This window comes from Nicotiana tabacum, chromosome 2 (assembly GCF_000715075.1).
Source record: "Nicotiana tabacum cultivar K326 chromosome 2, ASM71507v2, whole genome shotgun sequence".
NCBI classification, from domain to species: domain Eukaryota; kingdom Viridiplantae; phylum Streptophyta; class Magnoliopsida; order Solanales; family Solanaceae; genus Nicotiana; species Nicotiana tabacum.
Genome location: NC_134081.1, coordinates 92,913,471 through 92,985,559, shown reverse-complemented (window position 1 = coordinate 92,985,559; position 72,089 = coordinate 92,913,471). Strand labels below are relative to the sequence as shown.

Below are 72,089 nucleotides of genomic sequence, written 5' to 3'. Positions count from 1 at the left end.
TTTGCATCATGCTTATGATGGATAAATATGAGGTATTCAGCAGATCATGTGTATACTAAGATATGTAAACTTCTTGATAAGGGTCCCTAAGGCAAGAATGTCTATCCACTCTTACGGTAAAAAGAAATAAGAGAATCAGAAGGTAGACACAAGTTTCAGCAAGTAAAAGAAGCAAGATGAAAAAGGGTATGAGCTACCCAGCTAATGAAGATTATCGTAGAGGAATATAAGCATTCTGAGTTACTTTCAACAGTAACAGAGATATATACAATTGATCATACCCATTTCAGTTATGCCCTATGGGGGCTGACAGGTGTAGTTTAAGATAAGGACAGGATATCAGGATCCGACTGGGGTTAGAGTAACCCAAAATGGTAAATGAATTATTTGTCTTAGTTGACATTTCCGAAGGATATTGCAAATGTGGTAATAGATCTCCTTGTGAGACACCCAGATGGTGCACTCTAAAATAGTACAGTTAGATATGAGTACTACAAAGATAGGCACTGGAAGCCTTGAAAGGGATGAATATTACCTTAGTGTGTCTCCCGTCCCTAGTAAAGAAAAAATGTTAGGCAACCCGAAGAGCCAGTAGATGGAGCAAGGGGAGCTAAAAGCAAATGAATGTCGTGTTGAAATTTTCAAAATAAAGTGATAGACAGAAATATTAGTAGGAAATGAGAAGAGAGTTAATGAAGCATTATGAGTAAGATGTGATCTATGGATGACAACGGTAGATAAAAATAATGACAGTATTATAGAGTATATGGTCAAGTGAAGGAAAAGACGAGAGGAACCATTCCTTGAGACAACAAAAGAGTATAGGCCATAAAGTCATATCCTTATTTCGAGAAATAAGTTCGTGACCCCAACGCGATTACCAGAAGGGAGAGTTAAACCCCAGAGTAATAGAAATCAGTATGGGCTGGTGAATAAGATAAACTAAACAAGAATTAGGGACTGCGTGATTTGATAATAGTCAGCATCATGAGAATTTCATATTGCGTTCCGGCGATATTAGAATGGACAACAAAAGAAGATTCATGAGAAATTCAGAGAATGGTCATTTAGAAGGACGTTTCCCTAAAGCAAGCAATGTGAGCAAAGTTAAGCTTAAGTGATTGTATGTGCTACTTACACTAAGTGTCACCATCGCGAGTAAGGAATTTTTTTATCCTTAGTACAGAAGGATTACCGCAAGGCGAGTAAAGGCCATCAATGATGTGAATGGATGCCATAGATGAAGAGGTAAAACATCTATAGGTAGGTTGTCGTAGCTCTAAACCTTAGTAATCCCCTAAAAGGGGGAATATGGAGTGATGTGGCATTAAGTCAAAATTAAGTGGTTCTAGTAACTATGGAATGGTAAAGGACGAATGCGATAAAAATGATAAAGGGATGAGGTTGCACTTATCTGAATCCTACAAATATGCTACGATTCCAGAATATCATGCAAACACGACGTCAAAGAGAGGAAGTAAGGGGTTCCTGCCCAATATGTTATTGATAAATAAGGAGCCAGTGCGAGACGTAAGTTAAGATAAAGGAAATAACCCAAGAAAGATTACGCAGAATATTGATATGAGAATGGGCCAACTAGTAGTTGATTCAGGAAGAGCCTAGTTATGGCTAGACAAGAGGATACAGACAAATCAACGGATCGTGTAAATAAACATAGTAAACCCCAACATGAGGAATTCAGTCTCGCAGATATGACATCGTGACCCTTGAGAAATATTCAGATAGGAGTTGGGGTAGTTAAAGGTACCGTATGAGTATTACAGAAATAAAAGAGAGTACCACTGGGAAGACAGTTAAAATATCAGCTCAAGAGCAACCCTACAAGCACAAGGGTGTGGAAGTAAGTAACTACGGATAATTATAGGTGAGGAAGGACATCAAAAATTCTATCGAGTATACGATGTAATAAGCTCACAGCTTTACAAAAGTCAGAGGGTCTTCCCCAAGTACTACAACGAAAGACTAGCTGAAGAAATAAGGAAAAAGGGCTTCAACCTAAGCACAATGTCCCAAAGAGGAAATGGTCTTGTAACAACAGTCTCACAACAGTATTGTATGCACTTCATAAGAAAGTGGCACCTATCGTGGTTAATGAACGGGAAGAAGAAAAAAAAAATCAAAAGGTGATATTCAAGATTATATGGGTTGTATGGAATTCCAATATGTGTGGGCACTAAGATAAGCTAAGTATACACGCAACGAGGGGGCAGAAAGACCATGAAAAGTAATTGCTTACGTTTAAAGAAAGCTGAGATGGAACGAAAGGAATTATTCGATCAATAATCTAGAGTTAGTTACATTATCAACACACTTAAGATTTCAGAGTATTATCCATGCAGCATATATATTGACATTCATACAGCCGTAGAAGGCTCCGGTATAAGTTAAAAGAAAGAATTGAGCCCAGGGTATAGACAAAGGATTGAATTGTTAGAAGATTGTATCATGGATATTCGCCCATGGAAGGCTAAAGTGATAACTAATACCAGGAGCCGCAAATCGGAAGATAGCTTAAGCCTACATGAAGGCTGATCAGAAGAAAGATAAAACTAAAGAGTTACATCAACCAAGTAAATCAGGAGTCTGATTATTGGACCCAGAAAATTATAGACATCATGATTGAGAACATTGCATAACCACTCTTAATATCATAGGTACAAGAGAGATAGTACAACAACCATATTCTATAACGCTCTACAATAAATCCAATTAGAAAGAGTACCAGCCTCATAAGAAGTTAATATGAAGCTCCCACCGGATTGTGTATGCACAAGAGGGGCAAGTATTATAATAGAACTTCAAGTGTGGATGTGAATTATACCTGTGTTAAAGCGAGGTCATGAAAGAGATAGGAGATATCATGCGAAATTTTAAGGTAAGTAAGGTAAAGGTGAACAACGTACGAGATACTTAAATGCAGAAGGTTGTGAATAGTCCATACTTCAGATAGAAGGCCAGAATCGCTGAGACTCAGTATCCAGGAATGGTAACGGCATCGTCAGTGGAATATTTTCCATTCTATGGTTTCTATGTATCAAAAGGTCTAGTTAAAAGAATAAAGAAGAGTTAGAAATGATGTGATGTCTCTCTTGATATTCCAGGATGACATAAGGAAATCTACCATGTAAACAAGTTGAAGGAAGGTTGCAAGTAGTGTAAATAGATATGTGTAGGTCGCAAGCTAAAGTATGGTAGAGCGACAAGGTTTTAGGAAGACAGGATTAAGGATAAGAAAGGGCAAGTGAGAAGATGGCGAAAATGGATAAGTCCTCGGGATTAAGCCCATGAAAACAAGAGAGCTGATAGTTTCTCTAAGTTATGGAAGTTCAGTATAGCCTGAATGAATTTAAAGGAGTCTAAGACTAATAGAATTTAGAAGAGATGGAATGATATCCTGGCCTTTGGAATTATTCTTAGAACAGTTGCCTAGATGGCAAGGAGAGCACTAAAGTATTTAGAAGACATAAGTTATGAAAATGATAAGTGCATCAGTCGACATTCGAGGACAAATATTCCAAAGGGGGGAATGATGTTACACCCCATATTTTCGTACGTTAAAGTACGCCATAAGTAAATTGATATAAGCTCGGAAATAAGATGTTACATCCCGTATTTTCGTACGTTGAAGTTTCGTCGTAAATTAATCGACGTAAGTTCGGGAATGAGATTATTTTGAGATTATAAGCATTATGCTATTTCAAACAAGTGACGAGTAAATTCGTGAAGGTGAGAGGTTAAAAAAATCAAAGAAAATGAATTTCGTCGAAGTTTGATATTTTGGGATAAAATACGGTCCGAGCCATAATACCCAATATTTATGGACTAGTGCCATACAAGATACCACATGACCATAGGGTACATAAAGTGTGTCAAGTGAGTAGTATTTTAAGTAATTTGAGATTATTCTTAATTATGTGAGTAATTGGTTGATTATTGGATTTGTGGATAAGTATTAAAGTGAAAATTTTTGGATAATTATAAGGGGCAATTATACACGTGGGGGTATGTAAGTGTGGCAACAAATTGCCAACTAATCAAGCCTAAAGGAGGTGGTGGCACGAAATAAATCAAACATGGATGTTGCTGGACAAACTATTGTAAAAAAATACATTTTTCAATGATGGAAGTTGGATGCATGAATTTATGCATCAAAAGGACTCCAACAACGTTAAGGAATCTCCCAAATCAAAGTTAGAAGGAATCTTGGCTAAGCCATTAAAGTCTCAAATTCACAAATATATGAAATGGAAAACGTGATTTGCTTCAGCAAGAAAAGCCATCCAAAATTGTGATCAAATTCACCAAAATGAAGGTGTTCTACATCTACAAATGTAACGGATCTCCAGCCAAGAAATCTTCATACGAAATTATACTACGTAATGTTATAGCAACGAGATTTTTACGATTCTAAGGGAGTACGGTATAATCTTTCTCAAGAATATCATATGAATTTTCCCTAATTCGATCCGTCGTTATGTGTTCGTCGCAAAAAACGTGTGTTAGAGGAATTGTCAAGAGAATCGGTCCAGTTATGTTAAGGCTATCCCTTCTTTCTCTTTGGCATTATCAATACAATATAAACGAAACGAGCAAATGCACAATTTCCATAAATGACTCTATTCATAGAAGTACTAGGGTTGTCTATATTATTGATTCCCCATGTGAATTATTATTATATCTTCTGTTCATGAGTCTCAGAAAAATACGTATTTGATAAAGTTTATCCGAAAAGCATATTGATTTTATGATATTTCGAGAAATCTTATTAACTTATTTCTTATGTATTTCATGCATTTATACATGCACATTGACCCATGATCAGATGGCGTTATATACGCATATATTATATGTATATGGGATATGGGAAAAGGTTATGGCATTATATACGCACCACCATATGATCAGCAGGTATACATTGATGATTTGCCCACAGTGGCCGAGATGATATGATGGGATGCCCTCAGAGGCTTGGTGATGTTATGAACGCATATACCTAAGCATGGTATGACATTTATATGCATATGCATGACATTGTAAATATTAATGAATCACTAGCTATTCAGACTTACATGTTGAGTCTTTTACTCCATGTTTCTCTCATGTCTAATATTTACTGATGTTCATTCCTTACATACTCGGTATATTATTTGTAATGACATCCCTTTTGTCTGGGGACGCTGCGTTTCATGCCTGCAGATACCTATAGACAGGTCGAGAGTCCTCCAAGTAGGCTATTAGCTTAGCGAAATGTGTTGGTGCGCTCCATTTGCTCCGGAGTTGCTTGTTTGGTCAGTATGATTTAGATGTATTGTTTGGTATGGCGGGGTTCTGTCCTGACCTTTATGATAATTATGTATTCTTAGAGGCTTGTTGACAGATGTCATGTACGTAAAAGATTGTATGGCCTTGTCGGACTATGTTCAGTGTACGAGTCGTTATTTTGGGCTTATAGGCCCGTATGTCTTATGTATAAGTTGGTATTACATGTTGTCTTCTACTTATCTCACGATAACCTCTACGACTCAATTATCTATGATAGTATGATAAGAAAGATACGTTATGTTGGTACTCGGTTGAGTAAGGTACCAGGTGCCTATCGCGGCCTATCGGTTTGGGTCGTGACAGAAGCACAACATGAAGCTCGACCCTAACAAACATGCGTTTGGAGTTAATTCCGATACATTCTTGGGTTTTGTGGTGTTACAAAGAGGGATTGAAGTCAATCTCAATAAGTTAAAATCCATCAAGGACATCCCAGACCAGCTGGCAAGCGTAAAAGAAGTCCAAAGGCTTACCGGAAGATTGGTCGCTCTGAGCATGTTCATTTCCCGATCTTCGGAAAAATTCATCACTTCTTCTCACTTCTAAAGAAGAAGAAGAACTTCGAATGGACTCTAGAATGCCAGTATGCTATAAAGGAACTAAAACGGTATCTATCGAGCCCTCCGTTATTAGCAAAACCAGAGAAAGGTGAATAATTGCTAATATACTTAACGGTCTCGGAGGCAGCGATAAGTGTTGTTCTAGTCCGGGGGACGAATGTACATAATCTCCTATCTATTATGTTAGATACATCTTGACGGGAGTGGAAACCCGTTATCCGTACCTCGGAAAATTGGCCTTAGCTCTTGTAGTTGCCTCTCGAAAGCTTAGGCCTTATTTTCAATGTCACCCTATAGCTGTGGTGACAACCTTTTCCCTGTGGAACTTAACAAACCTGAGTTTTCAGGTAGGCTGACAAAGTAGGCAGTTGAATTTAGTGAATTTGATATTGAGTATAAGCCTAGGACTGCAATCAAATCACAAGTTTTTGCCGACATCGTGGACGATTTCAGTCTAGGGCTACTGCCTTTGGCCACAAAGGAAGTGGTGTTGGTTTTGGAAATTACATCAGGAGTCTGGACCTTGTTCACAGACAGAGCTTCCAATGTTAAAGGGTCCGAGCTCGAGGTGGTCTTAATCTCGCCCTCGAGAGATAACCTGAGACAGGCCATAAAAATTGTTCCTTGACTAACATTGAAGCTGAGTTTGAGGCTTTGATTGCAGGACTTGAATTGGCCCGAGGGCTGGACTCAGGTCATTGAAATCAAATGTGATTCCCAACTAGTAGTAAATCAAGTATATGGAATCTTCAACACAAAGAAGGAACGTATGAAACAATATGTGATTAAATTTAAACTTTGCTTGCACGGTTCAGGGAATGGTCGATCACCTACATCCTGAGTGAAGAAAATGTAGAAGCAAATGCATTGGACAATTTGGGATCATCCACAGAAATAAAGGGATCAGATTTTGATACTGTCGTATAACTCATGCACTCGGTACTGGATGTGGACAGTTATTATGAAGTAAATATGACCAACTTAGTCTGGGACTGAAGGAATGAGATCATCGATTACCTTGACCACGTGAAACTTCTCGAAGACCCGAAGGCATCCCAGGTACTTTGCACCAAAGCAGCTTGTTACAGCTTCTAGGGAGGGCAACTATATAAAAGGTCGTTCCATGGCCTGTTGGCCCGATGTTTGGGAGCTTCGGAGGCAAACTACTTCGTGAGAGAGGTTCACGAAGGAATTTGCGGGAATCATTCTGGTGCAGATTCGTTGGTACTAAAATAAGTCAGAGCAGGATATTATTGGCCTCAGATGGAACAAGACGCGAAGGAATTCGTTCAAAAATATGACACATGTCAGCGTCATGCACTGTTAGTGCACCAACCGGTAGAACTGCTGTATTTGGTACTATTCCCATGGCCATTCATGAAATAGGGGATGGATATAAATGGGTTGTTGCCGCCGACTCCCGGGAATTTAAGGTTCCTATTCTAACCGATTATTTCACTAAATGGGTTAAAGCAGGTTTTTACCAAAATATTAGTGAGCACGAAGTGGTCGATTTCCTATGGGAAAACATAATTTGCCAGTTCAAAATAATAAAGGAGATTGCCTTCGACAACATGCTATAATTCATAGGCTCAAAGGTCACAAAATTTCTTGAAGACTTGAAAAAAAGAATCACAACTTCACCATACCATCCAAGCGCAAATGAACAGGCAAAATCAACTAATAAGGTGATTATTCAAAACCTCAAAAAGAGGTTGGAAGCAGCCAAGGCCAAGGGCAAAATGCCGAAGAATGAAAATGTACTATAACCGAAGGGCCAATCTCCGTTATTTCAATGCGGGAGACTTGGTTTTGAGGAAAGTGTCTCAAAATACCCAGGAGCTTAACGCGAGAAAGCTGGGTCCAATGTGGGAAGGCCCCTATCGGGTTTCAGCTGTCACCACAAAAGGGTCATATGTACTAGAGAAACAAGACGGAATCAAATTCCCAAGCAACTGGAACATGACTCACCTCAAAAGATATTATTACTGATGGATACCGCTTGTACTGAAAATATGTGCTGCACTCTTTTTACCTTCGCCCAGTTTTTGTCCCAATTGGATTTTTCTAGCAAGGTTTTTGACGAGACAGCGACAGAAAGCATATTATGAAGGAAACGTCATCAGCAGAGATAAGACCATTAAATGAAAAGTCATTGAAACAGAAAACCATTGCAGGGTGGTTAAATAGCCTTTGGCTCGGTGGCAAATTCCTAATGGGAAGCAAAACTTGCCACCAGACCAAAGGTTATTCAACCGTTCACAAGTGTTTTCCCTAGAAGGCACTAGGGGTGGTTAGATAATCTTTGGCTCGATAGCAAAGTTCCTAACGGAAAACGAAGCTTGCTATCGAACCAAAGATTATCCAACCATTCACTAGTTAAATCCTCAAAGAACCAAGATTTTCAGTGTTCCAATTCACATTCTTCGCATTCGAACACTAGGGGGAATAGTATGAGAATACGAGAATCTGATTGCCATGAAAACCGGGACTACAAAATTCGGGAAGAAATATGCCTCATTGGAACCAGGGACTACACACCTAGCCCCGCAGAAACAAGTTGTACAAAATAGCCACATGTATTGGCAATTTCTTTTCTTTCAGCGCTCGACCGCTTATGTACTTTTGAAGATATAAGGAATAAATTGAAGTCCTTTTATTTTTATCTTGTTTCTTGTCCAAACTATGAGTTGATTTTATCATTTATAAGTTAACTAAATACTCCAAAGGCTAGTGCCGGAATGAACATGAGACGTTCTCTTCAAGAGTACCATAAACATAAGAGGGCCCTCTCTTATGAAACCCTCACAGTAACGGGTTGGTTCTGGAAGAGATTGTGCCAGGAACCCAAATGCTATCGGGGGAAAATTCACCCGAAGCCTTACCTAATTTGACGCCAAAAAAATAAACTTTGCGGAATGCTTAAACAAAAAGTACTTTTATTTATTAAACGTTCTAAGCAATACAAGTACAAAAATACAAAAGGAAAACAACAAAGGAAAAGAAAGCAAAAAAGCTAAACTACGTCGCCACCAGAACTCGAGGAAAAAAAAGCATCTGCGCCCCCGGGAGAAGTAGGCGGATCTACCGCTGGCTCAGGATATTGGCCTTCATCGTTATTCTCTTCAAGTTCCTCCTCGATTCCTGAGATCTCAAAATCAAAACTAAAAGAGTCAGTTACATCAGGCTGAGTCGGGAGGCATTTTTGAGTAGTTAACTCTAGCGCTCGGGCCTTGGCGATCTCATCGTCAATATCGATGATGCCCGCTTTGGCCTCTTCCAAGGTATTCTTCCTCATATAATACATAAAGTGTGTTTTTTTCAATGATGAGGGAATCCCATCGGCGTTGAAGTTCTGATTTAAGCCGATAAAACCTCGGTCAAAAGGCCATCCTTCTAGGATCTCATGGCGCTAAGGCTAAGATCAAGATCACGGATAGTGGTTATATGAACCTTATTATGTTCCATGATCTTATTATACCTATCCTCCATCTTGGCATGCTTCTCTTCGGTAGCAGCAACTTCTTCAACTTTGGAGTTCAAGGCTGCCTCTAAGTTATTCACTCTCTCAATTGAGACAGTCTTGCACTCGGCAGCAACAAGCACGACATCTTGAACTTCAGACCACTTAGCCTTAGCTTCTTGTAATTGAACATTTAATTGAAAAGCTTCTTGACTAAGGGTCACTACCTCCTGCTCTCTAAGCTACAGTCGAGCCTTAAGATCACTAGCCTCACCGGCTTTCGCCTCTAGCACCGGGAGGCACACGACAAGTTAATTTCTATCGGCCAACGGTTACTCCCGCTCGGACTTGAGTCCCTCTTTGTCGAGGATCAATTTTTGAAGACCCTCGTAAGCAAGAAAGTTGGCCTATAAAACAAATATCCAGGTCAAATACCCTGTTGTAATGGACGAAGAGAAACAAGCATTAAAAGGAATAAGTAAAATATTGTTGTTACATTGTGTATGGCGTTATTTATCATACACTCCCTCGAAAGAGAATGTATTTTCTTCTTATCTTTCTCGGAAGCCAGCGACTTCAGATAATTGGCGAGTTCCGCTGGCCTGGACAACAGATGGCACTCCGTTGACACCGAAAGAGAGAGACACTCCTCATCCCTTGGGGATTTGCAGAAGGGGGAGAGTAATTGTGCCCCAAATTCCCATGGTCAGGGGACTGGGGAGGAGAGACATCCTCCTCTCGGGTGTCTGCGGCCTGTGGGGGAGATGTAGCAGTTGCTGGTGATGAAGGTATGACCGGTGTGAAGGCACCGAAGCGCTCCCGAGTCATCCAAAACCCGATCTGAACATACGCCCAAGTCTGAAATCATCATACGAACCTATTGGAACCATCAAATCCCGATTTCGAGGCCGTTTACTCAAAAATGTTGTCCGAAGTCAAACGTGGCCTTTTAAGCCAACCTTAAGGAACCAAGTGTTCCGATTTCAACCCGAACCCTTCCAAATCCCAAACTAACCATCCCCGTAAGTCATAAAACAGTAAAAGCGTGTACGGGAAGTCTTACTTAGGGGAACAGAGTTTTAGAAAGAAAAACGACCGGTCGGATCATTACAATTGCACTTGAACCTAAAAAAATGATAAATCATAAGTTGGAATATTATTTTTTGATGGTAATAGAACAAAACTACAAAAGTATATCACCAAAAAAATAGAGTATTAAACTTACGACTCAAGTTGCAAGTTACAACTATACATCAAACAATGCTAGTAGTGCTTCCATTATTTTCCATATCTAAAGATAATTCGACCAAATATGTCATACAAATAAACAAGTATGATATATTATTTTGAACTAAAATACACACAAAATATTAAAGCTTACCACGCTGGAGTTCCTCAAGATGCTCCCAGTCTTCTTCAACACTAATAGGATTCTTCTCTTCTCTAAGCTAATATTGAACACAAACAAGAGCTTGCACATATTTAGGAGTCAATGAACTCCTAAATGAATCAAGAATACGGCCACCGGTTCTAAACGCACATTCCGACGCCACACTAGAAATTGGAATGACCAACACATCACGAGCCAACTCTGAAAGAATAGGAAATCTAGGAGCATGTGTTTTCCACTAACTTAAGATATCAAATTCTTCACTAAAAGGCTCTTGTTCTCCACTAATATATTTATCCAACTCTAATTTAGCACCCCTGACTTCCATTGTCTTCCTTTTGTTTCTTCAAGTGAAGTTTCGTGCTTATTAATGATGCAGTAATAACACTCCTACTAGATGTATTAGATGTATTATTAGATGAAGTAGAACTAGACAGAATTTGAGGACAAGATCCAGTTGAATACGTTTTTAGATACTCTTCAAACAAAGAATTCATATAAGTATACACCTCAGCATTTATTTTCTTCCCTTTTTCCTCCCCAAAATGTTCTTCAAATGCAAGGCTAACATATTCAAATTTGTTACGTGGATCCAAGACGAAAGCAATAAAAATCATTTTGATCATCTTTTCAGGCTCACCCCAATACTTCTTGAACTTTTCTTGCATCCGCTCAGCCATTTTTCTCAAATGCTCATCCTCACTAATTAAACACATTTTCAAATGACAATAAAGTTCAGATACATCCTCAAAATGAGAATTACAAATGACATAACGTGAACCTGAAACGTTTTTGGCGAGCTCGTGAAATCTTACAAGAAACGCTATCAGATTCCTCACATTCACCCAATCATCAGATTCAAGAGGCCCTGCACTACTACCATCTTCACAAAGATGAGAACATAGATAAGCAGAAAGTCTATCATAAAAAAAAATGAAACTTGTCAAAGGCCTTTTCAAAGTTTTGTGCCGTATCCAACATCAAATAGGTGGAATTCCACCTAGTAGGATCATCCAAACACAATATTTTGGTACATTCTACCTTTACATGTGTACAACACTGTTTAAACTTTAAGGTCCTTGCAGGCGGCGATCTCATATACCTCACAATATTTCTAACACGTGTGACAGAAGCATCAATTTCTTTCAAACCATCTTGCACAATTAGATTTAGTATATGAGCCATGCATCTCACTTGAAGATGTTTACCATTCATCATATTAGTTTTCCACATATCTAACTTTTTAGATAATTCTTTGACTGTGACATCATTTGAAGAAGCATTGTCCACGGTAATAGTGAACACCTTGTCTAATTTCCATTCAAGCAAACAAATACAAATAGCTTTAGCCATTTCTTCACCCTTATGACTAGTGATAGGGCAAAAATTTAGTATTATTTTATGCAACTTCCAATCTCTATCAATGAAGTGAGTTGTCTGTCACGACCCAAAATCCCACCACAGGCGTCGTGATGGCACCTAGTCTCTAAGACTAGGTAAGCCGATTTCAATTATATTTTTTTATTTAAATAAGTAATCAAAACTAGCAGCGGAACAAATATGAATATACAACCTCCTAAGACTAGTAGTACTGAGTCACGAACTCTAACTAAATACATCGAATGATCACGAGAACCGAATATACAATACTGTTTGATTAAAAATTAAGAGTACAATGAAATAAAAAGACTCCAAGGGACTACGACGACCAAACAGCTCTACCTTGAATCCTTACGATCCCGCTTTAACTCTACTCAAGTTAGATATCTCCAATATCTGGCTCTGCACAAAAATGTGCAGAAGTGTAGTATGAGTACACCACGGTCGGTACCCAGTAAGTATCAAGACTGACCTCAGTGGAGTAGAGACGAGGTACAGTCAAGACACTCACTAGTCTAATAGCATGTGCAACATAATATACAAAATAATAGGAAACAAGTAATAATAAGGGCAACATAAAACAACCAGCGATATGCACAGCAAGACAACAAGAACACCATTAATAAATACAATTACACCCAATTAAATCAAGTCCTTCAAATAAATGTCTTTCACATATAATTCTTCCAAATAACTCTCTTTCAAATATAATTTTCTCAAATAATTATCTTTTAAATATAATTCTTTCAATAAATCTCTTCAAATATAATTTCCAAATAAATATTTTGAATATAATTCTTTCAATTAAAAAGTCACCATATGATACCTCATTTCATAATCATAAAAAATACAGGTCTTAACCCATTTTTATATTTTTCGTAAACACGGGTCTCAACCTATTTTTTTTATATTTCCACGGCACCTCGTGCCCATAATTAAATCATCATATTTCCCCGGCACCTTGTGCCCTCATTTCATATCACAACTGCACAGACAATTCACGTGCCAAATATCATTATCATTTAATCACAGTACCTCGTACCCACATTTCATATCACAACTGCACGGACAATTCATGTGCCAATACCCTCATTATTTACTCACGGCACCTCGTGCCTAATTTTATTTTATAATCCACCTGGCAATAGCCACAGGCTCCCAATTTTAACATAAATTAGATTATTATCAATTTACCAACAACGAGACAAATTGCACAAGGTATAAAAATAAATACAAAAAAAAAATCACAACATCACATAAAAATCACCAACACCATAACTCCACATCATCACATATCGTCCCTAACAATAGACACCCTTATCTATCCTATAGCCACCTTTATCACTCCTATAATAGCTTCCCTTATCCCTCCGTCCTGACAATATCAATAGCAACCCTTATCGCTCATATTGCCACCATTATCTCTCCTATAGCCACCCTTATCGCTCCGCCCAGACAATATTCCAACAAACACAACAACAGTGAAATACCACCCTTATACCCACATAATAGTAACGGTGAAATGCCACCCTTATATCCTCAAAATAATAACTCACGCAACACAACGATTTACACAGAAAATTGTCACGGCAACATAACAAAATCAGTCCATATCACAATTTGCCCAATGGCCACAACCAAAATTCCAAAGATACGACCAAATCAATTAATTTCACAATAAATAACCGAATACTCCACACAATGTATATAACACCCCAAAAACAACAATCAACAGAGATAGAAATTACTCACCATAAAGCAAATCCTTCATTAATCTGAATTTAGATAATTATATTAACACTTATTTTTAAACTTGCTTAATTAATTATTTGCATAGGGAAAATTCATATTTAAATTTAATTCCAAGAAATATCAAACCAAAAATACTGACGAAATTACATAAGTTTTCAAGTAACAATCACATCAAATTGTCATATAAAAATAAATTCAACAACAAGGATTTAGGCATGGCAAATAGATGATTTAATAAATACTAACAATTATCCAAATTACTACACAATATGCCCAAGACTTTAACTCAATGAATTTTGCACATATAAGCCCGAGTACGTACTCGTCACCGTGCGTACACGGCTTTACACATTTCACAAATGACACATGAGACTCGATGCCTAAGGGGCAATTCCCCCACTCGAGGTTAAGCAAGACACTTACCTTATTGAAGTTATGCCGATATTCTAAAATCGCCTTCTTGCTTGAATTGACCTCCGGACAGCTCAAATCTATCCAATTCAATTGTATAACTTCATTAAAATTCATCGAAAATAATTTCGGATAATAAAACGTCGACTTAAAAATTTATTCCAAAAGGTCAACAAAAGTCAACGCGGGGCTCGCCTCTTGGAACCCGATATAATTTTTACGAAATTCGAACACCCAGTCCGATACGAGTTCAACCATACTAATTTTATCGAATTCCAATAACAACTCGACTTCCAAATCTTAAATTTTTATTTTTGGAAGATTTTGCAAAAATCATGATTTTCTCCATTTAAATCCGAATTAGACGGTGAATATAACCATGGATTCATGAAATATAATCACTTTTGAATGTAGAAAACTTTCCCAGTCGAAGTCATGAAGAAACCCTCAAAATCTCCCCAGAACCGAGCTCCAAAATCAATTTTTGTGTTATGAACTCAAACCCCCATTTTGGGACTTTTAATTTTACCTAGGAATTTTCTTCTTCTTCGCGAACGCGGCCACTGCCTCGCGTTCCCGAAGCACAATTGCTTCTATCCCAAAATCTTTCTACGCGAACGCGATCCACCACTTGCTAACGCGAACCTTTACTGACCCCTCTCATCGCGAATGCGACCTCACCTCCGCGAACACGTAGAACAAATGTAGGGGGTCCCCAGTTGCTTCTTCTCTTCTTCGCTAACATGTAACACCTCTCGCATTCGCGATGCACACCCTATCCATCCTTCACGAATGCGTCCTTATCTTCGCGAAAGCGAATAACACATATTTCCAGCCTCTCAGTTCCTCTTCGCGAACGCGAGGCTCCACTCGCGAATGCGATGAAGGAAATCAGATGGGGCATCAGAAAAATTCCAGTAGAGTTCCAAGTCCAAAATCCAACCCGTTAACCATACGAAACTTACCCTAGGCCCTCGGGACTTTAACCAAATATACGAACAAGTCCTAAAATATCATACAAACTTAGTCGAATTCTCAAATCACGTCAAACAACATCAAAACGACGAATCGCACCTCAAATCAAAATCTATGAACTTTGAACTTTCAAATTCTATATTTTGCGCCGAAACACATCAAATCAATCCGGAATGACTTCAAATTTTACATACAAGTCATAATTGACATAACGAAACTATTCAAATTTCCAGAATCAGATTCCTACCCCGATATCAAAAGTCAACCCCCGGTCAAACTTCCCAAAAAATTCATCTTTCGCCATTTCAAACCAAATTCCTTTACAAACCTCTGAATAATTTTTCGGACACGCTCCTAAGTATATAATCACCATACGGAGCTATTGACATCATTAAAATTCCATTCCGGAGTCATTTTCTCAAAAATCAACTCTCCGGTCAATTATTTCTATTTAAGCTTCTAAATAAGAATTGTTCTTTTTCTTAAATTCTGAATCTTCAGTAAATCAAACTCGACCACACCCGCGGGTCATAATATATATTGCGAAGCTACTCGAGACCTTAAGTCACTGAACGGGACATTAATTCTTAATACGATAAGTCGGGTCATTTACACTGTCAAACACATATAATTTATTCTTTGCAATGAAGTCCATGTGTTTGTTGTGAGGCAAATTTTTGGTTATGATTCTCTAAAAGACCTTCTTAGATTTTGCTTCAATTCACCATAAATTTTATAACAATCCCTTGTTATTGTTCTATGAGAAGGAAGACGAAATAGTGGTTGAGTTATTCTCATAAACTTCATAAAACCTTCTTTTTCTACAAAGCTAAATGGTAGTTCATAAATAACTATCATCTCAATTAAAGCCCTTCTAATCACTTCTTCATCGAATTTTCAAAGCGATCCTCCATCATTTTGGCAAGATTGAAAGTTTATCCTTGTTCGAGTATTATCTTTATCAATGTTAGGTGGGTATTCTTTACATCTATTCAAATGACTTCTCAATCCTGTTGTTCCACTCTTAGATGAATTAGAATCATAAGTTTGCTTACAATATTTACACCTTGCTTTACTGACCCCATTATCCTGAAATATATCAAAATATTTCCAAACTTCGGATCTAGGTTCTATGGCTTTTTTTTCTTAGAATCTTGAGTATCAATTGTGTTGGCATTGCTATCATCAGTAATGGGTAAGCTTTCAGTTGAACCAATATCACTTACTCTACTTTTATCCGCCATCTATACAAAATTAAAACAAATATAAACACAAATTATTAAAACCAAAACACTAAATAGAACACTACAAGCAAAACACTACAAGGCCGAATGGTCGTGTAATGAGCAGAGAACAGCCTAGTACAAGAGAAGATCACACACCATAAGGAAAAAGTATTCCCCATCTAGTTAGTTTGTCATTCCTGGAAATAAATAAAGTTATCATTTTCTACTTCTAGTATGATTAAGCTAGAAAAAAGTCAAAAATTTAGAATAACATACAGAAATATAGGTAGATTACGCAGTAATCTATTGGTAGTAGCAAAAGCTCTAATAATCTGTAGCAAAAGCTCTAACCCTCTAAGAAAACTAATCCAAATTGATCTGGTAATCAAAATACTATAAAATGTTCTTCATTGATCTGGTAATATAATATACATAGAAGACATAGATCCCGAAAAAAGTAAATTAGGGTTGTTGAACACACAGGTACAACAAGCTAAACCTCAAAGATGAACACATTCCGACAACTATGACCTAGCGCTCTCTAAATATAGAATACCATAGTAACTCTATTAGACTTAAGTAGAGCTACATAAAAAGGCCACAACAACTTTAGAAGTTAATAATTCTGGGCCTACAAATTGTTATAGCTCAAAAATGTGGTTATAGCTCGCATGAATGAAGATCAACAATGGAGAATGGAGAAATTATGAACCTAAATGAAGGTCAACAATGAGCAAATAAGCAATCGCCGAGGAGAGGAGTCGTCGTCGCCGAGGTTGTAGTCATGAGGCGTAACTCATGAATCCGACCGTCGCAAAAACCAAGCAAAGTCGTGAGGGTTTTTTGAAATTCTTGTGTGCCTCTAAGCGACTAAGCCTAAGGGTAAGGGATTAGGGAATTAGGGGTTTTGGACTTTTGGGGTGTTGGCTTAAGGTTATTGGGCTAAAAAATAAAAATAAAGTTGGGCTTGGACTAAACTATTTCGGTATTTCGATATACTGAAATACCGAAATATCAAAAATCCAATACTGTATACCATACCGAACTACCAAAATACCGTAATTTCTGTACCGAAAAAACTAAAACTGAAATACCAAATTAATTCGGTTCGGTTCAGAATTCAGTTTTTCGGATTTTATGTCCACCCTTAATACAGGACCTTAGTTAACTTTTGGCCTAAGTTTTGAATCTTTTCGACGTCTTCTTCCATCTCATTTTTGTAGAGAAGTTTTTGAAAATAATAATTAAGACATTACAATTTTCTCGTGTCATGTTTTCTTGGTTGTGCTGCTGGTAGTAGGATATTTCTGCAAGCAGAAGTATCATTATACTCAAATTATTTATTTTCTATTTTTACTTGACCTTCAAACATTATCCAGGTTATAATTTCACTGAAGAAGGGAGCTGCATCTATTGAAGTATGGCAAAAGAGAGAAGCCCAAATTCTGCCCTCTGAGCTTATCCTTGGTAAAGCATTTCATGGAACATCTCTTGTGCTTTTCAACCCTTAAGGAAATTCTCAAAATAAATAGTATCGTATTTGGAATATGTATCCATAGAATTAATTGAAAAACTTGTCATTCTCATTGGGAACTGGACAAAATGATCTTTTTACTATGCTATTGCTAGTTTTCGAGGGACCAACATCAGTAACTTGCTTATGTTATTGTATAATCTCTTGAACTGCCAAGTAAAGTTGTCCTTCGCTGAATCCATTGAAAAGATTTTCTTATAAGCTGATTTTCAAATTCATCATCTTCTACCTCATGTTAATGAACTCATTTTCCATACTTGTAACATGGAACTGTTCACTTCAAAAGTATATAACCAACAGAACATGAATACCTATGGCAGACAAGTATTGTTTATATAAAATGGTAGCATCTTGAATTCTTATCATATGTAGCTCTTTATTTTTTTTTCCACAATGTTACATCTAAGTTGTATTCTAATACTACAAGTCTCATTTGCCACATTACCTAACTCTTTTATCTTTCTTTTGTCATCCTTTATTCTTTCTTAGACAAAATATTTTGGTTGTATTCCAATACTATAACTTGATGTAGGGAGCTTCAACTTAAGAACGATTTATCTTATTAGAAACTACACTTCAATATCTTCAACCATGATGAATTTGGTACCCTAGTTCGTATGCAGCCTCATTTTTACACTATTTTGAGAATTCACATTATATTTAAATGTGTAGATTCATGATGTTTCATACATTACATTCCATCTTTTGACACGTTTATTTTATTTTTTTTCAGGTTATTCGTTCGCAAATTTTATATGTGGAAGATTTCAATATGATAAAGAGTTGCCGAAACTATTTGAAGATACAAGTTTATTTTAAAAGTTGTGATATTAATATTTTTGGTTAGTACTTCCTTTGGATTGTGTAGATTCAATGAGATATATTTTCTTTTATGAATTAATAATATTATGTTTTCTAGCATTTGCCTACCTTTGTTTCCATCAAGAGACACTCTTTTACTATTAGCGATATTTAATTGAATTTAATTGCCATTAAAATAGAATCTGAAAGGTAAAAATAAGATATTTACACGAAGGATACAATAGTCATTCTAATTGCCACAAAAATGTGTTTTTAAAACTACTGACGTTTAGCAGCAATTTAATTGAACTTATCGGCTATAAAAATGAACGCTAAAAGAGCAAATTTAGTTTGTTATGGATTTAATTACCGGCCAAAAGTATTGCCGCAACTAATTGCCGATAAAACTAACGATCTTTAGTGGCAATAAATCATACCATTTACCAGCTTTTGTGCGAATAGCCGCCAAAGGCTTTGCCGACCCCCGCATTGCCGGCTAAATACCATTGGCAGGTAAAGGATATAGCGGCTATTGTAATTACCGCTAAAGACATTTTGTAGTGCCGCTAAAGTCCCTTTTTGTGGTAGTGTCAATGAAGAATATTCCTCAGTATTAAATACGCAGCGGTTACAACGAATTTTGGCATTCATGACCTGCCATTACATATTCATCAATACCCCCATTATTGTCATTTAAGAGGGGTTTGATCTTAGGACCTTGTTCCCTAGGTATAGCTATAAATAGTGGCTTCAATAACCATTGTAAGAGAGGAAAATTGTGACAAACTTATGCTACACACTATTCCTAAACTAAATAATACTTTATTTTCTGTCTAACGTTATTTTTATTGCTGCCTTCAGAAGCCTTGCTCTCGGAACCAAGCTATTTGTTATTCATCACGATTTCAACGCTAAGTCTTATATTTTATTTAATTCATTTATCATTTTGGGATCAAATTGATTCGTTTGCCTATAAATCACACTATAAATTCAATTATATCATTTTACTGGTAAACAACTTGGAAGATTTTAGTTGCACCAAAAGCTGTTCTATATTTTTAGTTTTTTACATTCTTTCTTCTACAAAACATGAGCCCACCTCTCTAATAAAAAAATAAAAAAAAAAAAAAAAAAAAAAAAGCTCATGCCTAAGAAAAAGTATGAGGGAGGGTCCAGACTCTTGGGGATCGTCACCTTACCCGCCGTAAGAAAGGTGAAAATACGAGTGAGGACTCCAAGTAAAGGTGAAAATAAGACAAAAGTAGTACCTCTCCCTTTAAAAAAATAATACAATTGTGAAAAAATCAATTCGTACTTTGATTTACTTTTTTCTTTGAAATATTTTTGCGATAACAACACTCGCGATACCCACATATGGATCAAATTCGTTTTTCCAAGACGAAACTCAAAAAATACTATTTTGATTTGTGGCAAGGATCAGACCCTAGCTAGTATATCTAAATTTACATGTTATGGACGTGTTCTCCACTTATTGAAATGCTTGAATGTCTAGGGATTTTTCTTGGACGTGTCAAGCATACCAAATAAGGACGGACAAGGCTCAGAACGTAGAATATTTATCAACTTACATGTTATGCTATGGATCATCGAACTCATTGAATTGGTTGAATGTCTAAGACATTTCGATCGTTGGACATGCCAGGCACACAAAATAATTAAGCACTGAATCACAACACAAAGAGAGAGAGGAGACTCGATAAGTGTAATAGGTTCCATAAAATAGTGGTGAAGCCAAGAATAATAAGGACATTCATGGGTGTTCGAAATTTAATGTATAAATATAAAAAATAACAATTGATTTATATGTACATAGTATAATTTTCTGTCAAAAGATGGTCAATTAATTATTTTTTGCTATAGCCGAACTCAGGATTTGAACTATGCAGATTCGGGATAACACTGAACTTATTGACCATTGGACTTGCTAGTTTCAAATTTTTATGTATATACTTATTAAATTTCTTAATACATATATAAGATGTGAGTCAAAGCTATTAAATTTCTTAATACATACTCATCTGTTTCAATTTATGTAAACTTATTTCCTTTTTAGTTTATAAAAAAAAAAATTCATTTTTATATTTAAAAATAATTTACCCTGATTCAATGAGTTATGGGCGGATCCAAGTTCAATAGAGTGGGTGCTTCCATTGTTTAAGAGTCCGAGACGGTATATTTTATATGAAATTCTTGGAAATTTGCTCCATAGTGACAATGAGCACCCACAAGCAAAACTTGGGGCTGGGTGCTTTGGTTTTGAGAGAGGGTTTAAGGTCACTTTTATCTCTTTATGTCGGACAATCAAAACTTGACGGAAGCATTTTTATTTACCGTTAGAAGATCCTCTCCTTATTTTCGTTCTTTTCCCTTTTGTGGTTTTCCTTATTTCCTTATCACGTATCAGTTATACTTATATTATGTGTTTACCATAATTAAAAGCATTTGAGCCCCTATTACATTAAAATTTTGAATCCGTCGCTGTTTATAATTACACAAATTATATGTCTTATTGTATATTACAAATTCAATTTTTTTCTTATATTTGGTATCCAGTCAAATAACTTCGCATAAATTGAAACGAATGAAATATAGAAGATGAAGCTACTGCATAGATTCGGTCGAACGTGTAACTTCCACTATTGCACCAATGTTCTAATTTGATTTTATTTCACAGTTAATATATAACTTTGGTCCTGTGGGTAAGATGGGTTTGGTCCATGGCTTTCTGTCACCTCTACCATATGTAGCTGAGCGAAAGCCTGTGACCTATTCTAGTCTATATCTTGTAAAGTTGAGTGCAGTAGAAGTAGTACTACATCTACAAAAACACGCATGCTATTCTATTTTCTTTCACGTGATTTTAAAGTGCTAGACCAAGTACAAAGTAGGAGTACTAACCTTTGCAGTTACCAATAGAAGCGAGAAAATACCCATGTTTTTTTCTAGCACTTGCACTTGTCATATTCTCCTGGTTATCTGTGTGTCAAAACGTACACTGAAACAAGAAAATTACTTGACTTTTCAAAATCCGCGCACTTCAACTTGTTTTCCCTCGTCAACTAATTCTGATACATTATTCTCAATTTTGTTTACAGAAACTATGTGCTCTGCATCTTCTACCTGTTGCTGCTAATTAGTGGTGGTACCATCTCTACTATACCTATAATTTACGGTTTTTCCTTTTGACCTTATTAAAACATAGGCTGATCATAATTTGTTTGCCGGAGTTTAATTATCATAGAAATTAAAATAAGTTTACAGAAGATGCTTTAGATTGTCATTTCTTATAAATATATCCTTAACATAGGTTTCTGTTCTTTTAATTAAATTGACAAAAGTAGTACAGTATTTCACTTCAAATGAAAATATTGAGGATCACTACTGATAATGGTAACCGAACCTTACTATTGGAGATCCCACGATGAAGGTTCGATGTGGTAACAACAAGCTTACCAATAATTGGATAAGTACTATAAATTTTTATTTATTTATTATCTTAGTCCCACTATAAATAATTTTCATTGTAATGGGTAGGAAGAGCACATGCTATGTAAAATTATAGTAGCAAATAATGTAGGATATGCTTCTGTTACACATATTCTTGAAGAATTTACCTATTTAAGTGTGATTTTGAGGTGCAGTTTGCAAGTTAAAGTGCAACCCAATTTATGAACTCAAAAAAAAAATCTCGTATAATGTGATGTTAAATTGAAAATCAGGCTAAAAAGTCCTAGTTCAAGATTAAAGTTCACTATGGTCCTTCAGATCGGATTTTTTCATATAAGTGATGTTCAAGTTCACAAACACCTTAACCTATTGCATTATATAAGACTGCTTTTGTGTTCCTTAAATTCTTGAATCATGTGAGAGATTGTTGAAATTTAGTTTAGTGATCTGAAATTTAATGTACCTATCGTGGAAAAGGCACAATATTTTTTGAAAAAGATATGTCCAATCCTTTTAGGAGACATCTATTAATTAATTGAAGAGATGTATCCAATCTTTGTAAAGAGACACATCTATTTAGAAAAAGAGCAATAGTTATCATTTTGCTCTTTATAAATACTTTATCCTATTGCAGAAATTAACACTAAGAATCTTCGTCATTTGAATCTTCATCTTGTCATTAATCAATTTCAATCTGAGTTAATCATCAAAGATTTGCATATTGAAACTTGCTTTCTGCATTAACTTTGCAATCGAAATAATTAAATTACATACTTGCCTAGTTCAATCTAAGATACACATCTAGTGCATTATAATTTTTTTTCACTATATATTCAAGCCAAACGTGGCTGGCCATATATATATATATAGTTAAGCTGCAGCACAAATTATTGGTAGTTTGATCAGTAAAGGAATTGGATGACTATGAACTTGTTTCATTAACAAGTCTGGTAGTTACAAAACAGTATGAGAAAGACAAAATAGAAAAGAAGGAAAATACAAAGTTTTTTATCTATAGGAAATCCAATCAACTATCCTTTTAAACCTACAATGAGCATCTTGACAACCCATCATTCCTAACAAAGATGGGACTTTGACATGAAAAATAATTATGAGGCTGCAATTTTCTCAAACAGGATCAACCTATTATCAGCCAATCTAGTTTTGTACGCAGATTTTTTATACTCAAACCACGTAAACTCTTTGTACAAGCTGTCTTCTCCCTCCATTAGTGATGCCAAAGGTGCTATCTTTTCACTCAAAGGCGGTCCTCCAAAATATATCATTGATAGCCTTGATTTCATACTGTTTGCCAAAACTCTATGCTTTACACTCTTAAACTTCCCGTTAGTCATAACCTGCCATAAAAATAAGACCAGAGTATATAAGGTATTTTAACATGCACCTGTTGTTTATACAAAAATAATGCTAGTAACATTTAACCTTAACGGCGTAAAAAATATCGAACCAATTAAGCAATGCGAGAAAAACCGAACCAATTAGGCACTTAACCTTAAGAGGTCGTTTGGTATGATATTAATCCTAGGATAAAAATTTTGTATCATCTTATCTCTTATTTAGTTACTAATTCTGCGATAAGTTATACTAGGATTAAAATAGTATCATGATAACTTATACTTGTAACAGGGTGGAATAGTAATTCAAAAATAAATTATCCCAGAATAAAACAATAAAATTAACAATCCCAAAATTATTACAACATACCAATCAGTCAATAAAAAATCATACCATGACAATTAATCACTGCATATATAACTAATCCTAGCGTAACTAGTTATACAGTAACTTGTCTTCAATGAACGACCCCTTAAGAGAATATATATCATTTAACTATGATAAACCGAACCAATTAGGAAATGCAAGAAAGCAATAAGAAGAAACTTCCTCTAGACAAGAACATGAATGTGCAAATAAATAAATGAACATTTTAATGTTGTTTAACGTGCACAATGCATCGAGAGGTGTACCTGCAATGAGTCACCAACATTGACGAAGAAAGAATTTGGATCAGGTGGGACAGAAATCCAGTGGCCATTTTTGAGTAATATTTGAAGGCCGGAAGTGTTGTTGGACCTCAATACTGATATGATTTGTGGGTCAGTATGCTCACCAAATCCAATCAAATTATTGTCATTGAATTGTTGAATCTCAGTACAAGGGGGATAGTGATTGAGCCTGAAAACAGAGTCACTCTTTTCGTCCATTAGAAGTTTACTGAAAACATTCCGGGGATGAATCTTTAATCCCTCTGCTAACATTTCAAGAATCTCACACGCCATTTTCTTCACTGCTGACACGTAATCATTTACTGCAGCGCTGCAAAAAGAATGACTAAATCAAGAAATGATATAAATAAGAATCAAGATATTATAACATTACTTACTGTGTTTTAATATCTTACCGAATGTTTTCTGGATTTACACCTAATATAGACGCAAATTTGTAGTAATTGAATTCAGAGTTAGTTGACACAAGAATGTGTTCGACCCAACCGGAATCGCCATTACATCCAATCTGCTTATTGCCATAGCCAAAAGGGTCGGGTGGTCCAGCTTTTTCTTTCTCAGAAAGGGGAGAGGAGAAGAATTTAATGGCTTCTGAAAGTTTAGTTATGAATTCCGTGGGGACGCTATGGTTAATGACTTTGAAGAATCCAAATTCTTCACAGGCCTTAACAATGAGGTTTTTAGAGTCAGGTTTAGAGAGGTCTATTAGTGGAACATTATTGAAGAATGAGGTTGGTTTGCAGTTGTCTTTGGAGAAGTGCTGATCCATGTTTGAAAAAAGTTGGATAGAACGAATAACTATATATGTGGGCAAAGAAATTGAACGATCAAAACTTTCTTTGGGTTGTGATTATCAGTGACAAGTATTTGCCGTATAGAACTACTATATGACTGTGTACTAGTTGTGAGTACTTTGATGCAAGCCCTGCTTTGCTACTTATAGGAACTCCGAGTCCAAACCGACGGACCCACATTATCAATGACAATAACGTACACATGATTTTAAACAAGCAACATTCATCTATTGTCAAAATTCGATGTATACACGCGTTTGATGAGTCTTAGCCACCGTTTCGTCGTGGATTTTTAAATTTATTCTAAAAAATCTAGTTTTGGTGAAGTTTAGTTTGAAAAAATATGAAACATGATTTATATTCACAAGTTCTAAAAATTATTACAAATACCCAACAATACCATTATCAATAACATTCATTATATTATCTCAAACCATAGTCCTGAACATAAATAAATTTGATACAAAATTATCATTTTTATAATGAACTACATGATACACTATCAGATGACCGAGAAGACGAAGCAACATCGTTACAAAATAATAAACGGTGGGCTCTTTTATAAAATACAAAAGTTTGGGGCAATTTTTAAAAAATATAATAGTGATATTTTGGCCCAAAACCAGCTATTGGGATTTGGGATTTGGCTAAAATATAGGCAAAATCTATAGCCAAACATGTGTTTGCCAAATAAAATCCAAGTTTATTTTGACAAAATCTATGGCCAAACGGGTCCTTGTAGTTGTGGGATTCTAAAGCTTTACTTCCTATTCCAAATTATATGCATGTCATTGTTATTAAAAATATAGAGAAATTAATAAGTAAATATTGTATATACTAAATAATTATATATTTCAACGAAGTGACATTGAATGAGGGTTAAATGTATCCACACCACACTATGCATTTGGTTGTACTGTAGACTTGCATAACATGCATCTTTTTTACCTAATACCAGACAACTTATTCGTCCTCTCCTAATTACCATGTTCTCGAAATATAATTTAGACGAAATGAATGACTTAAGAGGTCGTTTGATACAACGGTGGGATATCCAATGAGGTGAGATATTCTATGGGATTAGTTATCCCACCTTCTAAATGGGATAACTAATCCCATCATTTTGATGTAAAAGTTAATCTCGGAGTTAGTTATACTCCAAACTAAACATTGAATAAAATTAATCCTATTAGGATATACTATTAACCATGTGGTTTAGACATATTATTGTATTTTATTCTTTATGGAACAATTACTTATTTGACTTATTCAATTCAATAAAGTATTATTTTAAATATATCATTTGTTACATGTGTGTCATTTAGTTATGTAGGAGACAATTTAGTGTATGGAGTCTTAGCTCATGCACAGAAGATTAAATTATTGGTTCTCATAATTAATAAACTATGTTCACAATCGAAAATATTATTGGGCAAAATATCTTGATGATTGTAGCACAAAATTAAAGTATAATTTTTCTTGATTATGGGAGTGGTTTTACTCCAACTTCTTGTGCTAGTATACTTAGTGTATACTGAATGGATCAAGTAGAGAAAAGATATTTTTATACTGAATATATATATAAAATATTTTCTCTGATTCATTAAATGAGCTTATACTCTTAATCTTGATATAATTATTATGATCAATGTGATTTGTTTATTATTTTGATTCATCAAAAGGTACAACTCTATTCAGAGTTAGTGTATGCCTAATAGATTGAACAATAACGAATAGTGTTTGTGAAATAATAATTAGCTCATAGAATCCATGACTCGATTTTGAGTTTGATAATACCCCTTTATGTAAGCCTATAAGTTTTTATGTGAAAACACGACCGGTGAATTTTATATCCGTCACATGAAATAGTTTAAGCGAAATTATAAAGGATTTAATTAGTTGATTAAATTAAATTATCAGTGATTTAATTTAATTAACTGGTGTTTGTGATCTTAAAATTGGGAGTTAAAATAAGTGTTAGTGAATTTTTGAAATTCATATTGAGGAGTTCAATTGCTGTTTTTTAGTGGAATAAACTACAATTAATTATAGTAACAATTAATTCATGCAAATTTTTGAATTAGTGTTATAATTGGTAGCCTCTTATTGTTTCTGTGGGCCCTGCTATACCTTGTAAAAACTTGGACTGACTTGAGTTAAAAGTGACTTGGGAGAAAAGTCATCCTTGAGAGTTAGAGTAAGATTCTACTTGCACAAGCAGAATCCTACACGTTTTTGGAGCCCTCTTTTGGCTGAAAAACGATTCTACTTAATAACACACTTTTAGAGTTGTATTGTTCTTGAAGCAATTTCGTCCAAGGTCTTACTAGGACCATAGCAGAAGACTGTAGCCCTGGATTCTTGCTCTGTGGAGGACCTTGCAACGTTTTCAAGAAGTTAGTATTTTTAATATCCGAATTATATCATTGTCTAATTTACATGATTGCAATGCCTGGATTGTATGCTTGCTTCCGCTACGCATGTTCTAACAATTGGTATCAAACGCTGTCTTACATCTAACTAGATAATGTAATACAACATGAATAGAGTAATATTAAAACGTGTTGTTAAATAATGCATGTTTGGTATGATTATTCTATGAAAACAGTAGACACATAATACAATGTTGTTTTGTATGGTTATTCTATGTAAAAAATGTGACTATTTTCATTAGTATTTTAATTATGAAATTATGGATAAATATACGTAAGTATGAACAGTGATGTTTTGAACGGGTGAAAATAATATTTTTTTTCTATATTTGTTCCATATATATATATATATATTTGTTCGAAAATAGTTTTTATATATATAAAAATGACTCTGTAATAATTATAATAATATTATTTTGAGTTCTGAAATCATGGATTAACATACATAAGTATATTATGTGATATGAACGAGTCAAAATAATCAAAACCCTTTAAAATGCCAAAAACAGAATTTGCAAATAGGTCATGAATTGGAATTCTGAAATTCTGTCGAACTCCGATTGACCTCAAATTTGATAGGTTCATCTGAAACGACCTAGTGAACAATACTCATCATCTTCGCTCATGATGTACATCGTTTTTTGGGCATTCAGGGCCGTTTAGATGGGTTTTTGGCCATTTTCCATTTTTTGGAATTTTTTTTTTAAAAATAATTTATTTTAAGAAACAGTGATGGTTGGGTTCAATTCCCATTGTTTCCAATCATGTTTTACAGTAATATAATAAATTTATATGTTGACATAGGTCTTCTTCCACATCGGATAAGTTCATTATAGATCATTATTGTAGTTTTGCCTCTAATTATTTGATTACTTGTATTAACTCTCCAACTGAGTTACATGTTGATTCAATAAAATTAGAGTTTATAAAAGCGATATTTACCTATTTTAAATTAAAAGTTAACTCTCAATCTGAGTTGGTCATGTTTTAATTTATGGGGTAAATATTTTACATAACTCATATATTTTGTGTGAATAGTTAAGTTTCCCTAACGAATCTAATTGTTCAATGAGCATGGTTATATGTGTAATGTGTTGTTTTGAATTTAATTATTCTAATTACATAACTAATAATCTATTTAATGTGAATATTTCTCAGATTAACCACGTCTTCATTCAACCCATTTACCTCAATTTTGAACCAAAACAAGTTAGAAGGATCGAATTATGTTGACTGGAAAATAAACCTTGATATTGTCCTAACTGCTGAAGGTTATAAATTTGTAATCACTGAGGAGTGTCCAGAAAAACCTGATGAAGATGTTACTAATAATCATGTTAAGGCCTATGACAAATGGGTCGAGGGTGATGAGATGGTACGATGTTACATTCTTGCCTCTATGGCGAATGTTTTGCAACATCAACATCAGTCTATGGGGTCTGCTTACGACATGCTCAAAAGTCTCAAAGAGATGTTTGGTGAGCAAAATTGTGCGGCTAAGCAAACAGCCATGGAAGCCCTTTTGAACACCAAGATAGCTGAAGGATCATCGGTAAGGGACCATGTTCTGAAGATGATGGGTCTTCTGAATGAACTGGAGGTCCTTGGAGATATGATTGATAAGGAATCTCAAGTTGAGATGGTCCTGCAGACTTTGCCTGACAGTTTTCAACAATTTCGGTTGAACTATAATATGAACAAAATGGATTTGTTATTGGAGAAATTGTTGAATGAGCTGCAAGCGGCAGGATCTATCATCAAACAGCAAGCTCCAGTTGTGGTATTGAATGTTGAGAAACCTTCGGTTTCTAAATCGAAAGGCGGTAAGAAAAAGAAGAAGGCTCAAAAGGTTTTGGCACTTGGAGGTGCGGCTGGTGTAAAAAAGCCCTAAGGAAAGTGATATCATTGCAAATAACCCGGGCATCATAAAAAGCAATGCCCTGCCTATCTGGCAAAGTTGAATAAGCAAGGTAATTCGAATTTAAATGTCGTTGAAACATGTTTAGTGGCTGTCTCTACCATGTTTTGGTGTAGATTCAGGAGCCACTAATCATATCTGCACTACTTTGCAGGGGTTTCAGGAAACACGACGGCTAAGTGAGAATGAAGTTTGCATTTTTCAAGCAAATGGTGAGCTAGCACCAACTTTAGCATTAAGAGATATTAGAGTTTCGATTAGTAGTGATAGAGTTTAATTTTGAAATATGTTTTCTATGTACCTTCTATTAGAAGGAATTTGATTTCAGTTTCGAAAATAATGGATGCTGCTAATAATGTTTATTTTACTAATAACTCTGTTGTTATAAAGTTTAATAAATATTTTATCTACACTGCTGCTAGAGTACATGACCTTTTTATTCTTGATATATCTCCTCGTGTGCTACAACCAAAAGAATGAAATAACATTAATCTGCCACATAAAAGAAAACATATTTCTGAATTGAGTCAAACTTATTTGTGGCACTTACGTTTAGGTCATATAAATTTAAATAGGATTTCGAGATTGGTCTCTGATGGACTTTTGAGTTCATTGAAAGTGGATGCACTACTAACATGTGAATCATGTTTAGAAGGTAAAATGACCAAGAGACATTTTTCCTCAAAAGGAAATAGAGCCACTGATAAGTTAGAATCAATTCACTCTTATTTGTGTGGCCCTATGAATATACACGCAAAAGGTGGTTTTGAGTAATTTTTACTTTCACAGATGATTACTCAAAATATGAATACATTTATCTACTGCGCTGTAAGTGTGAATGCTTTGAGAAATTCAAAGAATTTAAGACGGAAACGGAGAAACGACATGATAAATATATCAAAACACTGCGAACTGATCGTGGTAGTAAGTACCTTTCTGTAGAATTCATTAAATACTTATCAGATTGTGGAATTACATCTCAGTTATCTGCCCCAAGAAACCACAACAAAATGGTATGGCGGAAAGAAAAAATAGAACCCATTTGGAAATGGTTAGATCGATGCTAAGTTATTCTGATTTGCCTTTTTTCCTTTTGGGGATATGCCTTAGAAACAACAAATTACATTCTAAATTTGGTTCCTTCTAAGTCAGCACCTTCAACCCAGCCCAACTGTGGACTGGGCGCAAGCCGAGTTTGTAGAATATTTGGGTTTGTGGTTGTCCAGCACATGTACTGAAAGGGAAATCAGATAAATTGGAATCGAGGACAGAAGTATGCATTTTTATTGGATATCCAAAAGGAACTAAAGGAGGTTTATTTTATTGCCCCAAATAAAAGAAGGTAATTGTTACGACAAATGCAAGATTTTTAGAAGAGGACTATTTAATGAACCAAACTTATTTTACTGGAATTAAGTAATGGAATAATTAATGACTCATCTCTGGAACGTATCCTAGAAGCCAGTATTGACATACCACTGCATTATCGTAGTGGGAGAAATATCAATAGGCAGCAGAACGCACAAGAGCAATTGCCTGACATCTTACTATCCCAAAGTAGTGGAAGTAATGTTGAGCAACCTCATATTGTTGAGCAAACTAAAATTGTTGTGCAGCCTGCACTTCAGGAAGAAGTTAATGATATCCCAACATCACAAGGTGTGGAGGATAACATTGAGGTTTCAGTTCCGAAAAATGATGTTGTGATTCAATAACAAAATCCAACCGCACCTGTAGTGACTAGTCGTAGTGGGAGAATTATTAAAAACCTTTTCGGTTTACGCTCTTGGGAAAATCTTATGATAGAATCCTTGAAGAGCCTAATACAGAACCTCTTAATTACAAGAAATCACTACAGGATACAGATGCTGATAAATGGATTGTTGCTATGAAATCTGAAATGGAGTCCATGTACTCCAATCAAGTCGCGGATCTTGTAGAACCACCTACTGGAGTCAAACCCATTGGCTGTAGATGGATCTATAATAAAAAGAGAGGAGTGGATGGAAAAGTGTAAACTTTTAAAGCTAGGTTTGTTGCAAAAGGGTTTACTCAAAAAGAAGGGATCGATTATGAGATAGCCATGCTTAAATCCATTAGGATTCTGTTATCCATTACTGCTCATTACGATTATGAAATTTGACAAATGGATGTCAAGACGACTTTTCTTAATGGAAGTCTTGATGAGTGCATCTATATGGCACAACCAGTTGGTTTCATAGAAAGTGGCAATTGGCACATGTTGTGTAGATTAATAAAATCCATTTATGGATTGAAACAAGATTCTAGAGCATGGAATACTTTTTTGACACATCGATTAAAACCTTCGGTTTTGATCAATGTGAAAACGAGTCTTGTGTCTATAAGAAATGGGATGGAGATAAAGTTACATTTTTGGTTTTGTACGTAGATGATATTTTTCTCATAAGAAATAATGTGAGCATGTTGAATTCAGTAAAGGAATGGTTGTCCTCGCATTTTGATATAAAAGACTTGGGACAAGCGGCACATATCCTTGGGATCAAGCTTATGCGAGATCGCAAGCAAAGGATATTAGGCTTATCCCAAGCACTTTATATTGATATTATTCTCACAAGCTTTAGTGCAAGATTTCAAGAAAGGTTTTCTCCCTTTTAGGCATGGAATCTCCCGGTCAAAAGATCAGTCCCTAAAAATGACTGATGAGATAGAAAAGATGAAGGCGGTCCCTTATGTTTCTGCTGTAGAAAGTCTCATGTATGCTATGCTATGTACTAGACCTGATATCTGCTTTGTTGTTGGCATGGTTAGTAGATTTCAGTCTAATCCTGGACGAGAACACTGAACTGCCGTTAAACATATAATCAAGTACCTGAAAAGGACTAGGGATCATATGTTGGTTTATTACTCAGGTGATCTTGTACCCATTGGCTATACTGATTCAGATTTTCAGTCAGATAGAGATTCTAGAAAATCTACCTCAAGATATGTTTTTACCTTAAGAGGTGGATCCATAAGTTGGAGGAGTATCAAGTAATCATGTGTTGCTATTTTCACCATGGAAGCCGAATATGTGGTTGCATTTGAGGTAGCTAAAGAGGCTGTTTGGTTCGGGAACTTTCTAATAGAGCTTAATGTAGTTCCTTCGGTTCAAGCACCAATTGTACTTTATTGTGACAATAGTGGTGCAGTTGCAAACTCGAAGGAACCAAGAAGCCATAAAATGAGTAAGCATATTGAGCGTAAATATCATTTAATTTGGGACATAACTCATATGGGTGATGCAAGAGTGTTGAAGATTGCGTCAGAGGACAATTTTGCAGACCCGTTTGCCAAGAGCTTGCCATAGAAGATTTTTAACAAGCATGTAGAAGGAATGGGTATTAGAGTTGTAGACGCATGGTTATGAGTCTAAGTGGGAGATTGTTAGGATATACTATTAACCATGCGGTTTAGACATAGTATTGTGTTTTATTCTTTATGGAACAATTGTTTATTTGACTTATTCAATTCAATAAAATATTATTTTAAATTGATTATTTGTTACATGTGTGTCCTTTAGTTATGTAGTAGACAATTTAGTGTATGGAGTCTTAGCTCATCCACAAAAGATTAAATTGTCGGTTCTCATAATTAATAAACTATGTTCGCAATCGAAGATATTATTGGGTAAATATCTTGATGATTGTAGTACAAGATTAAAGTATAATTTGTCTTGATTATGGAGTGGTTTTACTCCGACTTCTTGTTCTAGTATACTTAGTGTATATTGAGCGGACCAAGTAGAGAAAAGATATTTTTGTACTAAATATATATAAAATATTTTCTCTAATTCATTAAATGAGCTTATACTCCTAATCTTGATATAATTATTATGATCAATGTGATTTATTTATTGTTTTGATTTATCAAAAGGTACAACTTTATTCAGAGTTCTAATAGATTGGACAATAACGAATAGCGTTTGTGAAATAATAATTAGCTGATAGAATCCATGACTCAGTTTTTGAGTTTGATGCTACCCCTTTATGTAAGCTTATAAGTTTTCATGTGAAAATTCGGCCGGTAGATTTTGTATCCGTCACATGCAATAGTTTAAGCGAAATTATAAAGGAGTTAATTAGTTGATTAAATTAAATTATCAGTGATTTAATTTAATTAACTGGTGTTTGTGATCTTAACATGGGGAGTTAAAATAAGTGTTAGTGAATCGAAATTAATATTGAGGAGTTCAATTGCAGATTTTTAGTGGAATAAAATACAATTAATTATAGTAAGAATTAATTCATGCAAATTTTCGAATTAGTGCTGTAATTGGTAGCCTCTTATTGTTTCTGTGGTCCCTACTATACCTAGTAAAAACCTGGAGTGACTTGGGTTAAAAGTGACTTGGGAGAAAAATCATCCTTGAGAGTTAGACAAGGATTCTCCTTGCACAAGTAGAATCCTATACGTTTTTGGAGCCCTCTTTTGGCTGAAAAACGAGTCTACTTAAGTAAGACTTTTTTCACCCAATAACACACTTTTTAGAGTTGTATTGTTCTTGCTCACTCAAAACAATTTCGTCAAAGGTCTTACTAGGAAAGACTGCAACCCTGAATTTTTGCTCTTTGGAGGACTAGTGAAACGTTTTCAAGAGGTTGCTATTTCTAATCTCCGAATTATATCATTATCTAGTTTACATGTTTGCGATGCCTGAATTGTATTCTTGCTTCCGCTGCGCATGTTCTAACAAATTTCAAACTTTATCCCAAAATTATTATTCTTATTCCATGTACTAATTAGTATTTTTTTTAAAACTTGATGAACAGGTAGCCAAGGACCCAAGAGTCAGTATGAACACTGCTTAATTGGAATAACTTTCTTATTGCTCATTGGTATAACTGAAATCACTTGTCAATTGTTAGTTGGGACCTCTAGTTATAACAAAATCTTATCACACTGAAAGGTCAAAAGGTCTCTCTTAGTGGCTATAGGTACTGGGATGTACTTGATCTAATCAACTGTCACAAATAACACGTCATTATGCTAGTTCAATTCACATATCTATCAATAGACAATGATGTCTTTTGACCTAAATCAATGAGAATCAAATTATAAATTCGAGTACGTTAATACAATGGATCTAGTACTATATTACGCGGTGGCGGACGCACGTAGCGACAAACGGGTTCAATTGAACCCGCTTTATCAAATAATAATATTGTGTATATATATAAATTAGGATTAAAGCTGCATAAATTTTGTATAAATATTTTATTTTAACCCACTTGACAACTACTATTTTACGACTAAAGTTATGTATTTCTAAGATTGAGCCCGCTTGCACAAAATCCTGAATCCACCAATGAATTATTACGATAATTCATGATTAAATATAAATCAAACACAGGTATGGATGGATAAGGCATAGCATAACTATAGCCGGTGTCATTCGTACAAATTTTTATAAGCGGTGTCAATATTTAAAAAGTGAACAAATGAATAAATTAATATAACGAGAAACAATGTCATTTTTTATATTTATACCCATATTTTAATTTTATTTATTATTTATACATACATATTACAAAAAATATTTGACAAAGTGGTGTAAGGTGATACCACTTTAAGCAAGGTGCCTACGCCCCTTACTACAACGAGTACAAAATACATTATTACCACTTAAAGGCTGTTTGGCCAAGTTTTTAAAATCAATCTCTTTACTTTTCAAAAATATACTTTTGGTTAAAAGTTTGTGTTTGTCTAATTAATCTAAAAAATATTTTTGAGCAGTAATTATTGTTTGGTTAAGCTTTAAAAAGCACTTCTAAGAGCCCGTTTAGCCAAGCTGCAAATAATTACTTATTTAGAGAAGTGCTTTTTAAAAAAGTACTTTTGGAAAATTACAATTTGTGTTTGGTCAGTTCATTTGAGAAGTGCTTTAATAAGAAAATTGTGTTTGAATAATCTTTTCAAAAAGTACTTTTTACTGTCAAATTACGAAAAAGACAATACATATTCAATTTACAAGTAGTATATTATTTAAAAGAGAAATAAATTTAAATATTTATTTTAAAAATTAATTAATTTTTATTTTTATTTAATTGGAATATAAAATATAAAGTAAAAATATTATGATTTTTTTTAATCAATACAATGGTTATCCAGAGCAATAACATTAGGTATCCGGTATTACTTATTGTTTACATTGATGATTCAAATATATCAAAACATTGTCATTCAATATAAATTTAAAATCTTCTTCATTAATCCTATATAATAAAAAAAAGATCTATTTATAGTGGAGAGACTATTTGAAAGAAGAATAGGGGAAGGAGAATAAAAATACAATAGAAATAAAATAAATAAAAAGAAAGGGATGGTAGAAACAAAAAAGAAAAAGGAAAAAATAAAATTTTTGAAGGATAATTTGAAAAATATAAATTGATAGTAAGGATACATTTGTCTTAAAAATTTTAATTTTCTGCTTTCTGCTTCTTGGAAAAAGCTAAAATTTGTAGCTTCTTCCCAAAAGAGAAAAATTGTTCAAAAGCACTTATCCATCTTGGCCAAACACATCAAATATTTTAAAAGTATTTTTTTCTAACAAAAATGGTACTTTTGGCCTCCCAAAAGTTTGGCCAAACTGGCTCTTAAGTGTATTTTTTCTTAAAACTACTTTTCAGAAGAAACTATTTTTTTGTTCTTTTCAAAAACTGTTTCTGTTTTTACTCCAAAATACTTTGTTAACTTCTAAAAGATTGGCCAAACATTTTAATTTTAAGAAAAAAATATTTTCTTGCATAAAAAAAAAAAGGGAAAACACTTTTAGCCATATATAAAAGAGCTTGGCCAAACAGGTTATTAAACTTTTGAATTTTTCAGATTGCTGCATGAGAGTGTTGTTCTATTGAAGGTTTGAGGTCCACTCCAACTTTTTCATACCACTCTCTGGTTGAATCAGTGTAGAATCCTCACGAATATTATCGTGTTAACCTACCGCAGAATTTAATTGTTCGCCGGATGAAAACATACTACAAATCACGGAATTAGGTTAAACTAAACAAATATATAAAATTTTGTTACTTTTTGTTTAATCATTTGATATTTATAACCTACTAATTCGGATTTAAGCTGCGTAAGATTTATTTAAAGGTGAAACACTCTTACTTGAAATTTCTCTATTTCATTTCGAGATTAGTGGTTAAGGATGGAGTAATCCTGTCCATTCCATTACATCCATAGATGGCATATAGAAAATTTGTTATCCCTACATCTGTCCTAAAAAATGAAGAACCACTGGCATTCAGAAATATGAAGGCTTTTATGTGAATATTGACCCACAATCATTTTCTTAAAATATATGAATAAATTATTATACTACTTAAAACTACGTACTTATAAATCGAAATTTCTATAACTAATAGTACTATTTATAGAATAATTTAACATTTGTAGTTGATATAATATGTTCTTCACAAGAAAAGATATTGTTTTCTTTGTAGGACGTAAAGAATGCATTCAAAACAAATTTACATAGGTAATTCATCTACTTCCCCAATTAAGTATTCGGAGATTAGATTTAACTAATTCAGCCTTCGTTATCGTGCTCATCGTTTTCTAAACAGCTTTTATGTTTGCACTATAAAGACCTCGTCGAAAAGAAAGGTCATTGACAAGAACAATCAATGAATCAGATAATAAAAATATAGAATGACTATTCTAATGAACCTTGTACAAGATTGATAACTGATTATGACTTTCAAATTAGGCTTGACTTATTTTCTCTTTTTACATTGGTAGGGCGTTGGAAAAGGAGTAATCGAAAATGACACCTAGTAAAATGGTGCAGATATAGTACCCGTTTGGCCATAACAATTTTTTTTCTATTTTTTCGAAATTATTGTTTAATTATAAAAATTTTAATTTTCACTTGAATGTGAATTTTAAAATTTTTTAAAAATTTAAAAAATTATTTTTTAAAATTTTCACTCAGATCACTATAAAAAACAAAAATTAAAAAATAATCCAAAATTATAATATGTCCAAAGAATTACTAGTATAGTATATCATAAGATCCAGTTGATCTCATAAGTACACTATTTCATTTTTGTTAGGAGTCAATTTCACTGGGATCCCTTCGTTTCCCCTCCCCGTGTTTTTCTTGAGATGATCTTTTCTTTGGTATTCTCTCATATTCTCCATCCTTTTCAATTCTCTTTGAATTTAATGCTATGTCATCATCAGCACGCTAATTATAATCTGTCTATTCGATTTCAAAATAAATGCTATTTATATATGACACGCTTTTCAAGATAAATGCTCCATATAGGTACTCCATTCGATTTATTTTGATTGATTTTTTTTTAGTTGTTTCACATATATTAACGAATTCACCCATTAATATTAATTAATAATAAAATTAATTATATTAATCTTAGTTTGTTTATTGAAAATATAGTAAATAGTCTTAGAATCTTTACTCCACAGACAATTTTGAAAAAAAAAGGGATTCTTGATATCTGAAAAAAATTAAATATTATTAACCACAAAAAAAACCAAAAAATCAATTAAAATAAACAAGAGGGAGTAATAATATTTGTTTTCTGTTAGTCTGTTTTATGTTATCTTCTGATATTTGAAAATAGCTTTACTTTAAATTTCACATTTTATCTTTAATTATATATTTTTATAGCACATAAAATTACATAATATATTTAAAATTGTAAGTTTTTTATTTTTTTTTAATTCTATGCCAATTAAAGATCGCTATATGAAATAAATCGGAGGAAGTAATTTTAATTTGTACAATGAAATCACACGTATTATCACATCCAACAACATAAATTGCGCCACGTCGACGCTAGCAGATACTGTCGGGGACAGTCTATATAGATTTTATCCCGAGCAACGTGGCTTTTTATTATTCTTACAACTTTTTTCTCCTCGTCGGTTACGTTCATAGTATTATTCGCGTTTTATAACACATCACAAATGACAATGAAATAAAAAGACTGGTTGGGTCTGGCCAGCCAACGTGGAACATCATTATTCTCAAATCTCAAATCGAACTTTAATTTTTGGAATCAATTTAGCTTCCACTTGTCTGAAGAATAAAGAGGAGGAAACCATGTTGAAATGGATGTCTTTTCCTTTTTATAAGAGTTTAGTGGACCCCTTGGAAATGAAATTTAATTTCTCAGTTTGACAGAATATAGATTGGTCACATTTGAAACATTTTTGGTAATTTGATAACTTGGTTTAGTTTAGTTGCACTTCAATGTTCCCATATTTTAGGGGAAGTATGCTCCATTTTTAGGTCTTTCTTCTAGTGTCATTGTCCACATCAAGAAGAATCAAACACATTTTTCTCTCCCAACCTAATTATATAGATGTATATACGGGTGAACTCGGGATTAGTGCACACCCCGACTTCCCAGTGAGTCAAACGAAGTAAGGGTATGAATATATGAGATCGAGATCGAATTTGGGAACTCTTTGAGGCTGGAACGGGGTACTCGTCACCGGGCCTGACGAGATAACACTTCCCGAACCCAGAACGAGCTCCAAGACCTCGGAAAGCACTACAAACGGTTGCACATGGCTAACAGAGGGTCGTAATATTCGCACCCAACTGGATATCACGGCGCGGATCTCGCCCGATGTCGGTAGTGTATCAGTAATTGACGAGAAAGGAGGGTTATTACCTTTGTTAGAATTGTACTAGGGATGAAACTCTCATACTATATAAAGGAGAAGTTTTTATTCAAAGACACATTGTAACACGTATATCAAGGCAATACAAACTTATTTCTCTGCTTTCTAGCTACTGAAAAGTTCTTATTTTAATCAATGTTCTTTATATTAACTTGGCTTTGAATCGAGGGCCCGGACGAGGACAAAACTACTGTTTAGCTTAAATCTGAACCCGGCCTTAACGTCACAACCGGTATATTTATTCATTTTATCTTTAATTCATTTATCTAACATTCTTGATTACTTGTGTTGAATCAATTCATGTATTCTTAAAATCACGTACAAATTCAATTATTATCCGTTTTGAGGGTAAACAGTTTGCCGCCAATCGTGAGGCTAAGGATAATAGTAGTGGTTTGACACAAATCTCCGTAACACACTCTATTTTACACTTGTTCTTTAAGGTCTCAATTTCTGGTCAGCTTAAAATTGTCAAATTCTCAGTCTGCTCACTTGAACGTTGAGGCTGAGTGTGGCCATCACGGCGAGAACAACAATCTGATGCCTAGCAACAAGGTGCCCCATGTTGATCCCAACGGAGTCCTAGTTGCAGACCCAGTCGATGCTAACTTGCAGGTGGCCATCGACGCCAACCTGCCTACCGACTCCGAGAATAGCGTTCGCGGAGGAGCCCGACCAACAGCTCGAGGAGCGTCCGAAGGCGACGGGGTTAGCCTACGGTTAATCTTTGAAATGTTGCAGGCTCAACATGCGATGATAGCGCAACTGCAAATTCAAAGTCGTGCCTCCAGCAGAGTTGAGCCCAAACCATCGCGGGAAAACACCCGAAGAAATGAGTAGATCGCCGAAATTCTAGGTGAAGCTGAGTCCGACGTTAGTCCCAAAGTAATGAAAATGCTTAAAGCATTTACGAAACGTGTGGAATCAGGTAAAAAGAAAATTGAGGCAAACAACAAGAAGGTGGAGACATATAATTCTAGGGTCGATCAAATCCGAAGAGCACCCCTGATATTGAAAGGTTTGGATTCCAAGAAATTTGTCGAAAAGCCTTTCCCTCCGAGCGCGTCACCAAAGCCAATCCTGAAGAGGTTTCGTATGCCCGATATTCACAAATATAACGGAACCATGGATCCGAATGAGCATGTGACCTCCTACACATGCGCCATCAAAGGCAACGACTTAGAAGACGATGAAATCGAGTCAGTGTTATTAAAGAAGTTCGGGGAAACTCTGTCAAAATGAGCAATGATATGGTACCACCACTTACCCCCAAATTCTATTGTCTCGCTCGCTATGCTCGCATATACTTTTGTGAAGGCTCATGCAGGGGCCATCAAGGTCGTGACCAGAAAAAGGTAAGCAAAGAGACAACGAGATTCTCAGGGAGTTCGTATCAAGGTTCCAAATGGAACAAATGGTCTTGCCTTTGGTTGCAAATGATTGGGCCGTTCAGGTATTCACTCAAGGACTTAACTCCCAGAGCTCCTTGGTTTTGCAGTAGCTAAAACAAAATTTGGTAGAATAACCGGCGGTAACTTAGGCCGGCGTCCACAATAGGTACCGGTCAAAAATCAGAGTCGAGGATGACCAACTCGAAGCCCCTTCTGGGTCCGGTTTTCCCATCAGAACTGACGACATGTCTAAGAGAGTCGTCGATCATTAATCAAGGCCGGTCCGAGATCGGTATCAAGCATACAACACAGATCGAAGGGGAAACAGGTCTGGGTGCAACTCTACAAGGAACGAAAAGAAAAGCGACCGAGGGACCAATAGCCGAGGTGTAATGAACAAAAATGGTTTCGACATGCCGCTCAAGGGAAGGGAAGCACCAAGATTTTTAGAGTATAACTTCAACGTTGATTCTGCCAACATCGTATCGGCCATCAGGTGCATCAAGGAAACCAAGTGACCTCAACCATTACAGTCTGACCCTACCCAGAGAGACCCTAACCTGATGTGTAAATATCATGACACTCATGGCCACAGGACCAATGACTGCCGATAATTGAGAGAAGAAGTTGCTCAGTTGTTTAATAACGGGCACTTTCGAGAATTTCTGAGTGACCGAGCCAAAAACCACTTAAGGAACATGGATTTTAACAAATAGACCGAACAAGACGAACCTCAGCATGTCATCAACATGATCATTGGAGGGATCGAATGTCCCCCAGGGGCCAATGATAAAATACACTAAAGTATCCATCACGAGGAAAAGACGCACCTGAGATTACTTCCCGGGGATTACATCCCGGAGGGAACCATTTCGTTCAGCGACGAGGATGCCGAGGGAATCATACAACCTCATAATAATACACTCGTGATATCCGTACTTGTCAATAAATCTCAAGTTAAACGTGTGTTGATTGATCCAGGTAGCTCGGATAACATCATCAGATTGAGGGTCGTAGAGCAGTTGGAGTTACAAGATCAAATAGTGCCAGAGGTTCGGGTGTTGAATGGATTTAACATGGCATGTGAAACTTTTAAAGGAGAAATAACCCTGCCAGTGAACAACGCCCTATTCGGAAGGTTATGGGTTCATAACATGAGGGAGATACCCTCGACCCTACACCAGGCACTGAAGTTCCCTACGCCAGGAGGAGTCAAAACTGTCTACGGAGAGCAGCCAATCGCAAAGGAAATGTTCGCATTTTACGAGGTGATCCTGGTCTCGACATCAAAGAAAAGAAAGCCGACCAAGAAGGAAGAAATTAATTAGCAATCACCGATACAGGTCCCAACCGAACCAGAAGGATGAGGAGTAGACGAGGAGGATGATTACAGAGTTCCCTGATCGTTCACAGCTCCTGATGATTCCGATGCCATCAAATCAACGGTCGAGGAGCTGGAGCAAGTTATATTGATGGAACACTTACCCGATTGGAAGGTATACCTGGGAACGAGGTTAATTCTCGTGCTCAAGAAAAAATTCATTGAATTTCTTATAGATAACATATATTGTTTCGCTTGGTCCCATATCGACATGACAGAGATCCCGCCGGAGTAACCACTCATAAACTGAGCTTGTACCCAAAGTTTCATCTGGTTAAGCAGAAAAGGAGCCCACAGTCTGAGGTAAAACATACATTCATCAAGGACGAGGTATCTAAACTCCTTAAAATAGGGTCCATTCGGGAAGTTAAATACCTGGACTGGTTAGCTAACATAGTGGTAGTACCTAAAAAAGAAATTAAGTTAAGAATGTGTGTGGATTATAAAGATATGAACAAGGCATGCCCTAAGAATTCTTTTCCTTTGCCTAACATCGATCGGATGATCGATGTGACGGTCGGGCACGATACACTCAGTTTTTTCGATGCTTATTCCAGGTACAACCAAATTCGGATGGATCCGGGCGATCAAGAAAAGACTTCCTTTATCACTAAATTCGGCACCTATTGTTATAATGTGATGCCATTCAGATTAAAGAATGTCGATGCCACCTATCAACGCCTAGTAAATCGGATGTTCGAAGAACAAATAGGAAAATCAATGGAAGCTTATATTGACGACATGTTAGTCAAGTCCATACGAGCAGAGGATCATTTGAAACATTTACAAGAAACCTTTGACATATTGAAGAAATACAATATGAAGCTGAACCCGGAAAAGTGCGCATTCGGGGTCGGATCCGGAAAATTCCTCGGGTTCATGGTATCTAATTGAGGGACCGAGATCAATCCCGATAAAATCAAAGCCATAGAAGACATCACCGTAGGGGACAATGTCAAGGCCGTTCAGCGGCTGATCGGGCGTATAGCTGCCCTGGGTCAGTTCATATCAAGGTCCTCTAATAAAAGCCATATGTGTTTCTCACTATTGAAGAAGAAGAATAACTTTTTCTGGACTCCGGAATGCCAACAAGCTTTGGAAGAACTCAAACGGTACCTTTCGAGTCCGCCCCTGCTCCAAACTCCGAAGGTGGATGAATAGTTGTACTTTTACTTGGTGGTTTCTGAGGTGGAGGTAAGTGGAGTCTTGGTCCGGGAAGATAAAGGTCAGCAATTTCCTATTTACTATGTTAGTAGAAATCTATGCGAGGCCGAAATAAGGTATCCTCACCTGAAAAAATTAGCGCTCGCTTTGCTAAGCGCTTCCAGAAAGTTAAAACCGTACTTTCAATGCCACCCCATATGTGTCGTAACCTCATACCTACTGAGGAACATCGTGCACAAACTTGAGCTCTTGGGCCAGTTGGCCAAATGGGCCATCGAAATCAGCGGGTACGATATCGAGTATCGACCCCGAACCGCAATAAAATCTCAAACTTTGGCAGAATTCGTGGCCGACTTTACACCGACTTTTGATGGTAGGATATAATCTCGTGCTTTAGTCGTTTATTGCACTCTAATTCACTACACTTCACGTGTTTTGAGCTTTAACAGGTAGTGTTTTGCACTTATTGTATGTTTTATGCCTTGTAGGAGTGATCCGAGCTATGTAGATGTTATGGAATGAATTCAAGTGATTTAGAGCTTTGGAGTCTGAGTAAAAGCCCAAGGGATTAAGCTAGGATTATGTTCGGGGGTCAAGAACCAAGTCTGGATGTCAAAACGCATGAAAAATCCGAACATAGAGAAAGCCCCACTGCTTTCTGTTAGAAATCAACTCTCTGGATTTCCCCACTAATGCCCCGCATGGAGCGTTGCCTCGTGCAATTTTTAGAGAGTGAAAATCCTATTTCGGCTAGGAGAAGGTGATTTCCTCTGGGCCAAACCCTACTTGGTATAAATACATGGAAAAACGTAATTTCCCAGACTTTTGACACAAATGTGACCTAAAGAGGCTAAGGGGGAGTTGGAAGAACACGATCACAAGGATTTCATCATTCCTTTATCACTCAAGACCCGAGTTTGGATTGAATTTATGTTTTCCTTTACTTTAACTTTATTTGTGATGAATTGCTCCATATCTATGGAGTAGTTCTTTTTAGGGTTTGATGGATTTGGTGTATTGATGATTGTTGGTGGATTATAACTCTAGTTTTTATATATTGAAGCATTTTTGGATGATTTAATTGTTGCATCTATATTCACTTGTTCATGTAATCGACAGAGGCATAACTTGTGACATCATTGCATTATATTGTTGGGTGGGTTCATTAATTCTTCTTAGTAATCGAAAGATGCTAGTTTAATCATTGATTAAACCTAGTTAGGAGAATAATCGAGAGAGGTTCTCCTAAAGACCAATCCACTATGCATTCTTCCATATCTTCACGTGCTTAAATTGGTTCATCTTGTGAGGTTGAGACTTAATCAAGAGAGAAATTTCTACTAAACATTTGAATTAATAATTGAGTGAATTCGAGAGACTCACTTAAACATTAGAAGTTAATTATCTAGATTTATATCCCAAGCAATTATCCTGCACCTATCCTATCAAAACCCTATCTTCTCCCATTGATAACCTTCTTTGCTTGTTCCTTGTTGCGATTGTCATTAGTCAATAGCTTTAGATTCTTAGTTAATTTTAGTTATTAATCATACAAATATCAATTGTTGATTCTCCTGGATAGCAATCAAGCTAGAAACTAGACCAAACGACTTCGATATCTGATGGGATAGTGGAAGATGTGTTAGTTCGAGTGGATAAGTTTGTATTTCATGTAGATTTTATAGTGGTGAAGATGGAGGAAAACAAGGAGGTCCCCCTCATCCTAGGAAGACCATTCTTATCAACGGGTAGAGCGATATTATATATACACAAGAGAAAACTCATGCTTAGAGTGGGTGAGGAGACGGTGACTTTTGATATGTATGTAGAAAAGGGGGCACAAAAGGAAAAACCAGCTGCGAGTGTTGAGTGAAAAGTGAAGGGCTCAAAAGAGAAGGCTGCACTAAGTGAGAAAGATAAGTGGGGTATACCCCAAAAAGGCTGAGAAGAAGTTGTCTGCATGGATGTGCGCATTAGTTCGAAGGCGAGGAATGGAGCCCGACTTCGACTCAGACCCCGACTAGATGTTCATGGAAGTTTCCTTTACCTTATGATTTTTAATTGTATGTCATGGGGACATGCCTCAACTTGAAGTGTGGGGTGGGGGATATGTGTATGTTGTATGTATATGTGTTATTTTTGTTAGTTGTTGTAGTTAGAGATAGAAAATATTTTAAAAAACCCATAAAAATTGAAAAAATTTCAATTTTTCCCGACGATGGATATCATTCGATGGGTTTATTGAGGGAGTAAAGTCTAAAGAAAAAGACAAAAAAAATTTATTTTGTAGGTAGTGTAATTGGTTTTTCTTTGTGCCGCGGTTCTTTTCCAGCGGTTTTATTTGAACCGGGTGTAGTTAGTTTTTATTTTTTTGTAGGAGTAGGAGACCTTGTGCTATGATTTTGAATTAAAGGCAATATCTCTTGAATTTATTATACCTTGAGAATAGTAAGTGCTTTAGTGTGACGCTTTTGCTTAGTTTTTGACTCTTGTATAAGTACCTTAAATTATTTGATCTTAACTTTGCTTAACTGCTTTGACTAGAGTGTCTTGATGAGTCTGATATTGAGTGAGTTATGTGCCATGTGTGTGTGTGATTTTATGTTATTTTATGCTTTGCATTTGATGTCTAGAACTTTCCCCGTGTGTTTGCAAAGCGAAATAGTAGTTTTGTTCAGTCTTGGAAGTGCTATAGGCATTTCTTTGTGGAGCCAGTTATATGCTCTTACCCACCTGATTGTTGTGTGAGGACACTTTATTCACGAAGGAAAGGTAATGTCGTTGACCTCCGTGTTAGAGTAAGAGAGAGGGTTATAAATAATGCGTGGTACTTTTGAGTCAAATCTTGAAGCTAGGATGTTACTATATTGTACTTAATCTGTTTTAAATATTTTTTTTGTGATGAGTTATGAGAGTTGTTTAAAAAGGTCATGTCCATGTGAAGTGTAGTTTGATTTCTCGAGGACGAGCAATGGTTTAAGTGTGGGGTACTGATGGTAGGCTATAATGTCGTGTTTTAGTCACTTATTGCACTCCGATTAACTGCACTTCACTTGTTTTGAGCTTTAATTGGTAGTGTTTTGCACTTATTGTGTATTTTATGCCTTGTAGGAGTAATTTCGAGCTATGTAGATGTTATGGAATGAATTCGAGTGATTTGGAGTTTTGAAGTCTGAGTAAAAGCCCAAAGGGATTAAGCCGGGATCGTGTTCGGCGGTCGAGGACCAAGTCTGGATGTCAAAACGCACGAAAAACTCCGTACTCTGAGAAAGCCCCACAGCCGCGGTGCGTGGGGCGCCGTGGCTGCCCATGTGCCTGCTGTCTGTTAGAAATCAACTCTCTGGATTTTTCCACTAATGCCCCGCATGGTGCGTCGCCTCATGCGGCGCGCTGTGCAATTTGTACAGAGTGAAAATCCTATTTCGGCTAGGACAAGGTGATTTCGTCTGGGCCAGACCCTACTTGGTATAATACATGGGAAAACGTAATTTCCTGGACTTTTGACACAAATTCGACCTAAGGAGGCTAAGGAGGAGTTGGAAGAACACGAGCACAAGGATTTCATCATTCCTTCCTCATTCTAGACCCGAGTTTGGATTGAATTTATGTTTTCCTTTACTTTAACTTATTCGTGATGAATTTCTCCATATCTATGGAGTAGTTCTCTTTAGGGTTTGATGGATTTGGTTTATTGATGATTGTTTGTGGATTATAACCCTAGTTTTTATGTATTGAAGCATTTTTGGATGATTTAATCATTGCATCTATATTCACTTGTTCATGTAATCGAGAGAGGCATAACTTGTGATATCATTGCATTATATTGTTGGGTGAGTTTATTAATTCTTCTTAGTAATCGAAAGAGGCTAGTTGAATCATTGATTAAACCTAGTTAGGAGAATAATCGAGAGATGTTCTCCTAAAGACCAATCCACTATGCATTCTTGCATATCTTCACGTGCTTAAATTGGTTCATCTTGTGAGGTTGAGACTTAATCAAGAGGGGAATTTCTACTAATCAAGAGACCAATCCACTCCCTTTTAAAATTAATTTATTCACGCTTAACAATTTACGATAAATACTTTAAAAGTATTTTCTATTAATGAATATCTATTTTATAAATTAATTAAGTATTAGTTTTAAAATTAATCATGTAGTACTGATATTGTGTAATTACAAATGTATTTACTATTATAAAAATAACTTCTGTATATACATTACATAGGTTTTATAATTTGTTAAATTACTCCTTAATTTTCAGTGAATTAGGTTACTATGTTAATATTTTGAAATTAGTGCTATTATTTAAAATATATGTTATTTATAGATAATTAATTGAAATAATTAGTAACATATAAAAATTATAACTTTACCACATTTTATTAAAATTGTTAAGCTTATTTAAATTAAATTTAAGAAGGTAAAAAACTAAAAGGCTACAATTGCAATTCCTTTATTAAAAATGAAGTGACTATTCATTAAATCAAAACCAGCCCAAATACCAAGCCCAATCCGGACCTGACCCAGTCCAAATACCCCATCTCATTCCAAGTTGGCAATCCATGCCACTCCTTGCGAACCAACCAGGTTGCGCTATGTCACTCTGAAATCCCACTCACAAAACAAACACAAACAATCTAAGCCGTTGATTCAAATCATCAACGGTCACAAATTATCCCTATTTTCCCTTTAATCTCGACCTATTACTACACATTAGCTTAGCCGTTGAATCACACAGATCCAACGGTCCCCGTATTTTCCCGAAATTGATTTTCTTAAATGCGTAACACCTCGATTTATCAGGGCCGTTGATCAAACAATCCAACGGCCCAGATCCTTTCCCTTGACTTTAACCTTAGAGACGCCCTAATACCCTAAAAACCCTAAATCATTTGTCACCTGCCCAACCACCCATCTTTCCCCTTGTTCTCTCTTTTCTCTCGTCTGCCCAGCTCCATCAATCAACAGACCTTGCACAAATTAGTGCAATGTCGTGAAATTAACTTCAAATCAACCCCTTTGCCTTCATTATCCACGAATCCTGCTGACTTTCCCTCTTTTGTTCGCCAAATCAGAAACGCCAGGACCTGGCTCCTTGAAATCGAAGCACCATTCTGTTGTCCCTTCAAATCAACTCGCAAATCTATTTTCTTTGTTCCTAGAAGATAAAGCTAGTAAGCTCAGTTTTCCGTTCTCGTTGTTAAGATTCAAAAATCCCAGTTCGAAACCTTAGACCTAACTGAGAGTTTTCATTTTATCTGGTTTTCTCACTCATTCTGCCAAATCGGAGCATGCATGTGCATGATTTAGAGTTCATCATGAATATTCTGTACCCTGAAGTCAAACGCAGTAGCCTCTAGGTTTTGGGATTTGTCCATCGGTCCTTTGCCCTCAGCGATCGACTGTTCTCCACTCAGGTAAAGTCAAATACTGAATTTACCCTCTGTCTATTGATTATCTTTCGATTTGCTCACATCATCAACTCATCGTCACTCTCCACTATCTTAGTTTGAAATTTGAAACCCTAAAGCCTTAAATGGCACTATAAAAATGGGTCTTCAATGCTCTCACCTAACACGAATGGACATACAAAGATACGAACACACTAAGCGCACAAAAAGAAAACACTAAGAAAATTAAGATTTCTGGTCTTAACTCTCTTACTATTTTCCCTCTCTTTTGTCGAGTTTTTTTGCTGGTTCAAGCTCGAAGGTCCTAGGATCTTGAGCAACAAAAAGAAATCGTTTGGTCTGCTGCCCTTAAGATGGTCAACATCTTTCTCTCCCTTTTTCTTTTTGTTCATCTCTCTGAATGATTTAGATATGCCGAGTTAAGTTATGTAGATTATAATTATTCTGTATGTGTTTGACATGTTTGATATTTATGCTTTGTTAGTTTGACGACCTTTTTTGGTCAACTTGTTTTGTTGTGATTCTCTAAAGTGATAATCGATTAAGTCATTGATAGTTGTTGATCTTTGTTCTGAGTTTTCCTACAGTATCTATGCCTAAATTCTTATATGTTTATGTTCAATACAAACTTCATAGTTCTCAGTGACTTGTAGTAACTCATCTCTATCTTCTTGCACTTATGTATTTTTGTGAGTTTTGGAAGCTGAGTTCACTACCTGATAGTTATGACTGAAATGAAACATGAACTAAGATGACTTATATTCCCCTGCTTCTTAACCTTAAGTTTGAATTTAAAATGTCTAAATACTTTCCTTTCTGCATGTGTTTGTTAAACTGTTTCTGAGTTACCACTATAGTCTTTGTTCTGTTTGATTATTATCATTGTTAAACCAATCATGTTTATGTTTTCTCTTCACTAATGATACTGTTATGATCTTCACTTCTGCATATCATTCCCTGCATCTTATTTGCTTTTTGATTGAGTTCATTATTTGGTAATCTTAACTGGCATACATCTGAAAGTTTAACGAGTCTATATCACTAAGCTAAGATGAAAGAATTTAAGTTATTAGATTCTTTCCTTCTCTACATCTGTATCTACTAACTCTGAGGGTGATATCTGAACTTTCATTATAACCTTCTCTTGATCATACTCAACTGTTGTATGCATTTATATGAAGCTGTCTTATTTGCATCAAATTGTCCTATTCTCATGAATCTTTGTGTGTATATATATATATATATATATATATATATATATATATATATATATATATATATATATATATATATATATATATATTCTCTTTATTCTTCTTCACATGCTAGTCATGATCTTGTTTGGATAAAGTCAACTGGTAATTGTTGCATAACTAAGTTTGTTTGCCCCCATGATTAGTTGAGATCTTTATATACACATGTAATTTAAAACTTGTGTAGTACATCACTGTCATTAATCTTTTAAGCCCCTGTTGATTTTGTAAAGTTTGCATGCATCTATTATTAACTTATCTTCCATGAAGAAAAGACTTAGACACTATGTTATAATCAAGTGACTCTTTTAGGAGTTGAAGTATGATCACTTCATACCTATATGCTGAACTAGATTTATGTTTGAGTTTGAACTTGTTTTGATGCAATGTTTTCTATCTCCTTTCTTTACCAACATGTTGATTTGGTTCTGTAATTGATTATGTAGTGTGCAAAGTTCCCCTGCTTATATAAGGTCATTGTCTCACTCACCCTACCTATGTGTAGTTGATTTAATATTGTAAGCATCTTTGCTTAACTCTGTAATACCATGTTCTATCTTGAGTTATGCTCAGTCCTACTCCTTATTGTTAGCCTGAAGTTAACTTGACTCTCAAACCTTATGAAGTCCATTTGTTGATATTATCTGAACAAATTGACTTGCTAATACTGTTAGAAGCATGACCTTGTTAAGACCTTAGGGGTGCCATGTTTGAACCTGTGAATTTGTAGTCATGATGAGAGTTTAATCCCATTCTTGATGATCTTGATAACCTCTATGTAACAATGGCTGACCATGATTGTTGGTTTGAATCTGCATTGATGATCTTTAAGGTGTCAAGTAATGCTATTAATACCTGTTTGAATATGTTGTGCCTTATTGATTCATTCCTATAACAATATGATTATGAAATTTCTTTTTTATCTATATGTATTCTGAAGTCAGTCCCCCTTTAGGTTTACTTTATATGTGTCCTTATTAAGTATCAAAGTAATCTATATTCCCTTGTATTATTTTCATTAAGAGGAAAGTATATATTTTGTGATAAGTAATACTTTAGTATTTAGTTTGCATTGGAAGGGCCTCATTGACACTTAAATCCGTAAGAAAAATATGTCGTCAGTGATTAAGGGTATTTGGGAGTTGATAGAATATAACGGTCCACCAAATTGTATAGAGAATCAGGTTCTCTATCGGTTCCACTGGAACACATGCACACAACATTAAGTAGATGACAAGAGGAATTTTACGTGGAAAATTTCCAGCTCAACGGGATTAAAAACCACGACCTACCCTTATAGTATTTCAACTTCACTACTGGAGCAACTTTTAGAATACATTCTATGCAACCTAGGAATTAACCTCTTAATCCCTCACTAACTTGTAATACTCTATTACAAGCCACTTTGTAATAACTCTATTATAATGACTTTACAACTCGACTAACTCTAGCCAAGACTCAAACACAAATATTTAAGGTTTACAAAGAGTTTCCTACAAAATACTTCTAAACAAGCTAAGTAGGAATTGCAATTTAAGAACTATTACAATGTTACAACTCAACTAAGGACATACAATAACTTGCTATGGGGAACTGGTCCGTAGTAGTGTTATTCTTTATTCTTGATGCACTTGAGAATTGATTACTTGATGATAAATGACCGTAAGAGTGCTTGAATGAATTCTCTAAGTGAACAACCCCTTTGTTTTACCTTCCTTGATGTTAATAATGCACTTGTGACATCACTTAGGATGATGTAAGTAAGGTAGGTAAAAGACACTCCCCATAAAGTTGATTGCTGCACTGTTTCTGCACTATAGCGTGTGCAGGCAACAACTTTACAGATGGGGCAGTTGACTTGTACTGTTTCCTCGAGAAACGAGAGTTATTTGTTCCCTCTATTGTTCCTGTGACTCTTAAGAGTTGAAGCATATTCCAAGCTGGAACCTTTCGATCTTAAGGTTTTGAGGATATGTAGCTGGTTCCTTATCTGGTTCTTGACAGTAAGTTTGTTAGATTATCAAAACAAAAAGCAAGGTAGTTGTAACCTATCAATTTCCCCTTTTTTGATGATGACAAACTTATAATTGAACATCCCAGAAAAAAATGCACATAACCAGACAGTGAACCAGAAAAGCCTTAAGTTTCCCCCTGAGTCTGCATTCCCCCTTAATCAGTGCTCATAAATCAATTATGCACATTGATCTTCCCCCTATTGGCATCATAAAAAGAAGAACAACAAGTATATAGCAAAAAGAAGTCTAACTTGAGTTAACTCATGCCACTTGTGTGCACACAACATGACTAAAAATAGAGCATAAAGACAATGCATAGTTAGCAAAAAGGGAAAGCTTGCATTAGCATTAATTTAGATTTTTCAACAAGAGCAGAGTCAATGTTACTACCACCACCCACAGTTTTGAACAAACAAAAAAAACACCACAAACATCATCATACAAAAATATGACACTGAGGGAATATACTGATCACTAAAGACTGGACACTGAAGGGACGCTGTTTAAGTAACACTGGAAGGAGATGGCTTAGAAAGGGCTTGGAGGACTAAATCCATTATAGCATTTGCTGACATTTGCTCTTTGAGCAGTCTCTCTTTCAAGTCCTCCACTTGTTTCCTGAGCTCAACATTCTTATTTGTTAGACAAACAACCTCTTCTCCTTAAGAACTACTGGAACCAGGTGCCTCCTGCAGCTGACTTAGCTGAGTCTCAAGGATAGCATTACTTGCTTTCAATTTCCTTATCTCCGAGGTAGCACTGTTCTGAGCATTGATCGGCTGAGATATGGTATAAGTGCTTCCAACCCCTCCAATTTTCTCGATACACTCACATTCTTCAAGAGTAGCTTTGGAAAAAGTTTGCTTCTTTGTGCCCACTTTAGCTTGTCCCAGAGGAACCTTGAAGTGCTTAAAGACCTTGGTGAGAAGGAACCCATATGGCAGCCCATGATTACCATCTTTAAATCTGCCTCTTTGTTCATGTGCTCTATCATAATCCCAGGCAGATTGATGGTAGTGAAGTTGTCCAATGCTTCCATGAGGAACAAGTCTGCATGAGAGGTGATAGATATTCTCTCAGCTCGAGGCAGCAGTACCTTGTTCACCATCTCAAACAGCATTTGGTATACAGGAAGGAGGGCCTTCTTCTGAACCCGTTCCCCCTACTGAACTGCTCTGTCCTTTAATATGGCATTTCCGAAGTTTTGAGAACAGGATCCATGAACACTAGACAACCCTTCAGCAGGTACACCAAGAATGGACCCCAACACGGTAGAGTCCATTACTATATCAACTCCATTCACCAACACACATATGTGATCATCTTCAACTTTAAAAAGGTCAGCTTAGAAACTTTGAACTTCCTCTTCATACACCATTGCAGCATCATTTGTGAACAAATGTGTCCATTGTTGGAACTCACAGATCTCAACCAGCTGTCTCATACCAGCCTCCTCCAAGATATTAGGGGAAAATGTGCGGTCCCATAGCACTTTTTGACTACTTAACCTCTCTTTCCCTACACTTATTGGATTACCCACTCTGGCCTTCTTTGAGGAACCAGGTTCCTTATTTGTATCAGCTTTTCTCTTAGCAGACTTGCAAACATTCTTTATTTTTTCATTAGACTTCATAGACTTTTCACCCAATTCTTCCATCTTCCTGGCAGCAGACGCTTCTACCAACTTATCACCAGATTCTTTCACCACATTTTCACTAGCAACAACATCATCAGACTTGTTCAGACTTTCAGCAGACACATAAGATCCCCTTTTAGGCTTGGGGAGACCATGCTTCTGTGAGCGCTTTCTAGTCAAGGAACCAGGTTCCTCTTATACTTCATCATCTACCTTCATAACTGGCACTATCTTCTCGTTCTCAACTTTCCCATCTTTCACTAATTTTCTTCTCCTTGACTTAGCTTGGCTGTTCTTAAGCGCAGACTCAAGAACCTCCTTTCTTTGCAACCTTGTAGTAGGTTGCTTAGGAGTAGATTCTTGAGCAACCATTGGTCTACACCTAGTCAAGCTAGCAATTGGCATATCATCAGAATCCTCTTCACTATCACCCTTTTCTTCTCTGGACACAAATCTTTCCTCAGGCTTCACCACACACAAAGGCTCAACATCAAAATGAGGAGAAGGAGTAGGGTCAACACTGACCTGGGGCTCTTGAGAGGACCCTTTAGTTAGATCTTCCTGGGAGAAATCAGGTCCCTCATTTGGTATCTCAGTAGTATTGTCCTGTGCCGATTGTTCAACAGGAACAAGCTCTCTACCCTCTTTCACAGTCTTAGACTCTTCCCCTTTAGTCCCAAAACCATCATCACCTCCTTTTATAACAACCCTTCATGATCTATGGACAACATGTTCTCTATTGCCTCCTTTTCTTGTACATTCATGGAAAACTCAGTAGAGGAAGGAGTGTTACCTGTGGACATAAGATCAGGAGTAGTCTTTGTTGAGTCAAACTTCTCAGAACTATCAGTTAGATTAACCTTTGACCCTTTTTTCATTGGCAAAGTTGAAATTTCCTAATTTTCTTCTTTGTCAGCAGTACTCTGTTCATCCCCTTTTTTCGGCGAAGTAGGAGAAGGGTTCTAGGCTACAAATCTTTTGGGAGTTGAGATTTTGCGACTCCTATGAGAACCAGAACTCGAGTGGGTAGGAGAGAAGATGGAATATGGGGGTGACTCTGTCCTAGGGTTTTGGTTAGTAGTGGTGTGGGGTAAAGAGTCTAATATCGGTATTTCAATAGGTGAGGACTCAATGGGGATGTCACTTAGAACACTCGAGGTTGTTTGATTTTCAGCCATGGTGAGAAGAAGAGAAATGATTTGGCAGTTTGAAGAGAGGCAGAAGAATGGGGTTTTGAAATTTGATAGGAGGTGTTGTGACAGTGATAGATGAATTTATGATGGATGAGGGACAAGTTAAGAAAGGGCGGCAGTTTTGGGAGTTAGGTCGGTTCTTAATGGGTGAGACGTTTGGGTTCAAAGGACGCAAGGAAAAGAAAATGACGCACTGATGACATGGCACTTGTTTTAACCGTTCAAAATTGTGCATGAGAGAACAGAGAAACTACTAACATGTGTCAGGAGAACCAGGTTGCCTGACTAATCTTATATCTGTAAGCTTTGCCCTTTTTACCAGCGCGTACTGCATCAACTGTCTATTTGCTCTGTAATCATCATGCGTGTCTACCTGTAACGGTATAGAGGTGAGTTAGACTTTGCCAGAAAACACTTTTTAGCTAAATTTACCTGAACATTTATTTCATAGCCAATCATTGATGGATCAGGTTCTCCATTGGGTTTTATCAACCCCAGTGCCAGGCAATTTTTCTCAAAGTGTTCTCCGCTTAGGGCTTTGGTGAAAATATCTGCAATTTGATCTTCAGTGCTGTAGAACTTCATGCATATACGCCCTTTTTCAATATTGTCTCTGAGAAAATGATGATGTATATCAATATGCTTGGTCCTCTTATGTTGAACTGGATTTTTTTGCCATATTGAGTGCACTTGTGTTATCACATAAGAGAGGCACACAATCTGAGAGCACTCCAAAGGTCTTCCAACTGCTGCTTGATCCACCGTAGTTGAGCACAGCAAGAGGCAACTGCTACATATTCTGCTTCTGTAGTTGAGAGTACTACTGAGTTCTGTTTCCGCGTACTCCATGAGATTAGGCAAGAACCTAGGAAATGTGCCATTGCAGACGCACTTTTCCTGTCCACCAGATATCCTGCATAATAAGTGTTAGCATACCCAATAAGATCAAAGTTGTCACCTGAGGGATAGTAGAGAATCAGGTCCTGCGTTCCCTTGAAATATCTCAATATTCTCTTGACACCCTTCATATGAGATTCCTTTGGATTGGATTGAAATCTTGCACAAAGACCTACACTGAAAATGATGTCTGGTCTGCTTGCAGTAAGATACAGGAGTGACACTATGATCCCTCTATACATGGTCTGATTTACAGGGCAACTAGGTTCATCTATGTCTAGACGGGTAATTGTGGCAATATGGGTGTCAATGGCTTTTGAAACTTCCATGTCAAACCTTTTCAGTAATTCCTTGATGTACTTCTGCTGACTTATCAATGTTCCCTTCTGAGATTTCCATCAGGTTTAATTCTTCCATCATACTCATCTCGAACTCTCTCCCCATGAGTTTTGCAAATTCTTCGCAAAGAGAGTCAGCTGTGGCTCCAAAGATGATATCATCAACGTATACCTGAACAATGAGCAGGTTCCTCCCTCGTTTCTTCAGAAAAAGAGTGTTGTCAATTTTCCCTCTTGTAAATCCATTTTCTAGAAGGAATTTTGACAACCTTTCATACCAAGCACGGGGAGCCTGCTTTAGCCCGTACAATGCCTTGTCCAGTTTGAACACATGATCAGGATGCTCGTGATACTCAAAACCAAGAGGCTGCTTGACATAGACTTCTTCTTTCAGATAGCCATTTAGAAATGCACTTTTGACATCCATTTGGAACAGTGTGAACTCCATATGAGATGTAAAGGCAATAAGAATTCTAATGGCTTCCATTCGAGCAACTGGAGCAAATGTTTCATCATAATCGATCCATTCTTCCTGATTGTAGCCTTCTACTACAAGACTTGCCTTGTTTCTTGTTGTATTTCCAAACTCATCAAGTTTGTTCCTGAATTACCACATGGTTCATATGATAGTTAGATTTGCAGTTCGGGGGACCAGGTGTCATACCTTGTTTCTTTCAAATTGATGCATCTCCTCTTGCATGGCTGTGATCCAGTCTGCATCTTTCAACGCTTTTTTGATATTTTTGGGTTCTATTTGAGAAAGAAAGGCTGAAAAGGCAAGTGAGTTTCTTGCTTTTGATCTGGTTTGAACTCCTGAGTCAAGAGGGGTGATTATGTTGTCAAGAGGATGTGAGCTTTTGTGCTTCCAATTTGGTACCTGAATCTCATTGGTAGAGGGCCCAGGTATGTCTGATTTAATTTCTTGGGCGCTTCTTACTTCAACGAGTGGAGTACCTTGGACTGCATCAACAACTATATTTTCAGCTTCAGTTGCTGTGATTGAGGACTCGGGTTCCTCTATGTCAGCTCGAGATTCATCTGTGCCATTGTCATTTGAATCCTTGACCTGACTCATCATGTCATTTTTTTCATTTGCCATGTCAATGACTTCACCAAGGACAGATAAGGGTTCTCCATCTTGATCAACATTTCTGTCTTTCTCACAGGAGAGGTGGGATTCATCAATTATCACATGTATACTTTCCTCAACACATCGAGTCCTTTTGTTGTACACTTTGTAAGCTTTGCTTTGCGATGAGTATCCCAAGAGCTTCGAATTTTCCAAGAGCTTCCTTTCCATTGTTGTGAACAAAACATTTACACCCAAAAGTCCTTAGATGTGCCATATTGGGCTTCCTTCCATTCAGCAGTTCATATGGAGTTTTGTTCAGAAGGGACCTGATATGCACCTGTTTATCAAATAGCAGGAAGTGTTGAAAGTTTCTGCCCAGAAATTCTTTGCAATCCCATTGTCAATCAACATTGTTTTTGTCATGTCTTCAAGTGTTCTATTCTTCCTCTCCACAACACCATTTTGTTGAGGTGTTCTTGGTGCTGAGAAATTATGAGTGATACCATTTTCGGTACATAACTCATCAAATTTTGCATTGTCAAACTCTGTCCCATGATCAAACCTGATGCTGGCCACCTTATTACCCATCTTCACTTGGATCTTCTTGACAAAAGCAACGAACACTTCAAAGGTTTCATCCTTGGTCCTGAGAAACAGAGTCTAGGTGAATCTGGAGTAGTCATCAACTATCACAAAGATGTACTTCTTTCCTCCTCTGCTTGGCACCCTCATTGGTCCACATAGATCCATGTGAAGGAGATCAAGTGGCGTTGAGGTGCTGACTTCTTTTTTGGGCTTGAATGAGGATCTGGCTTGCTTGCCTTTTACACATGCATCACACACTTTGTGATCCTTGAAGCTTGACTTGGGCAGACCACGAACCAAGTCTTTCCTAACCAATTTGTTCAGCAAGGAGAAGCTTGCATGTCCCAGCCTCCTATGCCATAGTTCTGCATCATCATCTACAACACTTAGATAGCTGAGATCACCATTCTGTAGAGACTCAACATCAACAACATATATATTTTTGTATCTTTTTGCTACTAGCACCACCTCACCAGTCACTAGGTTTGTGACTATACAATTTTTTGACAAACATTCCACCTTGTTTCCCTTGTCAGAGATCTGGGAAACACTTAGCAAGCTGTACTTCAACCCGTTCACATAGTACACATTTTTGATTGAGTGCGAGAGAGACTTCCCAATCCTTCCAACTCCCAGAATGTATCCTTTCTTTCCATTTACAAAGGATACACTCCCTCCTTGCAGGGCCTTAAGTGAAAGGAAATCATTTGTACTTCCAGTCATATACTATAAGCTCCCTCAAAATTTTTGAAGTACTTAAGTGTAAAGTCCCGTAAAATTTTGCAAAAAAGAAAGTAATGTTTCGTGGTACCGAATTGGTTTTACGTGTTGAGTATTATAGAAATTCTTCACAGCGAGCTTGCTCTTCGCGGCTCGAACCTTATGGGTTGAACAATGCACCGTAAAGTAAAGAAAATTTTTTGGCAAAAAAGTGCATTTCTGCGGTCCATTATACGACCACAGAATCACTCTGCGGACCGCAAAATGGCCGCAGAGTGAGGCAGTTAATGGGGTCTGTTGGAAGCAATTATGCGGTCGACTATGCGACCGTATAACTGTTATGTGGTGTACTATGCGACCGCAGAACAGTTATGCGGACCGCATAGTGACCGCAGACTCAGACAGTTTTTGGTCATTTTGGACACCAATTATGCGACCGATATGCGGTACGCATAACCATTATACGGTCACATATGCGATCACAGAACCTGTTCCGGAGCTTCATTTTTGGGTTTTTAAAACCCGACCCTATTTCGTTAAATACACATTTTGGGCCATTTTTGAGATATAATCTGACATTTTAGAGTGAGAGAGAGTGTCCAAGAGTGAGAAGGTGTTCTTCAATAATTGTTCTTCAATTCTTGCTCAAGTTTTGGAAGATTAAGAAGGCAAGATGACTAGGTCTTCATCCTAGAGGTAAGATTCTACACCCTAAACCCTAATTTTGAAATCATCTAAAAATGGGTAATTAGCAAGATAATTTTTGGGCATGAGAGTTGATTATTTTACATGCATGTGATATCAAGGGGTGTAGGAAGATTTTTGAACTAAGCATGGTAAAGATTGGGTCGTGGGATGATGGAATCCTCCATAAAAATACCTAAAACCTTGTGCACACCTAGTGTTTGACAAAATGCTCAAATGAGCTAAAACCATGATCATTTTCCTAATTTTGATTCAATTTGTTATATTTCTAAAATAGATTGAAGTTTCTAAGAATTTCAGAACGCTTTAGAGTTTAAGGAAGCTCAGTTGAGGTATGTTAGCCAAACTCTTCTCTCTTAGAATTGAATCCCACGATATTCATGTAAATTATGTAAGTCCCGGGTAAATTATTATGAAAATGGCTATTCCCAGTAACAAGAATAGTGGACAAAAATATGGCTAAGTGTTCAAGAGAGTGCGGACTGCACTTTATTTGTGCGCACCGCACATTTATATGTGCAATAGCAGATGAGCATTGCGGCCACACATTTATCTTGCGGACTGCAGAATTGAAATGTCAAAAATACCAACTCTCTAAAGTTTAAGCTTGTCAATGCGGAGGTTGATCTGTGACCGCACGTGAAATCTGCGGCCGCACCCAAATATGTGTTGACCACATATTGGTTTCTAAGAATAATCGCCCAGGTTAAAGAGTGCGGACTACACAAGAAAATATGCGGCCGCACTCGTCTTTGATCCCTTCTCATTTTGAACGGTATAAATAGAACAGTAGGACTCATTTTACTCTTTTCCCACTTTGAACAAACATTGTTGCCCTGCTAAATTTGCTTGGAGATTTCAACTGTCCACACACACAGTCACTTAGATTACTCACTCAGTGCATTCACTCTATCTAGTATGCTTCAATTTCATATTAATTTTTAAGTTAGTTTAATTTGTATATTTTTAGTTCTTTTTAGGTCATCTGTTATTAGAGTTCCATTGTGTGTCCATGTGGGGTAGATCTGAACTGAGTTAACTTGATACATGCTCTACGGGGACTAGGTTAGTGAAATTTCATGTTTTTAAAATGTTGCCATGCCTATTTGTGCGAGAAATTGAAAAATCTTAGAATAAAAAAGTTGTATGTTCATAATTTTTTTTGAATTCTGCGGCCGCACTTGAATTGTGCGGTCTGCAGAAATGGATTTTTGGACACTTATGTGAGACAGGAATCTGCGGCCGCATGTCAAATTGTGCAGACCGCAGATTTCCTCTTACGACCGCAGATTAGGCTTTCTCTGTCATCAGAGAGTTTCACTTTTGAGACTCCAAGGTGCGACCGCAATCTCAAATGTGCAGACTGTATTTCCCATCTGCGGCCGCATGTCAAATTCTGTGGACGCATAGCCCTTATCCTGCAGACATGACTCAACTGTACAACCCCACTGTGTCCTATGGTTTCTCCCTTACCTATATGTGTTTGAACAATGAATTGCAACTAACAATCTCCTTTGCTTGATACAGACAATGGTTTGATCAAGAGGCCAAGGCGACACTTCAAAGGGGAGAGGTGAATATTCTCGGGGTCGAGGCAAAATGGCCTTGCCCTTTGGCCAGCCCAAGACAATAAGAAAGAAAACAATAGCTGGCAGAAGGAGAGGTGCAGACCGTTCTGAGTCTAGCTCCTACATCCCGTCTATGAAAGTGTTAGAGGACAACTCAGCCTCTGTTAAGGAGGAGTAGACGGCAACACAGTCAAGGCCACAGGGGAGATACCAGCTCAGGGATGAGCTATCTTTATCTCACAGCACCTCCGAGGGGTCATAGAGTGGTAGCCAGGATTCTGAGCTATCAGTTGCACCAGTCATTGAGGCACCAGTTATACATGACATCCCCGATAATGGAAGAGGGGGAGATGCTATGGCTATAGGCCTTAAAAGATCAAAGAAGAAAGAGGTTTGGAAGAATCGCTTTGTCATCCTGGCCGCCTTCACCATTTTTTGTATATGGTGGCCAGTGAGAGCGCTAACTCTTGAGCGACCATTTCTGTTGAAGGACTTGGAGAAATATAACCTAGCTATATTGAGACATTTCAAGGCACGAAAGGGGTGGATGTGGTTCACCGAGAGGGTAGAGGATTCTAAAAAATACCTCGTCCGCGAATTCTATGCCAATGTGGCTCATATAAAGAAAAGGGATGAAGGTGACCAAAGTACACAACCTCAAGGTGAAGTTTGATCAGCATACGCTAAATGTGTATTTGGGCTTCGAGGATGTTGAGCCGAAGGAATATTTGGAGAAGTGCGCATTGAAGGATGAAGTCCGGCCCTGGTTGGCTGAGATTCTAGCACCACCAGGGCCACCACCACCATGGATCACTATTGGGGTTCCCATCTATCGGAACACTCTGAGTTCTGAGGTAAAGGGGTGGCAAACCTTTGTCTGTAGCAGACCGAATCCGAGCCAAAATGAGACTCACCTTCCTATCCCCCGGGCAGTGCTTGTGGCTTCCATCATAGCTGGTTACCCAATCAATGTTGGTGCCGTGATGTCGGCCAATATTTAAGTGATTGCACGGCAGGATAGCTCGGGCAACCCTTATCCCAACACTATCACATAGTATCTTACTGATATGCAAAGGTAGAGTCGAGAGATTTTGATACCAAGGTGAAGGAAAAGTAGTCCTTCGAATTGTATTCACTGATGGATGCGAGCAACCCAAAGAAGAAAGCCCAGCCTTCTACCACCGCAAGCCAGTCTGATGAGCCAATAGTGGCAGCTTCTGAGGTAGCTGATCTTCCATCCACCTCTGCCGAGCCCTCTACCATTGCCATTGCTATGACTCCACCATCATCTTCAGCTCCTACCACAACCCCTAGAGTTTCTCTAAAGCTAGTGCTCATGCCTACATTTCCCCTATCTGCTCTGCGAGTCTCCCAGATATTGGCGAGTCTCAAAAACTGGATGCAGACAACTACTTCTAAGATGTTTGACCTGTTTAGTACTGTTGGAGTGCAATCCACTTCTCAGGCACCACAGGCTTCTTCTGACATTGATGAGACATTGAAGAAGATTTTGGAGAACACGAAGATGATCATGGATACCTTGATACTGCACGGGTCAGTGATTGAGGAGTTAGGAAAGGAAGTAAAGAAGATGAGGAAGTCCTAGGTTAGAAAGAAATTAGTGGACAAGCTCCTGAGGGAGGTGACTAAACTTTCTACAGCTGGCGACCTTCCCTTTGACATGCTGCTTGACCCGCACCAGTCCGCCCTAGATCCTTCAGCACCATCTTCACCGGTAGAACCAACTAGCCAGTCTGACGAGCCAGACCTTGCTGCCGACACTACTAAGGTAGTATACGAGATGTTCACCAACCCAGCCATACCTTGATTTGATGATGATGAGATTCAATTGGCTGACCCCGAGGGAGATGACATTGTTGGAGACACTGAGATGTCCAAGGATCCATTGGGAGTTTTCTTCACCCTCTCCTCTTTTACTCTTAAGCATTGGGGATAATGCTTATTTTTATTCGGGGGGGGGGGGTGGAGTTTATTTGACACATTGGTAGACTTTGATACATTTGGTGTGTAATAATTTGATGATACTCTTTCTCTTCTTATTTGTATTTATCTAGCTTCAATCTCTTCTCTTATGTATATTTATCTCTCTTTAGTAGTTTTTGCTTATTAGCTTCTTTATTGTTTTTTCTATATTAGCTCTTGTTTTGTTAAGTAGCTTCTTTCTATGCTTTAGTAGATAATAAGCCTTTGGTGTTCTTAACGCCACGATTCTTTTCAAAGGTAGTTGTTGTGTGAACCGCGTGACTCGTCCCAACAATAGATAGCGTGCCAACCATTTTAAGGGAATAAGTCTATTTTTGTGCTTATGTAATAATAGTAGTAGTAATTAATAAAAATACCTAATCAAGTCATGCTCTAAGAGTCAATCATGCTTCAATTGGTACCAACACACTTAACTACGTGCTTATTGGTAGAGATAAGGTTTTTGAAAGAAATAGCTCTAGTTAGTGACTTTGTGACTCTTGAGTTGACTTTGGTAATCATCGAGTGGTTTAATTGAACCATAGTAATCTTTAAACTTGAATGTGGTCATTGTAGGCTCTCGACTCTATCCTTTTTTACAATCTAGTTGCGTGAGGAGTGAGATGAATTGTTGCTATTCCAAGTATCCGTGTGAATGGTCTAGAACTTGCCTCGAATATGTTTCAAGGCAAAATCCTAAGTTTTGCTTGGTTTGAGAAGTGATTATAGGTTTTTTTTGGCCCGTTTGAGCTTTCTATTGCCAACCAATGTCGTTATCCCTAGTCAACCCCTTTGAGCCTCTAGCCTTTCTCATTTGATAACGATGTTATAAGCCTTTACCCATTTTGTCGTGACCCTCTCTTGGCACCCGGACTTTCCTTAACACTCTTGTGAAACAAGTGGCTTAAAATATAAGTTTGGGGGAGAGATGAGGAATTTGAAAAAGGTATCAAGGCATAAAAACAAAAAAGAAATGATCTCTATGAAAAGAGAAGGCAAGAAAAGAAAAGAATTAAAAAAAATGCAAAACGTGAATAAGTGGAAGGGTTGATGGATTTAAAAAGAGGTAATGATCCCTAGAAAGAGCAGTCAAAAGGGCGAAAACCGATGAAATGAACAAGAAAGAGTGATGTTAAGTCTCTCTAATTCCCGATGAAAAGAAAATGCCTCTAAGAATTGGCAATTGTGAGTCGAGAAATGAAAGTGTGGAGTGCTTAAGAAAAGGTGTAACCACTTACCCATATGGTATCATACCCTAATCCAAAATCCTTCATTACAACCCGAAAGAGGTCCTACTTGATTTAAACTGAGTGAGCTTACTTTAGTGGCGATATACATGACGGGAAAGCCGTACTTGTGACATTCTCTTGTGAGAGACGAGTGAACCTTTCATGAATCTTAAGATTGAGTGCTAATTTCTTAAATGAGCTTGGCAAATGGAAAGTAGAGGAGGAAGAGTTTAGAGTCCACCATGACCTACATGATAGAACAAGAGTCCTTGATGAGTAAAGTCAATTCTTGAAGCTCAAATGTCACATTAGAACTATATGTGCATAAATATATTTGACTTCTCACCTTGTTTATAATGCATGATTAGTGTGGGTAATTGTTGGTCCCAACTGATATGTGACTGGCTCACCTTTGAATCGCTGAAATGACCTTTAACTCTAGGAGGTGGGAACTAATTTATTTACTCGAGGACAAGCAAAGACTTAAGTTTGGGGGAGTCGAAAAGTGGGGATTTTGACTACTTATGAGCACCTTTTTGCATTTATTTTAGTTCGAAAGTATTGCTTTATGTTTTCGAAACTAATGAAAGTATGCAAATTGCAGGAATGTTGGAAGTTTGGCCTTCCATGATGAAATCCTACTCAAAAATGAGTGTTCCGAATCACAAGGCAAGAAAGGGGCACAGAACTAAAGAAGTATGGTCCGCAAAAGAAAGTGCAGACCGCAGAATTCCATTTGCGGCCGCTGATCAAGTGAAAGAGCCCAGCAGGAATTTGGGCAGACCGCATATGAATTGTGCGCCGTAGAACAATGTCTGGACTAACAAATGATTCAAAGTTCAGAGAGTATGCAAAAGACCAAGTCCTGAAGCCTTGCTGAAGTGCAGACCGCACAAGAATTATGCGGCCGCAGAAGATGCTTCGCAGCCGCAATCCAGAATTGTGCGGCTGCAGAATCCAAGATCTTGCAACTAAAGAAATCTGGGGACAGCACATGGAATTGTGTGGTCGTAGAACCTCCCGAGGGGCATTTTTGTCAGTAAATTTTAGACCACTATAAATAGATGAGTTTCATATTTTTTGGTCATGTTTCGAAGTTTGAGTTGCTGTAGCTGTTACATTTTGTCATTTTAGGAAGTTTGTGACTATTTTAGTCTTTAAACATTATATTTTATTATTTTAATATTAGATTATGGGTTTAATTAGCATTTCTTCTTTATTTTCTTTAATTCTCACTATGAGTAACTAGATTCTTACTAGGGTTGTGACCCAACACTAGTGTATAAACCTTATGGGTATTTAATTTAATGCTTGTTTATGATTGGGTGTTAATTATTTAGCTTAGTTTATGCTTCAATTTTAGAATTAATGATTGCAAACATTGATTCATGCCTTTTTGGCTTTGTCTCTAATTGAGAAAGAGGGACCTAGTCTAGGATAACTTGGCTAACAAAGAATTGGGATAATTAATGGTTTGATTAGCCTAATTAAAGGTTTCAAACTAGAGATAGTGAGAACCCGACTTGAGCTCATATCAACTATTTTGTTTGATACCCATTTGGAATTGAGAAAGCCAAATTGGGCAAATTCACTCTTTGACCGAGATGTATTGACTAGGTAACGTAGAGTTGAGAGCTATATTACACCCCCAATCAACAAAACAAGTATTAATGTATTTAGCTCATTAGGAGAACACCTAGGTTATGGTGACATCCCTAGGCTTTTTAATTACTTGGAAAAACACCAAAAATAATCATTCGCTTCTACTTTCTTTTCTTAACTTATAATTGCTAGAGTAAAATTAGAATTAGAACTCAAAACCTTTTGTGGAAGTGCAATTTAGTTATTCCATTCTCTTTTGTCAAGTGTATACTCCTAACACCCCGAGTAACTCCCTGTGGAAATCGACCCCGACTTTTGGTGGGTACTATTCTTCCAACGTCCGTTTCCACTCACTATTGAGTGCGGATTGGACGTGGATCACCGAGCTCAACTGTGCTCAGAGATCATCATTCAACTGAGACCATTTGTCAGTGTCACGACCCGTCAGGTAAGCCAATTAACAACTATCCAATTTAAATAAGATTTATTAAGAAAAGAAATGATAATAAAACTGCTTTTATACAAGAATTTCCAAAGACTGGTAGTATAAATCATGACCTTCTAAAATTAGAGTTTACAAAGCTGGCATGAAATAAATAACTATATCATATGTTCAAAATGTACATAAATAGTTTTTTATAAATCTAAGGCTACCATGAATAAGAGGCAGCTACCACCGGAATGCGGGTACGTCTTCAAATCCAGTTCCCATCGATCATAGTAACATCAGCACCCAACACCTGCACGCAAGGTGTAGAAGTGTAGTATGAGTACAACCGACACCATGTACTCAATAAGTAACAAACCTAATCTTAGGTTGAAAGTAGTGACGATCTCGGACAAGGGTCAGGGTCCAACTCCAATAACTAGCAACAATTCATAGCAATATGATAAAGATTGTACAAGAAATAATTCAGCTGGTTCACAGTTACAGAAAAGTAGTCATGCTTTTCAAGTATATGAGTGAAAACCATATCTTTTACCGAAATCACCAAAATATGAGTACGTTTGTAAAACTGTGATTCTTCCCAAAACTTTCAACAGGTAAATGTTTCATTTTCACATGGCATGAGGAAAGTACATCTCTATGCCTACATGTCAATGTGTATGTGAAGTCATGAATGACTCAATGCCGTATAACATGAGGACATTGAATCTCTATGTATGTATGTCAAGTGTGCATGTCGAATGCAATACAACTCAGTGATAAAACCATATGTATACTCTCAGAGTATCAATTCACTCAGTCCTCCAAGTCACTTAGTCCTCACAGTCACTTAGTCCTCCCAATCACTCAGCACTCGCACTCGCACTCGGCACTCGTACTCAGTAGGTACCTGCGCTCACTGGGGGTGTGTACAGACTTCGGAGTGGCTCCTTCAGCCCAAGCACTATAATAATCCAATTATAACATGAATCAATAACATCTGATGCGGCGTGCAGCCCGCTCCCATCATAAATCAATATCCTCACAATCAGGCCCTCGGCCTCGCTCAGTCATCCATCTCTCTAGTCTACACACTACCACAGAAAATGACGGAGTCACAATTCACACAGTGCACACCCACACGCCCGTCACCTAGCATGTGCATCACTTCACACCAAACACATAACCCATAATTCGGGGTTCATACCCTCAATACCAAGTTTAGAAGTGTTACTTACCTCGAATAAGCCCAAATACAATACCGAGCAAGCCAAACCATGCCCCAAAATGCCATCATGTGCGTACCGACTTCTGAACGGCTCGAAACTAGCCAAAAGCAACTTAAATACGTCAATTAATCCCAAAGGAAACAAACCCAATCGATAAAGGCCAAATCTTAATCAAAGCCCAAAATCAACCCAAAAGTCCAGCCCGGGTCCACACCTCGAAACTCGACGAAACTTATAAAATCCGACAACTCATTTAATTACGAGTCCAACCATACTAGTTTCACTCAAATCCAACTCCAAATCGATGTTCAAAACTCGAAAATTTGCTTTATGAAGTTTTAGACAAAACCCCCCAATTTCCTATTTAAAATTCATCAACCAATTGCAAAAAATGAAGATAGATTCACGAAATATAACCAAAACCATGTATAGAATACTTATCCCAATCCTTGTGGTGAAATTTGCCTCCAAAATCGCTCCATTTCGAAGTCTATAGCTCAATATGTTTTAAGAAATGGCCATCCCTCGAACTTAAAGCATTCTGCCCAGCATTTCCGCATTTGCGGACAGTAGGTCGCACCTGCGACCTTCGTTTCTGTGAAGAAGATAGCGCATATGTGAGGAAGCCTTGGCCAACAGTGGCGGCTTCTGCGATGCCCAGGTTCGCTCATATGATAGCGCTTCTGCTCACGATGAACCACTTCTGCGAAGCCTCCCCAGCCAGCCTTTCCCCAGGTCACTTCTGCGACCAGCTCCACGCTTTCGCGAGCACGCACCTATGGTCCCTTATGCACAGGTGCGAAGACATCAGTAGCCAAAATTCCAACAAAATCAACAAGGCTCCAAACGATCTGAACCCTGTCCGAAACTTATCCGAGCCACTCGGGACCCCGTCCAAATATACCAATAAGTCCCATAACATAATACGGACCTACTCGAGGCCTCAAATCACACATAACAACATCGAACGACAAATCGTACCTCAATTCGAACTTGAATGAACTTTGAACTTTCAACATCTAAAACTCGAGCCGAAACATATCAAATCCACCCGGAATGAACCCAAATTTTACACACAAGTTCCAAATGACATAACAAAGCTATTCTAATTCCCGGAACCACAATCTAAATTTGATATCCTCAAAGTCAACTCTCGGTCAAACTTATGAACTTTTCAAACCTTCGAATTTTCAACTTTCGCCAATTTGTGCAGAAACTTTCTAGAAATGTCCAAATATAAATCCGGGCTTACGCTCGAGTCCAAACTCACCATCCGTACCACACAGAACCATCAAAACTCCGTTTCGGGGTCAAATTCACAAAAGTCAAACTTGGTCAACTCTTCTAACTTAAAGCTTCAACGATGAAATTCATTCTTCCAAATCGATTATGAATAACCTGAAAACCAAAATCGATGATTCACATAAGTCATAATACATCATACGATGTTTCTCAAGACTTCAAATAGCTGAACGGAATGCAAATGCTCAAAACAACCAGTCGGGTCGTTACGGTCAGCTTTGTCCTTCGCCACCCGGCGTTGGTTCTCAACCGATGCCAGCTCTGCCTTAGCGGTTTCCTTCTCCGAAGCCACTAGATCCATTTTGATTTTCCACCCATCGGCTATGGCCTGGACCTCGTTCATCTCGGCTCGGAGCTGGTCGATCAGGTCGATCTTCTATTGGACCTGCAAGGTTGTGTTGTTAGTCACCACGACTAGCTCCTCATTTTTAGCTTCAAAGACCTTTACCTTTTCAACCAGGTCAACATGTTCCCATTTTAGGTTCGAAGCTTCCTTCTGAGCTCTGTCTAGCTCGTCCTGAAGGTCCTTGACGGACCCATCCTATTGCTCACTGAGAAGCATGTGCAAGTCCTTCTTTCGGACCTGTTCCTTGAGCTCGAACTCGAGCTGGTTGATTTCAAAATGATACCGGAGGAAGCTCTCATGGTGAAGAAACAAGGCCTGCAAAACAACGAAAATAGTAAGAGACACCAAAGTTTAAGCGGAATTCACGAGGGAGTGTAAAAGTGTTGATATCTTACTCTGTTCAGTGCCTACTGCACCTCGTTTAAGAGACTCGACGCGCCTACCTCATTCATCTTTGCCTAGTCCTCCTCGGTCACCAGGCATTGGAGGTAGCTGGCTATGCCCATTGGAGCAGATAGAACCCGAGCATCCTACAGGACCATAAGAATGATTGTTCTCTTGTATTCGGGGTCCACACTCATTATGGGAAACTGCTTCACCAGTTTTGGGGTTGAATTTGGCCCACCAACTTCTGAGGACACGTCCTTCTTCAGGTAATCCAGGTCGCCCAGCCTAGAAAAATATTCCAAAGTGGAGATGGTCGTCTGCACCGTGAACCCCTTCGCTTGACCTTTCCTTGCCCGCTTGGGCCTCTTCAAGTATGAACTCGGTAAAGGAGGATGTCTTGATGATGTCTATCACACTGGTTTCCTCTTTCAGAACAGAAACGACTTCTCAAGAGGTCACAACCCCCGTCTCCACTTCGGCCTCTCGAGTCGGTAGGGGATCGGCCTTTTGGCTCCTTTCCTCGGTTGCCGCCTGTTCCCCGGTAGGGGTCGATCCATGACCGACAAAGATGTCGTCTTCTTCAGACTCATCCCTGAGCCGGCAATGCGAGTTAGAGTCGAGTACCCGGGACTTAGTATTTTTCTTGGGCTTACGAGTCCGGGAAGCCGCCCTTTTTTTTGGCTTCACCTCAGGATTCGGGGAGCCCGAGGACTTTCTTTTACTCTTATTCTCACCCACGGCAGCCCCGGGCTGTCCCGTAATGGAGGGATCAACGGATAAGTACGCATCCCCGTCCCCTTCTAGTAGCTTATGTTCGATGGTCTTAGGCAAACTTGTGAAGGAAAGATAAAAGGTCAGCATTATGTAAGTTTGGGGCATAGTAATAACTATTCAGAGGAGAGCCTTACCATGAGAACAGGCCTCCCATCTGCCCCTCGAAAGTTTGCACCTCGCGCGCTCGAAGTACTACATCTTCTTGCAGATTTGTTCGATCCACTCCTTGAGTCGGGGGACTGCATTGGGAACCCAGGAAATAGCTGCACGACCACAAATACTGATGAGAAAGGAAATAAAGGAAAATTGACACTTAAGGAAAGACTACAAGTTACGAGATGAATTCCACTTCTTAGGAAATGGAAGGAACTCGGGAGGGATCAGATCTTTAGTTGTTACCCGAACAAAGTGCCCCTACCAGCCTCGGTCTCGATCCTCGCCGATGCTCGAAAAGGGAGCCTTGCTGGCCCAGCGAATGAGCTTGATTATTCCTCCTCGGAAAATTTGGGGACTGTACAGACGGAGTAGGTGGTCAAGGGTGAACCGATGAGATTTAGTGTTGTTCACAAAATTATGTAGGAGGATCACGATACTCCAAAGAGACGGGTGGATTTGCCCGAGGCACACCTCGTACCTCTTACAAAAGGCTAGAACTACTAGATCTATCGAGCCCAACATGAAGGGGTAAGTGTAAACACCTAAATACCCTTCTACATGGGTAGTGATATCGTCCTTAGGCTCGAGGACTACCACAACCTTGCCTTCCCATTTACAGTCATCTCGGACTATGGGAAGGGTATCTTCGGTAATGGAGCATATGTATCTCCTTGCTCCTTCACATCGGTCTTGTTTGGCTGAGGCCTTCTCGACCTTGAAGTCATCCCTGATTGAACTGCCCCCGGGTATAAAGCTTTTCATGGAGGGCTCTGGGGCCGCTTCGGGAGCAGTCACCTCGGGAGCAACCACCTCGGGAACAGCCACCTCGGCATCTGTGGCCTAGTGGGAAGATAATGAAGCAGCCTGTTGAGGAACTGATTAGGAAGTCTTAGCCATCGTGATCTAAAAAGTATGAAGATTTGAAGAAAAAGTATGAAGGTTTGAAGGAACAAGTATGAAGGTTAAAGAAAATAGTATGAAGGTCTGAAGGTAGGATGAAGATCTGGGTAGAAACCTAAGAACAATTATGAAGATTTGAATATCAAAGGTGAAGATATGATGATTTGAAAGAGTTGATAGCCGCTAGAGAATTCGGAGGAAAAATCTAGTATCGGAAAGTAGAAGAAGTAGAAAAGGTTGAAGCTTTTATAGGAGAAAATGTAATCAATACGCGATTGATAGGCATGTGTCCGATGTTAGAACGACGTGATTGATAGGACGTTTCAGCTTATTCTTCATCCTGGTTGTAACGTACGAAGGAAGGAACTGGGGTTCATCTATCGTTTCGGCGAACCTACTCTCTAAGAAACGAGGGGACTATCTGTATACGGGTGAACTCGGGATTAGTGCACACACTGACTTCCCGATAAGTCAAACGAAGTATCGTATGAGTATGAATGTATGAGATCGAGACCGAATCTGGGAACTCTTTGAATCGAGGCTGGAACGGGATACTCGCCAGCGGGCCTGACGAGACAACACTCCCTGAACCCAGAACAAGCTTTAAGACCTCGGAAAGCACTACAAACGGTTGCACACGACTAACAGAGGGCCGTAATATCCGCACCCAACCGGATATCACGGCCCAGATCTCGCTCGATGTCGGTAGTGTATTAATAATTAACGAGACGAGAAAGGAGGATTTTTACCTTTTTCAGAATTGTACTAGGGATGAAACTTTCCTACTATATAAAAGGAAAATATTTTATCCAATAGACACATTGTAAGACGCATATCAATGCAATACAAACTTATTTCTCTCTTTTCTAGCTATTGAAAAGTTCTTATTTTAATCATTGTCCTTTATATACATTTGGCATTGAATCGAGGACCTTGTCGAGGACAAAACTATTGTTCAGCTTAAATCCGAGCCCGACTTTAACGTCACAACTAGTCTGTTTATTCATTTTATCTTTAATTCGTTTATCTAACATTCTTGATTACTTGTGTTGAATCAATTCACTTGTCCTTAAAATCGCGCACAAATTTAATTGTTATCCGTTTTGAGGGTAAACAAGATGCATTTTAATTTAGCGAAGTTTAAGTATATATAAAATTGGAAAACATTATGCTAACTTTGATTTTTAAAAAAAGTTTAAGAATAAAGTAGAAGTTTAATAAAGACTGAACTAGTATTAGTATCACTTTTAATGGTTCAAAGGAGAAAAATCT

The 72,089-nt window shown here is 37.3% G+C and overlaps 1 protein-coding gene across 1 annotated transcript; it reads right to left on the bottom strand.

Moving 5' to 3' along the window:
- Nucleotides 1-23,225: 23,225 nt before the first annotated feature.
- Nucleotides 23,226-25,224, bottom strand: LOC107829774 (gibberellin 2-beta-dioxygenase 1-like). The gene is given in 3 exon segments (NM_001326232.1): nt 23,226-23,661; nt 24,292-24,640; nt 24,726-25,224. Coding segments are annotated over 3 exon segments (972 nt in total). The 5' UTR covers nt 25,100-25,224; the 3' UTR covers nt 23,226-23,412.
- Between the last annotated feature and the right edge of the window lie 46,865 nt (nt 25,225-72,089).